At 36.9% G+C, this 72,089-nt stretch overlaps 1 protein-coding gene across 2 annotated transcripts; it reads left to right on the top strand.

Annotated features, from left to right (window-relative positions):
- Positions 1–16,283: 16,283 nt before the first annotated feature.
- Positions 16,284–64,343, top strand: EIF3E (eukaryotic translation initiation factor 3 subunit E). 2 transcript variants are annotated; one of them, XM_081503054.1, is made up of 14 exons: positions 16,284–16,389; positions 21,800–21,914; positions 23,450–23,567; positions 27,164–27,206; positions 28,007–28,111; positions 33,788–33,913; positions 34,595–34,719; positions 45,829–45,955; positions 47,272–47,373; positions 48,677–48,786; positions 62,161–62,263; positions 62,982–63,116; positions 63,403–63,441; positions 64,166–64,343. In XM_081503054.1, the coding sequence occupies exons 1-14, from the start codon at positions 16,300–16,302 to the stop codon at positions 64,202–64,204; spliced, it is 1,377 nt and encodes a 458-aa protein (XP_081359180.1). In that variant the 5' UTR covers positions 16,284–16,299; the 3' UTR covers positions 64,205–64,343. The 2 variants fall into 2 exon arrangements, with proteins under 2 accessions (XP_081359180.1, XP_081359181.1); XM_081503055.1 differs by lacking the exon at positions 63,403–63,441.
- Positions 64,344–72,089: the final 7,746 nt, after the last annotated feature.

Here is a 72,089-nt window from a genome sequence, read left to right as displayed (position 1 = left end):
CTCTTATCCATACATGACTCTGAAAAAGCCATAGCTTTGGCTATATGGACCTTTGTTGGCAAAGTGATGTCTTTGCTTTTTAATATGCTGTCTAGGTTTGCCATAGCTTTCTTTCCAAGGAGCAAATGTCTTTTAATTTCATGGCGGTAGTCATCATCAGCAGTGATTTTAGAACCCAAGAAAATAAAACCTGTCACTGCTTCCACTTTTTCCTCTTCTATTTGACATGAAGTGATGGGACCTGATGCCATGATCTTACTTTTTTGAATATTGAGATTTAAACAAGCTTTTTCACTCTCCTCTTTCACTATCATCAAGAGGCTCCTTAGTTCCTCTTTGCTTTCTGCCATTAGAGTGGTATCTTCTGTGTATCTGAGGTCATTGATATTTCTCCCTGCAATCTTGATTCCAGCTTGTGCTTCATCCATCCTGGCATTTCACATGATGTACTCTGCATATAAGTTAAATAAACAGGGTAACAATATACAGCCTTGTTACTCCTTTCCCAGTTTTGAGCCAGTCAATTGTTTCATTTAAGGTTCTAACTGTTGCCTCTTGACCCGAGTACAGGTTTCTCAGGAGATAGGTAAGGTGGTCTGGTATTCCCATTTCTTTAAGAACTTTCCACAGTTTGTTGCAATCCACACAGTCAAAGGCTTTAGCATAATAAAGGAAAGCAGAAGTAAATGTTTTTCTGGAACTCCCTGCTTTCTCTATGACCCAACAAATGTAGGTAATTTGATCTCTAGTTCCTCTGCCTTTTCTAAACTCAGCTTACACATCTTGAACTTCTTGGTTCACATATTGCTGAAGCCTAATTTTGAGCATAACCTTACTAGCCAAGAGAACACACTGGTCAGAGCAAACACCCTCTTTCAGCAACACAAGAGAAGACTCTACACTTGGACATCACCAAATGGTCAATACCGAAATCAGACTGATTATACTCTTTGCAACCAAAGATGGAGAAGCTCTATATAATCAGCAAAAACAAGACCAGGAGCTGACTGTGGCTCAGATCATGAGCTCCTTATTGCCAAATTGAGATGTAAATTGAAGAAAGTAGGGAAAACCACTAGACCATTCAGGTATGACCTAAATCAAATCCCTTACAATTATACAGTGGAAGTGACAAATAGATTCAAGGGATTAGAGCTGATAGACAAGAGTGCCTGAAGAACTATGGACAGAGGTTGATGACATTGTATAGGAGGCAGTGATCAAGCCATCCCCAAGAAAAAGAAAGGCAAAATGGTTGTCTGAGGAGGCCTTACACATAGCTGAGAAAAGAAGAGACGCAAAAGGCAAAGGAGAAAAGGAAAGCTATACCCATCTGAATGCAGAGTTCCAGAGAATAGGAAGGAGAGATAAGAAAGCCTTCCTTGATGATCAATGCAAAGAAATAGAGGAAAACAATAGAATGGGAAAGACTAGAGATCTCATCATGAAAATTAGAGACACCAAGGGAATACCTCATGCAAGGATGGGCACAATAAAACAGAAATGGTATGGACCTAAGAGAAGCAGAAGATATTAAGAAGAGATGGCAAGAATACACAGAAGAACTATACAAAAAAGATTTTCATGACCCAGATAATCACGATGGTGTGATTATTCCCCTAGAGCCAGATGGTCAACACCGAAATCAGATTGATTATATTCTTTGCAGCCAAAGATGGAGAAGCTCTATACAGTCAGCAAAAACAAGACCAAGAACTGACTGTGGCTGAGATCATGAACTCCTTATTGCCAAATTCAGACTTTAATTGAAGAAAGTAGGGAAAACCACTAGACCATTCAGGTATGACCTAAATCAAATCCCTTATGATTATACAGTGGAAGTGAGAAATAGATTTAAGGGACTAGATCTGATAGACAGTGTGCCTGATGAACTATGGACAGAGGTTCGTGACATTGTACAGGAGACAGGGATCAAGAGCATACCCATGGAAAAGAAATGCAAAAAAGCAAAATGGCTGACTGAGGAGGCCTTACAAATAGCTGGAAAAAGAAGAGAAGCAAAAAGAAAAGGAGAAAAGGAAAGATATTCCCACCTGAATGCAAAGTTCCAAAGAATAGCAAGGAGAGATAAAAAAAGCCTTCCTCAGTGATCAATGCAAAGAAATAGAGGGAAAAAAAAGAATGGGAAAGACTAGAGATCTCTTCAAGAAAATTAAAGATACCAAGGGAACATTTCATGCAAAGATGGGCTCGATAAAGGACAGAAATGGTACGGACCTAACATAAGCAAAAGATATTAAGAAGAGGTGGCAAGAATACACAGAACTGTACAAAAAAGATCTTCCCGACCCAGATAATCATGATGGTGTGATCACTCACCTAGAGCCAGACATCCTGGAATGTGAAATCAAGTGGGCTTTAGAAAGCATCACTACGAACAAAGCTAGTGGAGGTGATGGAATTCCAGTTGAGCTATTTCAAATCCTGAAAGACGATGCTGTGAAAGTGCTGCATTCAATACGTCAGCAAATTTGGAAAACTCAGCAGTGGCCACAGGACTGGAAAAGGTCAGTTTTCGTTCCAATCCCAAAGAAAGGCAATGCCAAAGAATGCTCAAACTACTGCACAATTGCACTCATCTCACATGCTAGTAAAGTAATGCTCAAAATTCTCCAAGCCAGGCTTCAACAATATGTGAGCTGTGAACTTCCAGATGTTCAAGCTGGTTTTAGAGAAGGCAGAGGAAACAGAGATCAAATTGCCAACATCCGCTGGATCATCAAAAAAGCAAGAGAGTTTCAGAAAAACATCTAATTCTGCTTTATTGACTATGCCAAAGCCTTTGACTGTGTGGATCACAATCAACTGTGGAAAATTCTGAAAGCGATGGGAATACCAGACCATCTGACCTGTCTCTTGAGAAACCGTATACAGGTCGGGAAGCAACAGTTGGAACTGGACATGGAACAACAGACTGGTTCCAAATAGGAAAAGGAGTACATCAAGGCTGTATATTGTCACCTTGCTTATTTAACTTATATGCAGAGTACATCATGAGAAGTGCTGGGCTGGAAGAAACACAAGCTGGAATCAAGATTGCCGGGAGAAATATCAATAACCTCAGATATGCAGATGACACCACCCTTATGGCAGAAAGCAAAGAAGAACTAAAGGGCCTCTTGATGAAAGTGAAAGAGGAGAGTGAAAAAGTTGGCTTAAAGCTCAACGTTCAGAAAACTAAGATCATGGCATCTGGTCCCATCACCTCATGGGGAAACAGTGGAAACAGTGTCAGATTTTATTTTGGGGGGCTCCAAAATCACTGCTGATGGTGATTGCAGCCATGAAATTAAAAGACGCTTACTCCTTGGAAGGAAGGTTATGACCAGCCTAGATAGCATGTTTAAAAGCAGAGACATTACTTTGCCAACAAGGTCCGTCTAGTCAAGGCTATGGTTTTTCCAGTGGTCATGTGTGGATGTGAGAGTTGGACAGTGAAGAAAGCTGAGTTCAATTCTTCAATTCTTCCCATTTCTATCCTTATCATGCCCATCCTACATGAAGTGTTCCCTTGATATCTCCAGTTTTCTTGAGGAGATCTCTAGTCTTTCCAGTTCTGTTGTTTTCCTCTACTTCTTTGCATTGTTCATTTAAGAAGGTCGTCTTATCTCTCCTTGCTAGTCTCTGAAACTCTGCATTCAGTTGGGTATATTTTTCCCTTTCTCCCTTGCTTTTCAGTTCTCTTCTTTCCTCAGCTATTTGCAAAGCCTCCCCAAACAATCACTTTGCCTTCTTGCATTTCTTTTTCTTTGGTATATTTTTGGTCACTGCCTCCTGTACAGTGTTATGAACCTCTGTCCATAGTTCTTCAGACACTCTGTGTACCAGATCTAATCCCTTTAATGTTTTTGTCGCCTCCACTGTATAATCATACCGGATTTTATTGAGGTCATACTTGAATGACCTAGTAGTTTTCCCTAGTTTCTTCAATTTAAGCCTGAATTTTACAATATGGAGCCAATGATCTGAGCCACAGTCAGCTCCCAGTCTTGTTTTTACTGACTGTATAGAGCTTCTCCATCTTTGGCTACAAAGAATATAATCAATCTGATTTCAGTATTGACCATTTGGTAACGTCTATGTGTAGAGATGTCTCTTGTGTTGTTGGATAAAGGTGTTTGCTATGACCAGTGTGTTCTCTTGACAAAACCCTGTTAGCCTTTGCCCTGCTTCATTTTTTACTCCAAGGCCAAACTTGCCTGTTACTCCAGGTATCTCTTGACTTCCTACTTTTGCATTCCACCCCCTAAGATGAAAAGCACATTTTTGTGTGTGTTTGTGTTAGCTCCAGAAAATCTTGTAGGTCTTCCTAGAACCAGTCAATTTCAGCTTCTTCAGCATTAGTGGTTGGTGCATAGATTTGGATTACTGAGATGTTGAATGGTTTGCCTTGGAAATGAACTGAGATCATTCTATCATTTTTGAAGTTGCACCAAGTACTGCATTTCAGACTCTTTCATTGACTGTGCAGGCTACTCCATTTCTTCTAAGGGGTTTTTGCCCACAATAGTAGATATAATGATCATCTGAATTAAATTCATCCATTCTTGTCCATTTTAATTCACTGATTTCTATGATGTCGATGTTCACTCTTGCCATCCCCTTTTTCGAACACATCCAATTTACCTTGATTTATGGACCTAACAGTCCAGGTTCCTATGCAATATTGTTCTTTATAGCATCAGACTTGACTTTCACCACCAGATACATCCACAACTGAGCATTGTTTCCACTTCGGCCCATCGGCTTCCTTCTTTCTGGAGCTATTAATAATTGCCCTCTGCTCTTCCCCAGTAGCATATTGGACACCTTCTAACCTGGGGAAGGGCTCATCTTCTAGTGTCATATATTTTTGCCTGTTCATAATTCACGGGGTTCTCTCAGCATGAATACCACAGTGGTTTGCCATTCCCTTCTCCAGTGGACCACATTTTATGAGAACTCTCCACTATGACCTGTCCATCTTGGGTCGCTCATAGTTAATCATTGAGTTTCACAAGCCCCTTCATCACAACAAGGCTGTGATCCATGAATAGGGATTTTCAGGAGAGGGGGGCACAATTCAGCCCATAACAAGGTTAGATGTACATTTAGGTCATCCAAACAGGAGGGTGGGTGACAGGCTTGATTGGTGCAGGACTTGGGACAGGAAGACCCTTTGGAAGACAATTGCAATAGTCTGTCTGTGTGAGTGATGATCAGAGCCTGAGCTAGAAAGAAGACAGTGTATTGAAGTGAGATGCTAAAAGATTTATCAGGAAAAAAGGGCTTGCAGGATAGAATTCAAACTCCTCAGTATAGTCCGTAGAGTCTTTTAACAATTCAGCCCTGAATCCTGAATGCAGCCGAATGTTCTGCCACTCACCATCACACATGCTACCCTCTGGGCATAAAGACCTTTTCAAAGTCTCCAGTCACTTTTTCTCCAGGGCAAGTCTGTGTGCCTGATCTTTCCTCTTCAGGAAACATTCTTTTCCCTTTTCTTAGTCAGCTAAACATCTATTTAGGCGGAGGTAGCCCAGTGTTATCTTCCCCATGAAACTCCAACTTTCTCTGGCAGCGAATCACTTCCTCCTCCAGGCACTCTGTGCATAGATTCTCTCACATGGTGCTCTGACTCTTTTATATTTTACAGCTTGTCACCCCCACTAAACTGTAAACTCCTTTTGGGCTGGGGTTCATTCTCTTTCTTTGTTTCCCCAGGGGCTGACATGGTGATCAGCAAATGGAAATTGTGAAGGTATCTGATGAATGTATGAGAAAGTCTTCTTCTGATACCACTGATATCCTACGAGGTGAGGCCTTACCTGTCATTCTTCTGTAATATCTCTTTTTAACTAAAACACTAGGAAGAGACTAAAGCAAGAAAGTCAGATTTTCCATATTTGGGGCTGAATCTCTCTTGTAAAAAGAAGCAAGATATTTTCACAAACCAGGAAGGAAAATTCCAAGGGAAAAGCCAGGCAAATCAGCAGAGTTTCCAGTGTGTCACCACTTTAATCCTTCTTGTAAATCACTTCCAGTATAATTTTAAAGGACAAAATACCACTGTCTTCATGTCTTTTTCTATTGAAGAACTTCATGAGTGACTCCCACTGCCTATCTGGTTAAATCCAAGTTTCCCAATATGGTTTTGAAGATTTTCCACAGCCTGGCTGTGTTTCACCTATCCAATCCACTGTCCACCCAACAGTCAGAATTAACTTCCTGAAACACAGATAAGATTATTACTCTCACATTCAAAAATACTTTAAGGCTCCTCATGACCACAGATAAATTTCACATTCCTCACAGAAGCTTTCTACTATTTCGCCCTGGTCTTGTGTTTTCTATAACATCTAGTTTTTTATATAACATCTAGTTTTCTATCTCCAGCTCTTATCTTTCTCTTGAATTCCAGATTCATATGCACCACTGCCTAATCAGTATTGCAACTTATATGTCTAATAGACATCCCAAACATAGTGTTCCCAACTCTTGATTTCTCTCCTTTAAATATGCAACTATCACATTCTTCCTTACCTCAGCAAATGGTCTCTAGGTCTAGAAAGACCTTAGAGTTATCTTGGACCCTTGTCATCTAATCTACTGGCAAATTTTGCTAGTTCTGCATTTAGAAAATATTCAGAATTTCACTCATGTCCACAACTCTTTCAGTGCTACCACTCTGATCTAAGCCACCATCATTGTGTTTGAGTTATTTTCAGTTCAGTTCAGTCACTCAGTCATGTCCGACTCTTTGCGACCCCATGAATTATTTTAGTAGTCCCTTAACTGGTCCCTTTGCATATATGTTTGTTCCCCCACCCTCTTATAAACCCTCAAGGCCATATATTATATTATTACATTCATATGACAGTCCTGAATAATTATGCTTTTTAAAGCATAGCTCTGGTTGTATGCCTTCTCTGCTCAAACCGCTCCAACAGCTTCCCACCTCCTTCAGAATGCAATCCAGTTTTTACTATGGCCTACAAAGCATTATGTCATCTGTCCCACCCCTCCCTCTCTGAACTCATCTTCTTCCACACTTCCTCTTGCTCAATCAGCTACTGAATTTCAAGTCTCCTTGTCATCCCTCAAGGATACAAAGTGCATTTTTGTTTCCATACCTTTATACTTAATGTTCCTTCTCCTGGAATTTTTCTCCTCTAGGCAGCCACAGGCACCCTCACTTCCTTCAGATCTCTTTTCAAATTCTGCTTTATCAGAAAGGCCTTTCTGACTACTGTATATAAATCAGCAACCATTCTCATCATTTTCTAACTTCTACCTTGCATATTGTTCTTCATAGCATTTATCACCACCAAATTATGCATTTGTTAATATGCTTTTATCTGTCTCCCCCAACTTGAATATAAGCTTCTTTAGAGAAGGCAGTTTGTTTTCTTTACTGACATATTCCCAGGACATAGACCAGTGCACAGCATATTGTAAGCATTCAATTTATATTGAATGAATGAATAATTGCCCCTTATTAGAATGAAAGCTCCTGTGGCCAGAGACTAGCTCTCACAAGTTATATATTCCCTTTAACACCTAGCTTAGTACCTTGAATATGATAAAAGTTCAAAGTGATAATCAAACTGAAGTGCATCTTATTTCTCTCTGCTTCTCAAAGATGGTCACTGTTCCTTTTTGACAAGTTTCCATACTCTACCTGCTTCCTCCCCTCCTCTGTTGAAGCTCCCTTCTGGTGGAAGCCTCAGTTCCTACAGTTACTCTCTTTAGTGTCCTCTTTTCCTGCATGCATGCTAAGTCGCTTCAGTCACATGGGATTCTTTGCAATCCAGTGGACTGTATCCCGCTAGGTTCCTCTGTCCGTGGAATTCTTCAGGCAAGAATACTGGAATGGGTTGCCATGCCCTCCTCCAGGGGATCTTCCCAAAGCAGGGATCGAACCTGCATTTCATGTGTCTTCTGCATTGGCAGGTGGGTTCTTTACCACTAACGCCACCTGGGAAGATCCCTCTTTTCCTGTCTATATTCTGTTAAAACTTTGGTCTCTGGTCGTCTAGGAAACTTCATATTACAACTATAATTTCTCAACTCTTAGAGGCTACAAAGACTATTCCCTATATTACAGCACCCTAGACTATCACTCATTCTCTGCTTCATGGAAATTCAGCCTTGCTTTCCTGATAATACTGAAGTGACACTATGGCAAAGATCATGTTGTACTTCCAAATCCTTGAAAACAGCTAGTACAAGGTTCTACTCATAATGAGTGATTAAACTATATGAACTGATCCAGAATAGTATTTCCACTTGCATACTAGACAGCATCTCTTGGATATCTAATAGGGATCTTATTCTGTCTGAAACAGAATTCCTGATTTTAGCACTCATACATATTCCTTTGTCACCCTCCACCCACCTGTCACCAGTAGGTAGTCAGTTATTTAAGCTCAAAGTCTAGGAATAATTTTTTAAATTAAACTTTTATTCTGAGATCATAGATTCACAAGCAGTTGTAAGAAATAATATGAAGATTCCACATATCCTTTACTCAGTTTCCTCCAGTGGAAAATTATATGCAAAATGATAGCATACTCTGACAGTTCCTCAAACGATTAAACAAAGAGTTACCATATAACCCAGCAATGCCACCTCTGAATATTAAGAGAACTGAAAACTTATATACACATAAAAATGTGTACACACATGTTTATAGCAGCATTATTCATAATACTCAAAAAGTAGAAACAACCCAAATGTCTATCAGCAGATGGATGGGTAAACAATATATGGTATATCTGTGTAAGGGGATATTATTCAGGCCTAAAAAGGAATGAACTACTAATATATGCTACAACTTAGATAAACCTTGAAAACATGGTGCAAAGTGAAAACAGTCAGATCAAAAAAGTCATATATTATAGTATTCCTCTCATATGAAAGTCCTGAATAGGAAATCTTTAGAGATAGAAAGTAGAGTAGTAGATTAGGGTAGAATGAGCAGGAAGAGGAGATGGAGAAGTTGAAGAGAGGTAATGGGGCCAGATGATTTAGGGATTTTTAGGCTATTTAAGGGGCTTCTGCAGTGGCTCAGTGGTAAAGAACCTGCTTACAATGCAGGAGCCACGAGAGATGTAGGTTTGATCCCTGGGTCGGGAAGATCCCCTAGAGGAGGGCATGGCAAGCACTCCAGTATTCTTGCCTGGAGAATTCCATGAACAGAGAAGCCTGGCAGGCTACAGTCCATAGGGCCACAAACGGTTGGACTCAACTGAAGCAACTTAGCATGCACAGGCTATTTAAAGACTCACACATTTTTCTCTAAGTGAGATTACAAGGCCTGGAGGGTTTTGAGCATAATTTGACTTTTAAAAGTCACTTTGTCAGACTCAGAGAACTTACTAATGGTTGCCTGAACAAATTTAAAATGGATAACCAACAAGGACCTACTGCATAGCACATGGAACTCTGCTCAATATTATGTGGCAGCCTGGATGGGAGAGAGTTTGGGGGAGAATGGATACATGTATATATATGGATGAGTTCCTTCACTGTTCACCTGAAACTGTCACAACATTATTAATGGGCTATACCCCAATACAAAATAAAAAGTTTATTTTTAAAAAGTCACTCTGGGTGCTGTATGGTGTAAAAACCAGAGGATGAAAAGAGGGAAAGCAAGGTGATTAGTGAAGAGGCTGTTCTAAAAATCACGATAATGGTGGTTTGGAGTAGACATTAACCTTGTAGGTGTTGTGAACTGATTGATCAGGACATGCTTTAAAGGTAGAGCCAGAGGATTTGTTGGTGGGGTCAATGTAGAAGAAGTGAAAAGTCAAGGATGACTCGAAGATTCTGTGACTGAACTGGATAGATGGAGTGGGCGTTCACTGAGATGGAGAAGAGTGTAAAAGAAGTAGGTTTTGACCAGAGAATTACATAGGGAATTTGGTTTTGGACACATTAATGTTATATTGAGTTGGCTGTTAACTACTAGTCTTGTTGGGGCTCTAATTTAGGAGTTTTCAATGTGTAGATTGCCTTTTGGTTGGATGACATCACTTAGGGCATTGGCCTAGAGCACTCTCTAGGAAGAATGAAGAGGTCAAAGACACCAAGGCACTCCAAAATGAAGAGGCCTGAAAGATGACAAGGAACTAGCGAAGGTGACAAGAGTACTTAGAATAAAGCTCACATTCTCTACCTTAATCATCACCTGGCCCTTCTTCATATCTTTAACTTCACTCTCCAGTCACATAGGCTACTCAGTTTTTGAAAAACACCAAGTCCTTTCCCGTCTCATTGTCTTTGCTGTGCTTCCACCAGGCATGTTTTCACCCATGCTCTAATTTTGTTCATCTGCCCCTGTTACCACAACTTCGGTTAAATTGTAACCCTGAATTTTCTGTAAACTCCGTAATTAAAAATCCCCAATCTGGCATCGCCTCACTCCATGACCCCCACACACACAAAGTTATGGCTCTTACTATAATCTCAAATTATTTCACTTTCTTTTTGTCTCGAAACCTATCCTACCTTAATTTAACAAATGCTTATGAAATGATTAAATAAGCAGGTGACAATATACAGCCTTGACGTACTTTTTCCTATTTGGAACCAGTTTGTTGTTCCATGTCCAGTTCTAACTGTTGCTTCCTGACCTGCATATGGTTTCTCAAGAGACAGGTCAGATGGTCTGGTATTCCCATCTCTTGAAGAATTTTCCACAGTTTATTGTGACCCACACAGTCAAAGGCTTTGGCATAGTCAATAAAGCAGAAATAGATGTTTTTCTGGAACTCTCTTGCTTTTTTGATGATCCAGCAGATGTTGGAAATTTGATCTCTGGTTCCTCTGCCTTTTCTAAAACCAGCTTGAACATCTGGAAGTTCACGGTTCACGTATTGCTGAAGCCTGGCTTGGAGAATTTTGAGCATTACTTGACTAGCATGTGAGATGAGTGCAATTGTGTGGTAGTTCAAGAAATCTTTGGCATTGCCTTTCTTTGGGATTGGAATGAAAACTGACCTTTTCCAGTCCTGTGGCCACATCTGAGCTTTCCAGATTTGCTGGGATATTGAGGGCAGCACTTTCACAGCATCGTCTTTCAGGATTTGAAATAGCTCAACTGGAATTCCATCACCTCCACTAGCTTTGTTTGTAGTGATGCTTTCTAAGGCCCACTTGACTTCCCATTCCAGGATGTCTGGCTCTAGGTGAGTGTATTGACACCCTGCTTATTTAACTTATATGCAGAGTACATCATGAGAAACGCTGGGCTGGAAGAAACACAAGCTGGAGTTAAGATTGCCGGGATAAATATCAATAACCTCAGATATGCACTTATGGCAGAAAGCGAAGAACTAAAGAGCCTCTTGATGAAAGTGAAAGAGGACAGTGAAAAAGTTGGCTTAAAGCTCAACATTCAGAAAACTAAGATCATGGCATCTGGTCCCATCACTTCACGGGAAATAGATGAGGAAACAGTGGAAACAGTGTCAGACTTTATTTTTGGGGGCTCCAAAATCACTGCAGATGGTGATTTCAGCCATGAAATTAAAAGAGGCTTACTCCTTGGAAGGAAAGTTGTGACCAACCTAGATAGCATATTTAAAAGTAGAGACATTACTTTGCCAACAAAGGTCCCTCTAGTCAGTTCAGTTCAGTTCAGTTCACTTGCTCAGTCATGTCCGACTCTTTGAGACCCCATGAATTGCAGCACACAAGGCCTCCCTGTCCATCAACAACTCCCGGAGTCTACCCAAACCCATGTCCATCGAGTCGGTGATGCCATCCAACCATCTTATCCTCTGTCGTCCCCTTCTCCTCCTGCCCCCAATCCTACCCAGCATTAGGGTCTTTTCCAATGAGTCAACTCTTCACATGAGGTGGCCAAAGTATTGGAGTTTCAGCTTCAACATCAGTCCTTCAAATGAACACCCAGGATTGATCTCCTTTAGGATGGATTGATTGGATCTCCTTGCAGTCCAAGGGACTCTCAAGAGTCTTCAACACTACAGTTCAAAAGCATCAATTCTTCGGCACTCAGCTTTCTTCACCAACTCTCACATCCATACATGACCACTGGAAAAACCATAGCCTTGACTACACGGACCTTTGTTGGCAAAGTAATGTCTCTGCTTTTAAATATGCTATCTAGGTTGGCCATAACCTTCCTTCCAAGGAGTAAGCATCTTTTAATTTCATGGCTGCAATCACCATCAGCAGTGATTTTGGAGCCCCAAAAAATAAAGTCTGACACGGTTTCCACTGTTTCCCCATCTATTTGCCAAGAGAAGACTCTACAAGTGGACATCACCAGATGGTCGACACCGAAATCAGATTGATTATATTCTTTGCAGCCAGAGATGAAGAAGCTGTATACAGTCAGCAAAAACAAGACCGGGAGCAGATTGTGGCTCGGATCATGAACTGCTTATTGCCAAATTCAGACTTAAATTGAAGAAATTAGGGAAAACCACTAGACCATTCAGGTATGACCTAGATCAAATCCCTTATGAGTATACAGTGGAAGTGACAAATAGATTTGAGGGTCTAGACCTGATAGACAGAGTGCCTGATGAACTATGGACAGAGGTTCGTGACATTGTACAGGAAACAGGGATCAAGAAAATCCCCATGGAAAAGAAATGCAAAAAAGCAAAATGGCTGTCTGAGGAGGCCTTACAGATAGCTGGGAAGAGAAGAGAAGCGAAAAGCAAAGGAGAAAAGGAAAGATATTCCCATCTGAATGCAGAGTTCCAAAGAATAGCAAGGAGAGATAAGAAAGCCTTCCTCAGCGATCAGTGCAAACAAATAGAAGAAAACAACAGATTGGGAAAGACTAGAGATCTCTTCAAGAAAATTAGAGATACCAAAGGAACATTTCATGCAAAGATGGGCTCGATAAAGGACAGAAATGGTATGGACCTAACAGAAGCAGAAGATATTAAGAAGAGGTGGCAAGAATACACCGAAAAACTGTACAAAAAAGATCTTCACGACCCAGATAATCACGATGGTGTGATCACTCACCTAGAGCCAGACATCCTGGAATGTGAAGTCAAGTGGGCCTTAGAAAGCATCACTACGAACAAAGCTAGTGGAGGTGATGGAATTCCAGTTGAGCTATTTCAAATCCTCAAAGGTGATGCTGTGAAAGTGCTGCACTCGATATGCCAGCAAATTTGGAAAACTCAGCAGTGGCCACAGGACTGAAAGAGGTCAGTCTTCATTCCAATCCAAAAAAAGGCAATGCCAAAGAATGCTCAAACTACGGCACAATTTCACTCATCTCACATGCTAGTAAAGTAATGCTCAAAATTCTCCAAGCCAGGCTTCAGCAATACGTGAACCGTGAACTTCCAGATGTTCAAGCTGGTTTCAGAAAAGGCAGAGGAACCAGAGATCAAATTGCAAATATCCGCTGGATCATCGAAAAAGCAAGAGAGTTCCAGAAAAACATCTATTTCTGCTTTATTGACTATGCCAAAGCCTTTGACTGTGTGGATCACAATCAACTGTGGAAAATTCTTCAAGAGATGGGAATACCAGACCATCTGACCTGTCTCTTGAGAAACCTGTATGCAGGTCAGGAAGCAACAGTTAGTACTGGACATGGAACAACAGACTGGTTCCAAATAGGAAAAGGAGTCCGTCAAGGCTGTATATTGTCACCTTGCTTATTTACCTTATATGCAGAGTACATCATGAGAAATGCTGGGCTGGAAGAAACACAAGCTGGAATCAAGATTGCCGGGAGAAATATCAATAACCTCAGATATGTGCATGACACCACCCTTATGGCAGAAAGTGAAGAAGAACTAAACAGCCTCTTGATGAAGGTGAAAGAGGAGAGTGAAAAAGTTGGCTTAAAGCTCAACGTTCAGAAAACTAAGCTCATGGCATCTGGTCCCATCACTTCATGGGGAATAGATGGGGAAACAGTGGAAACAGTGTCAGACTTTATTTTTTTGGGCTCCAGAATCACTGCTGATGGTGATTGCAGCCATGGAATTAAAGATGCTTACTCCTTGGAAGGAAGGTTATGGCCAACCTAGATAGCATATTTAAAAGCAGAGACATTACTTTGCCAACAAAAGTCCGTCTAGTCAAGGCTATGGTTTTTCCAGTGGTCATGTATGGATGTGAGAGTTGGATGGTGAAGAAAGCTGAGCGCTGAAGAATTGATGCTTTTGAACTGTGGTGTTGGAGAAGACTCTTGAGAGTCCCTTGGACTCCAAGGAGATCCAATCAATCCATCCTGAAAGAGATCAATCCTGGGTGTTCATTGGAATGTCTGATGTTGAAGCTGAAACTCCAATACTTTGGGCACCTCATGCGAAGGGTTGACTCATTGGAAAAGGCCCTAATGCTGGGTAGGATTGGGGGCAGGAGGAGAAGGGGACGACAGAGGATGAGATGGTTGGATGGCATCACCGACTCGATGGACATGGGTTTGGGTAGACTCCGGGAGTTGGTGATGGACAGAGAGGCCTGGCGTGCTGCAATTCACGGGGTCGCAAAGTGTCGGACATGACTGAGCGACTGAACTGAACTGAACTGAACTGATGGGACCAGATGCCCTGATCTTCGTTTTCTGAACGTTGAGCTTTAAGCCAACTTTTTCACTCTCCTGTTTCACTTTCATCAAGAGGCTCTTTAGTTCTTCTTCACTTTCTGCCTTAAGGGTGGTGTCATCTGCATATCTGAGGTTATTGATATTTCTCCCAGAAATCTTGATTCCAGCTTGTGTTTCTTCCAGCCCAGTGTTTCTCATGCTGTACTCTGCATATAAGTTAAATAAGCAGGGTGACAATATACAGCCTTGACGTACTCCTTTTCCTATTTGGAACCAGTCTGTTGTTCCATGTCCAGTTCTAACTGTTGCTTCCTGACCTGCATACAGGTTTCTCAAGAGACAGGTCAGATGGTCTGGTATTCCCATCTCTTGAAGAATTTTCCACAGTTGATTGTGATCCACACAGTCAAAGGCTTTGGCATAGTCAATAAAGCAGAAATAGATGTTTTTCTGGAACTCTCTTGCTTTTTCGATGATCCAGCGGATGTTGGCAATTTGATCTCTGGTTCCTCTGCCTTTTCTAAAACCAGCTTGATCATCTGGAAGTTCCCAGTTCACGTATTGCTGAAGCCTGGCTTGGAGTATTTTGAGCATTACTTTACTAGCATGTGAGATGAGTGCAATTGTGCGGTAGTTCGAGCATTCTTTAGCATTACCTTTCTAGCCAAGGCTATGGTTTTTCCAGTAGTCATGTATGGATGTGAGAGTTGGACGGTGAAGAAACCTGAGCGCTGAAGAATGGATGCTTTTGAACTGTCGTGTTGAAGAAGACTCTTGAGTCCCTTGGACTGCAAGAAGATCCAACCAGCCCATCCTAAAGGAGATCAGTCCTGGGTGTTCATTGGAAGGACTGATGTTGAAGCTGAAACTCCAATACTTTGGCCACCTCATGCGACGAGTTGACTCACTGGAGAAGACCCTAGTGCTGGGAAGGATTGGGGGCAGGAGGAGAAGGGGATGACAGAGGATGAGATGGCTGGATGGCATCACCGACTCGGTGGGCATGGGCTTGGGTAGACTCGGGGAGTTGGTGATGGACAGGGAGGCCTGGCGTGCAGCGATTCATGGGGTCGCAAAGAGTCGGACACCACTGAGCGAGTAAACTGAACTATGAAATGATTACTATACACCAAACATAAACTAAGCTGTTCCTCCTTGTATGTGATTTTCTGGAGAGCAGGAGCTTCAGTATCTTGCCCTCCACCGCACCTCCAATACAAATGACATTGCCTCAGCCAATCAGTTCTTTTCAGTATTTGTTAATGGAACGGATCGCAACGGTGGCTCAGCTGTAAAGCATCAGCCAGCAATGCTGAGACTTGTAGGAGACGCGGGTTCCATCCCTGGGTTGGAAAGATACCCTGGAGTAGGAAATGGCAACCCACTCCAGTGTTCTTGCCTGGGAAATCCCATGGACCGAGGAACCTGGTGGGCTGCAGTCCACGGGGTCGCAAGAGTCGGACAGGACTGAGGCACTAAACAACTTCAAGACATCTATTGGTCTTAGAGAAACTTCGCCTGCCTCTCCACCCGGGGCCACCGTAGCTGAGAAGGAGGGAGGGACGAGAGAGGGAGGATCTCACGCATGCGCTGTTGTTCTCTGAGCGCTCGCGTTTGAACCCCGCCCCTTTCTTTGACTGGTTTAGCCACTGCACTTGCGCAGTTCGGGACTGTTTGTTCCTTTGTCGGCGCTATCAATAAAGTTTTAGCGAGCGCACACTTTCTTTTTCCTTGGCAAGATGGCGGAGTACGACTTGACCACTCGCATCGCGCACTTTTTAGATCGGCATTTAGTGTTCCCGTTGCTTGAGTTTCTCTCCGTAAAAGAGGTAAGGGGGTTTTTGAGCGCGCGGAAGGCGTGGCAGTGCGTGAGATGCGAGGTAAGGCCAAAAAGCAGTGGCGGTAGCCTTAGGCCTGACACGTGTGAGGCGGCCGCGAGTTTTGTCTTGAGACGGGCTGTAAGGACCTGCTAGTAGTTTAGCGTCAACCCTGTTGATTAGCTCCGCGGAATTCTGCCGTGAGCAGCGGTAAGGCGACAATACGAAACTCAGAGGCGAAAAGGAGTGATCCCTGCTTCACTTCTTGAGGTGCCGGTGCCGTAGGGACTTGCGCGTCATTCCTCAAGGACGCTGACGATTGGCTGGCTCTGCCGTAGCAATGCTTGACTGACGCTGCTGCTAAGTCGCTTCAGTCGTGTCCGACTCTGTGCGACCCCATAGAGGGCAGCTCACCAGGCTCCGCCGTCCCTAGGAGAATGCTTGACTAGCCGGCTTCTAAAAGCAAAAAATTTAATTTTTTTTTCGGGCACTGTAGGAAGGGTGGCTTTGGCTCTGTGTTTTTCCTTGCCGGATGGTTTGGAATGATTTTCTTACACTTAAATATCTAGTCCCTTAGTTTCTGTAAAGTTATGAATTCTTTGCCAAGAGTTTAGTGTTTCTGTAGATAGCCACTGCCTAGAAGCATCGCATGTTTTGTTCGATGGGAAGGGGGACGCAAAAAATAACAAACCAGCAATTTTTATCTTCCAAGTTGATTTTCAGCGTATAGATGTACGGACTTCGAGTGATTGGAATTGTTCGCTAATGTTCATTTAGCTATTCAAGATACCTTGAAAAAGTACTTGGTTCTGGACCTCATTTAAAAACATGTTTCAGATCTAAAAGTTTGGAACTCTTAGGCTTAGTTACACTTTCGTTTATTGGGAAATTGGTGCATTTTAGTAGTTACAGTAAAGCGACATTGCTGTGAGGAAAGAATTAGAATATTGACCAGAAAAAATAGACGCATTCTGTTTCCAAAAGCAGATTAAAACTCGAGTCTACTTAGGACACTCTAGATTTGGAGAGTAGATTTTGTGTGTCCGAACAGCAAAAAAAATTAAAAAGCCCTACAAATAAACATTAAATTGTTCTGATAAGTTTTCATATTTTCTCATGGTGCACTGGACAGGTAACCCTCAAATTCGTATGAACCGTTGCTAAAAACCTACGGACAACTCTATAGTTGTTGAAATTAGAAAACAGCAAAGTTTATTTTCAATAACTGTTCAAGACTGTCTTGCCATATAAAACTTTGTTCTGTCTTGATTTTTCTTTTATAGGATGTACTTAATCTATATTATAGAGCTTGAATAAAACAGTTCAGTTTGCCTCCTGTTTCTTTTTTGGGTAATTGAGGAAAATTCACCAAAGATCAAGGAATAGAAAAATATCTTCTCTGCTTCTAAACTAGCCAGACTTCTTGTTTAATGGTCTTTACACTTTAGCTTTTCCAGGCAGACAGATGAAAGGGAGGAATACATAAGTGTAAATTAGTTTTTCATTGGGCAAGACCAAAACTGAACAGAGCTGAGAATCAGTGCGAAATAACAGCTCAAAACACGTTTTCTTGGAGAGAATATTGGTAAGATGGCTGTAATACTTCGAGAGGCAGAAGATGCTGGAATATTTATTTATTAGCCATTAAGTATAGGATTACCATGGAATTATGAGAAATCCAAGATAAAATCTCATCACTAAAAAACTTACCCTTTGGTGGAGAAAGGTCTGTAATTATAAGTCCAAGAGTAATAAATGTCAGAGAAGTACTAGCGGAGTGTTACCAAATTGAAGAGGTACTATTCTGTAGGCAAAAGGGATTTTGAGGAGGGGAGTCTTTGAGTTTTGTAGGCTAGATGGTTAAGATAGATACTCAGTGATGAAAAGGGTATTAATTAAATATATTTATAGTATGTTGGAGAATATAAGCTCCATGAGAGCAGGAGCTGTGTTTTCTCCCTGTGTTCTCAGCAGAGAGAGTCTGGTATAAAGGCTTTTCATGATTATTTAATAAATGTGTGAATACTTATTTGAAGCTTGGTGTTCTTTACTCTCAAGTGAAGTGAAGACCAGATAATTTTTAAGAGCCTGGGGAATGAATTGAGACCTGGGCTAGGATCCTTTTTCTGTCAGGACTCTGGTGCACTTGGCAGCTGTCTTTCCCATCTTGACTAAACCTTTTCTCATGCATCAAGTGTTGGTACTACCACCACCCTCATGGGGTAAGTTAGAAAAATTCATGAACTAGTGCGTATAAAGAAGTTAGCCTTCTGGTACAGAGTAGCTACTCCAAAGTGTTTTCATATAGGAGGTTAGGCCGTCCTGTATGAGAGGGGAGCGAGACATTCAGTTGGGGTTTTGAGGAGTGAGGTCAAGCATGGAAATGGTGACTGAAGAAACTGACCAAAGACAAGTGCAAGGATTGATGAGTGTGAAGAACCCAACTTTGATTGGAAATCTTACATTTATAAGTGGTCATTCTTGGAATGAGAGAAACTGTAGAAGGTTATCTGAGTAGTGTAGACAATGTGTGGTGGATAAACGCCATCTCAAGATTGATAAAAAAAAGGATTGCTGATTTGAGAAAAGCAGAGATGTGATTGAATAACATTATTGCCTAGTTCTGAAATATTTTTATAGTTAACCTTAGCCAGAACATAGAAAAGAGATAAATTTTTCCAGTGCTAGCGATTGATATTGAATTCTATTTGGTTGGAGAAAATGAATGGAATAAATGATAACTACTATAGAGAAGAGCTTTCAAGTAGCCAAAACCCGGTGGGCTACAGTCCATGGGGCCACAGAGTCAGACACGACTGAGCACATATTAAAGAGAAGAGCTTGGAAATAGCAAAACTATCCAAACTAACGTAGAAAGTGACAACCAAAAACTGTAAAAATTAGAACAGAGGGTGTGTTGAGGGTGATCAAGCATTTCAGAGACAGTGGTAGAAGAGGTGATGAATTTAAGTGAGAGATGTTAGAGATGAGGTACTGGATGAAAGTTGTTATGATTTGCAGGATAAAGAAGCATTAAAGCTTGAGTTTTTGAAGAATCATCAGTGTAGATGTTGGATTTGTGGAGAATGATAGCAGGAAGAGGTGTTGAAAGATTTTTAGTTTATTAATAAGTAGGAGTTGTTTTCAAGAGGTAGACTGAATTGGCCAACTGTAGCATGTGAACCAAATACACCCGTCTCTGCCTGTTTTGTATGGTCTGAGCTAAAAAAAAAATTAATAGATGAGCATTTGCAGCTGTTCTCAACTATAGAACACTAACTGTACACCAGTTAAGTGAAATTCTTCCTGTCTAGAAAGAATTCCATTCTTCCTGTTTAGAAAGAATTCCATTCTTCTCATTAGTAGAACTGTGTTGCAAAAAATTTTATTCTGTGTTATATTTTTTAATTTCAAAAAGAAAATCGTAACTTTTCTTTCTTATGGTACTTATATATAGTATTCTTGATTTTTGCGTTTTGGCTCACAAAATCTAAAATGTTTACTATCTTTTCTTTACAGAATAAATGTGCATATAAGGTAAAATTTAGAGAGAATTATATAAGCGAGTGTAGATTTAAGAAGGGGCCATTGAGGTCTGACGCATAGCAACAATGCTTTGTATCTACAGTTGGGAGAAACATTACAAATTAAAGGCTACTGATGAAGTGATGAGGAGAGGTGACATGCCAGGAAAAGGATGAATTCACCTAAGGTTAGAGTTTCCATAGGTCAAACTGAAAGGAAACTTTGTTGTTGTTGTTGTTTTTAAGTAAACTTTTTACCAAGTATAACATACAGAAAAGTGAGCAAATAAAATGCTTTTTTTCCTCCCAAGGAAGCACACTTTTGTGTGACCATCATCCAGATCAAAAAATAAAATGTTGCAAACATCCTAAAAATCTTTCTTCTGACCATTCTTAGTCATTACTACCTCTTCCCAAAGGTAAGCACTAGTATGATTAGTTTGGCCATTAAAATTTTTATATAAGTGGAATTAAGCATTCAACCAGCACCTACTTCTTTGTATGACTTCTTTCAACATTGTGAGATTTATCTAAGTTGTTAAGAGTGGCAGTAGTTCATTCATTTTCGATTTGGGATGTTAATCCATTCTATGAGTATACTGCTGTTTATTCCTTCTAATGTTGGTAGACTTGGCTGTTACAAATAACGTTGCTGGGAACAGTCTTTGTAATGTCCTTTGAATGGATACACACATTTATTTTGGGTACCTAGGAGTAGAGTTGCTAGGTTAGAGAATATTTTAGCTTTGGACGATAGAGGTTGTAGTTCTGGCAGCAGAGTAATTGTTCAGTTTCTCTACATCTACAAAACTGATATTGTCGGTTTTTTTAGATTTTAGTGTGGTTTTAATTTATATTTCCTTTTAATGAGGAATTAACAAGGTTGAGGACTTTTCTCGGTATTTATTGACCATTTGGGTATACTATTGTGGAGTGCCTATTAAAATCTTACAGCCGTTTTCAATTGGATTGTCTTTTTCTATTTTGTAGGAGTTCTTCATGTAGTTTGGAAGGTTCAGGTTTGATCTCATGGCTATACCATTTGACCACCTTTATCTTTTCTTTTCATGGATAGTAAAATGTTGTAGAAATTATCTGCATTTTTCTTTGTGTGGCAAAACTAGATTTAGTACAAAAATCTTTTGCTGAAATGTTGACTACTTGATTAAAAATTGTTTTTGAATTACATTACTGTCTCTCTCCCTGAATGCCGTTGTGTAAAATCCTTACATGTTGCTCAGTACACATCATGCTTATGTGAGTTTGCTTATGTATCTATTTGGTCCCAGAACTGTGGGCTAAATTAAATGTTTATTGAACTTTTTGTGGAAAAAGTGAAAACCTGTTATGACAAGATTGACAGAATGGGTGCTAGTTTTGTTTCAGGGGTGTGGATGGAAAGCATTATGAAGGATTTTAACTATTTAGAATATGTGGAATATAAAGGAGAGACCACCTCAAGGAGAAATGAGTAGGCATCTTGTGGATGTGAGAGTGACTAAGAAGGTAAAACATTTGAGAGTTGATTCCTAATTACCGGATTGTGGGAAGGTGTCAGCTATACCATGTACTTCTCAGTGGGGTTGGTATGGTTGTTTGTTTACCCATAGCCTTGTTCTTTCTAGGCTAAAAGATGACTTGTAGGGACACATAAAAGATCAGAAGTTGGTGAGAATGGTTTTGCTTTATTTTAAAGTTGTTAGGTAAACAAAATATTTTGTCTCTGTAAGTTGATTGCTTGCCTTTCTTATAGGAGCATGAATTAATAATATATGATATTTTACTAAAATATTATAGTTAGGATATGTTTCCAGGTACATTAATCTTACTATTAACTACTTTTTTTGAGGGAACTTCAACTTATTCATTATAAAGTAATTTTTTTTTTTTTTTTGCAGATATATAATGAAAAGGAGTTGTTACAAGGGAAATTGGATCTTCTTAGCGATACCAACATGGTAGACTTTGCCATGGATGTGTACAAAAACCTTTATTCTGATGATATTCCTCATGGTAAGTTTTGGCATTGCATCTGAAGTTTGACATGTGAGCTGAGGGCATGTGTATTAAACATTTTGTGATTTATAAAAGAACTTTAGCCAAGTTTTAATAATTATTTGAAAGATTTAAAAGTTGTTTGAGAGAAAGGTAATAAATATAAAGGCTACAGGTCTTCAAAAAGAGTATTTTCTTATCGTAAAAGGTGTGAATCTACTTTAAAACACGGTCATCAATGCTTTCAGTTCATAGTATGCATCATCAGAGTTGTACTTACTAATCAGATTGCTTCCTTAGAATTAGCTGGGAATGTTGCAGTTTTTTTGGCTTGCTAGCTTTTTCAGTTAGCATCTTGTGTGCCTTAGAGATTTCCTTTTTGTCTTGAAGCATCTGAGAATAGCCATGGTTCTCAAAGCCTTGGTCCCCAGAACCAGCATCTTCAGCTCACCTGGGAGAGCTTGTTAGAAATGTGAATTCTTGTGCACAGATTTACTTAGCCAGAGAAAGTTGGCCAAAGACCAACACTCAAATTAGGGAACTGCTATGGTATAGTGTTTTCTAAATCCCTGTTTTCTGTAAGTAAAGTTACTCAGTCGTGTCCGACTCTTTGCGACCCCATGGACAGTAGCCTACCAGGCTCCTCTGTCAATGGGATTTTCCAGCAAGAGTACTGGAGTGAGTTGCCATTGCCTTCTCCAGTAGATATTCTTTAAAAACAAAAAAACACTGCAAGTAGTACTAAAAGATTCTAAGAACTCTTCAGTAGAGAAATAACAATTTGCTCTATTTAAATGGACATTTCTCAACATTTGGTCACAGATTCCCTCCGTGTGTGAGAAACACTCTTCTAGTATATACTTTCTAATATATAACGTAGAAATTATTACCTTAAACATAATCACTGTTTTGACTTCTACTAAAATTTCCTACAAGACCCATAGCTCTTTAAATTTTAATTTGTGGTGAAAAAGTAAACAATATTTCTCTGAAACTTTAAAACATGCTAACAGGATAGGTTACATGCAGGTTTTCTCTGACTTCATAATGCAGTAAAAAGAAACTATAGAATTGTTTGTGAGAGATTGCCAAACTAGATTTATAGTGACAAGAGAAGTTACTGACTGGATTTAAATTCCATTCAATCTAGTTGAAAACCTGTAGTAATAATGTATGTAAACCCTTTGGGGCCTCTGTTCAGAAACTGGGATAATCTCCTCAGAGAATGCAATGACAGCAAATATAAAAACACCGAGACTGAAGTCTCTGAAATGTAGAATTAGATAATTGTTTCCTCAACAGCTTCTTTCAGATTGTATCTGTGTATTCCTCAGTTTTCTTTGAGAGTAAGAAGAGGATTCCCTCTGAGTTTGTGATGCTAGAAAGAAACAAATTGGATTTGGGGGAGTTACTGAGTTAGTGGCTTCTGGCATGTGAATAAGTTGGGGAGAAATAAATATGTGCACAATATAGACAGTTTGAAAAATGTCCAAGACATCCTCATAGTTAGCAGTATAATTTAACATTGTAGTACTCCTTTGCATTTTTAATAGCTTTGAGAGAAAAAAGAACAACTGTTGTTGCACAGCTGAAACAGCTTCAAGCAGAAACTGAACCAATTGTGAAGATGTTTGAAGATCCAGAAACTACAAGGCAAATGCAGTCAACCAGGTAGCTTCTTTATTTTTTAAAAAATTATTTAATTGAAGTTGCATTGATTTATAATGTTGTATTAATTTCTGCTGTACAACAAAGTGGTTTGATTATGCATATATATATTTTGTATTCTCCATTATGGTTTTTTTCACAGGATATTGAAAATAGTTTCTTGTACTGTACATAGGTCCTTATTGGTTATCCATTATGTATTTAATAGCTTCCATCTGCTAATCCCCTCTCCCCCTGCAGCTACAAGTCTGTTCTCTGTGTCTGTGAGTTTATTTCTGTTTTGTAGTTCATTTGTGTCATATTTTAGAGTCCGCATCCAAGTGATGTCATACGATATTTGTCTTTCTGTTTTTGACTTAGTATGATTTAGGTACAGTCATGTTGTTCCAAATGGTGTTATTTCATTCATTTTATGGCTGAGTAGTATTCCATTGTTCATATATACATCTTTATCCGTTCATCTGTTATTGGGCATTTGTGTTGTTTTTATATCTTGGCTACTGTGAACAGTGCTACTATGAACACAGGGGTTCATGTATCTTTTTGAACTACAGTTTTGCTCAGGAGTGGGATTGCTGGATCATATGGTAGCTCTGTTTTTAGTTTTTTGAGATACTTCTATACTGTTTTCCATAGTGGCTGGACCAATTTGCATTCCCACCGACAGTGTAGGAGGGTTTCCGTTTGTCCACACCCTCACCAGCATGTGTTGTTAGACTTTTAAGAATGGCCATTCTGACTGGTGTGAGGTGGTACCTCATTGCAGTTTTGATTTGCATCTCTCTAATAATTAGCAGTGTTGGGCACATTTTCATATGCCTGTTGGCCATCTGTGTGACTTCTTTGGCGAAGTATCTGTTTAGACTTCATGCCCTTTTTCAGTTGGGTTGCTTGCTTTGTTGTTGTTGAGTTATATGAGCTGTCGTATTTTTTGTTTGTTTTTGCCACATTGTGTGGCATGTAGGATCTTAATTCCCCAACCAGAGTTCAAACCTGTGCCTCCTGTAGTAGAAGGGAGAAGTCCTGAGCACTGGACAACCAGGGAATTCCCTTATGAGCTGTTTGTATTTTGGGAAATTAAGCCTGTGTTGGTCACATCATTTGTAAATATTTTTTTCCAGTCAGTAGATTGTCTTTTCATTTTGCTTATGGTTTCTTTTGCTGTACAAAAGCTTTTAAATTTGACTAGGTCCTCTTTGCTTATTTCTGTTTTTATTTCTGTTGCCTTCAGGTAACCTCTCCTTAATTTGAATTCTAAAATTCTCTTTTCTGGATTAATACAAACATTAATTCATGCTTTATCTAGTACGCAGTCTAAAAGTTCATGGGCTAAAAGATCGCTTTGTCTGTTTACTTTCATTTATGCTTATTGTGTAGGGACCAAGAAGTCCTTAATTATAACTTAGTACTAAATGTTTTTAGAACTTCTTGACCAGTTAATCCAAATCTCATTATGCTGAGCAGATCCACCCCTCTTCCCAGGGACTTCTGGGAATGTCTGGAGACATTTTCGGTTGTCAAAACTGGAGAGGTACTGCTGGCATCTAAAGAGAGGCCAGGAATGCTGCTCTACATCCTACAGTGCATCAGACGTTATCCTCCCTCCCCCCTAAAATAATCACCCAACCCAAAATGTCAGTAGTGCTGAGGTTGAGAAACTCTGTTTCTAGGGAGGACCTGTTCAGGAATCCTGAGCTCTCTTGATCACATTGCATCACTCTCTTGTATCCTTCCATGCCCAGCCCAAGGAGGGTGGTGGAGAGCTGATAGGTTATTTTTTATTCTTGACTTCCTCTTAGCTAGAAGTAGACTTATTGTTTGGTTTCCAAAGAAAGCATGTTACCTTTCTCTGACTTTACTAAGTGAAGACCTTTGTGTTATTAAAAATGTTTAAAAATAAAGTCTTCTACTAAAATTGAATATTGCCATCATGGAAAATCTTTTCTATCAATATACTCACTTGAGGAGTTGTTCAGGATTTTACCATGTTGCACCTTGAGTTCTTATGATACATCATTGAACCAAATTTTTAGTGTGATTGGCTCTAAGTTTTTATTTGTGATTTGAGAAAGTGTTACCAGGTATATCTTTTTAGAAAAGCAGCAAGTACTATATGATTACTATACAATACTATAATGTACCATATTATACTGCCTATATATACACACAAAGATAGTTATATCTTACAAAGCTATTATATATGTTTTCATATATTTGTATATAGCTTTCCTTGTGTGTCTATGTTTACTTGTATACACTTAGAATTAAGTCCCAAGTAAGTGCCCACAAAGGGACAGCTGAAATAATCTAAATGTTAGGGTACAAAGAAAATTTAAGATTTAAATTCTAAGCTTAGTCTAGTCACTTAACAACTGGGAAGTAATTGGATTAGGGTATGAATAAGATAATATAGATTTGTTCACCAAATATTCAAAAGAGACAACTCTTTGTGACTTAATAAACAATAAATTGGAAATAAATGAAAGGATGGAATTGTGGGTTAAAATCATAATCTAAGTTTATAACCTTTTCATTTTCACATTAATAATCTCTCCCACCAGTTCCCCATTTTAAAATGTCATTGAACATATAGTACTGTACTTCTCATACTTGCCCAGAAATACCCAGTTGGCTAGAAGACAGTAATTATATACTTTATAATATAAAAGGTGTAACACAAAGTTCTTCACTGTGATCTACAGCAAGTGTTAAGTGAGGGTTTGTTTTTTAATCTTTTTATGTTAAAATTTTGTAGATGTTTTATTATTATAATATGCTCATATCCCCTCCCCATTAAACCTTCAAGTAAAATTATGCTCCCAAAGACATGCAGCAGTATTCATTCTTGCAGTAAACATAAGGAAGTGGTTTCATTCTTGAAAATGCGCAGAAGGCAGGTAACTGCCACCTGTCATTTATCCCTTGGTGTCTTTGTCACCAGTTTGTTTTTTACTAGGCTGCCAACATCTCAAGTTATGCTAATTTTAGAAAAGTTAAATTGGGTTTTTTAACACTTTGGTATGAATTGTATATTGATAGAATGTGTAGCATAGATAGCATATAAGTTAAGCATGATTTATTAGTCTTATAAATTTGCCAAATCACTGTCCTTATGAAAAATACTAACATTGTAGAGGGGGGCAAAATTAATATATAGGGTTAATTCGTGCTTGTTTGTATCATACATTTATTTCCTTCTCTATTCTAATATATTAACAATTAGAAATGTGTCCTCAAGAGAGCAGATAGCGTTTTCAGTAGGTTACCACCTAAATAGATCTCACTGATGTCACTGTAAGAATAGTCAGAATGTTCTGGTTTTATAACCTGAAAAACTAAGATCATGTGGTGAATCAGAACATACGGTTTTCAATTAGGGCTTAAGAAATCTCAAAGTGAAATTTTAAACTTTAGTTTTCCTTGAGTTCCTATTCCCTATGTTCAAAACATGTAATGTTCTGTTTGTTTCTGGAAGTCTTATTTTTAGTGTTAAATATTAAAGTAATTATATGGCTTTATGTGAGTAATAAGATAGAAGTTGAATATGCTTATTTTCTGTGGCCTGTGAAGTACAGTAATTTTTTAATTTTTTTATTAAGGGATGGTCGGATGCTGTTTGACTACCTGGCAGACAAGCATGGTGTAAGTGGTCTTTTAAAAAACTATTTAGTTGTCATGTGGTAATAAAGCTAATTAAAGAACAGTGCTGAATAGTTAGATTCATGACTTGAAAAGAATGTAATTTCCCGATCGATGTATTAGACATAAGCCCAGGTATGTTTTTGAAGCTTTAATTTTTAAAAATTAGTCTTGATTGGAAAATAATACGCTTGTAATTACCTTTAGATAACATGTTAGCTTTTTGTTTTTCTGATGGATTAAGGAGTAGGTAAAACAGAACTAAATTTGAATTAAAATGCCTTGAGGAATAGCATTAAGTAACACTGCCTTGTGGAATGTAGTAGCCCTTGACATTATCAGGACCTTTATAAATCCTCAGATAAAGGAATGTTGTTATAGGCTTGCCTAGCCATCTTCCAGTCTCCTTCCCTTGCATTAACTCGAAGTGTGTATATAATCAATTGCATATAATTAATTATTTAGCATGCATTCAAGTTTTCGCTTTTATTTAACACATAATTATTGTAACAGGAGGTATGTTGACCACTATGCATGATTACTTTTTCTAGTTTCTATGTAAAATGTTTTGATATATTTGTTAATGTTCTAGTTTGGAGCCTTTCTCAGATTTCTTCTCTTCCACTTGGTTTGCATCATAGACTCTAAAAATGGGTGTAAGATCATGTGGTTTTCTGATATTGGGCTGGGGGAGGGATCAGTTTTTGAAAGAATTGCTATCTGGGGACATCTGAAAGAGTAAATGGTTTGAATCTTAAAACTCAAAATTAAGAAGCATGACCTAAGTTTTTTTCTTTTTTTAGTTCAGGCAGGAATATTTAGATACACTGTACAGGTATGCAAAATTCCAGTATGAATGTGGAAATTACTCTGGAGCAGCAGAATATCTTTACTTCTTTAGAGTGTTGGTAAGTAGTCTCTTCTTTTCTTTTCCTTTTCCCTCTCTTGTAGGTTGCCTTGGTTCTTCAAAATAGGTCTATAGATTTGGGTCTGTCCATTAAGTTTTCAGCCATCATTGGCAAAAGAAAAAATAAACTTTCAACAAAAGCCAAAGAGAAACAGAAAACCTTATGTCAGGGCCTCAAAATTTGGAGGGAAATTAACTTGTCCTTGAAATCCAAAAGTAGGAACCACTAATTTGTCATTTTATATATAGCTGTATGATTTTAACATTAGTAGAGTTCTATCATGTAATAGATTTGTTACAATAATACTACCCGGCACAGTGAGTGGCACATTATGGGTGGCATATTACTTAATTTTTAGTGAGTAAATCTATTATTGCTGATTTTAGTTCAGTATTTTATGCTGCACATATTCCTTGAACTTGTTCTAAACAGCTGTGGAATTCTAATGATATTTTAAAAAGATTTTATGCCTTAATAGTAACTTTTTCTACTTCCGCCCCTCAGGTATTAGACCATAAAGTTCATTTTTTTTTCCCCATTTTGTAGGGAGTAGATGAGTTTAAATGGTATTGCCAGATAATAGCAATTTTGCCTTATTTGCCAAGTTCTAGTTTCATTGCTTTTATTAGGTAGAGAGAGTTGTGTAAGCTAAAGGGAAAATCAGGCTTCACACTCACAGGTTTCTTTCTCATTCTGCCTTCTGTTTAGGTAATTATATTAATAAATGCCTTCTAAAATTTCCAAAATTCTTGTTTTAACTAGCCTCTCATTTGAGAAATTATAATTTGTTACTTTGGTTTAGTAAGAAACTGCTTACATCTCTGATAACTAGTTAATCCTAGAAGTTGGGAAATGACCTCTTAAGACAGAGACTTTTTGTTTTCCAACCTTGGAGCAGTCCCTTCTTTCTGTCTCTGTTTTCTGGTACTTTTTTCTTTTAGCCCCGCATGTCACAAAGAAAAGATTCGATGGCTGTTATCTTTGGTTGTTTTCTAGGAAATTAAATTTTCCTTGTTTTGCAAGGGAAAGAAAAGTTTGGTATTATTAAATCAAATAAATCTTACACTTTAAAAAAATACTTAGACAATTTTGTTTTTTAAAAATACCATCCTTTCAAAGAAATAGATTTCACTTAATTTGATTTGAAAAAAATTATTTTTTCTTTTACTTCTGTTTGTAAACGAATTCTTAATTTGCAGTTTAGCTGTGGTTAGCTTGCAAGTGCGTTGAAGGTAATGGATGATGCTAAATTTGTAGTGGCTTATCAGAAAATTCCGTCAGTTTTACTTTTAATATTATGAAGGATTTAAGAGAGCAAAAGTTGATTACTTTGGAAATGTAAACAGCTTAGAAGAGGATTGTAAAATCAGAAGCCTGATATGATTACAGGTACATGAAAAGAGTTGGTTATTCATATCATTTGTTAATGCTGGGAGTGAATTTTGAGAATGAAGATTTAGTGTCGTGTTAGAGTTCTAGCACAGTAAATTTATTGTTGCTGGTCAGTGAGTGAATGTGCCATTTTGCTAAGACATGGAAACTTAAGGTAACTGCTGGAAATCCAGATATTGAAACTCTTCTAGCATATCCACTCTTGAAAGCAGGTTGGTATGAAGAGCCAACTGTAATGACATGGACTTGAGCCAGAGTAGTATGCATGAACCTTTTGGGAATTAAAAAACTTGCTGCACTGCTACAAAAAGCTTTTTATCCCAACCTGTATTACATATTTTAGTTTTAATAGTATTAGTATGTTTATGTAGTATGGTTTAGTCTGAAAATTTCTGCATGTGATTCATGTATGCAGCCTCCCTGGTGGCTCAGATAGATGGTGTATACTTAAAAAGTTTGCAGAGTTTTTATATTTACTTTTGTAAAATATGAAGATCTCAATTGGTTTCCTATCTTTAAAAAATTCTGAATTGATCTTAAGCTTTTTCATCGCCTGGCAAATCTTACAATAGAATTCAGATAACATTCCAGTGATTGAATACCATGGTCTGGATACAAAATTAATGTTTTATGTTAAGAATCAAAATACAGTGATTGGACAGTACTCAGAAATTAGGTGCAATTCACCTTAAAGTTTTTGTCCCATGTTGTGCCACAGAAAAAATGAGTTACATGGAGTTGGTTACTTCATGTTGGCATATTGATAAAGGCTAACCAAGCTAAGTTTTAAGCTGGTTTAATTTACTTTTTCTTTTCATATAGATAGACACCATTATAAAATCTATGAATTTGTTTGAGATCTTCTTAATAGCAAAGATAAAAATCCTGTATTAGATTTGGGATAAATAATGTCGGTGTTTTTGCTTATTGGTTATTCAATTTTATTTTTTTGCAAAGGACCTGTTTTCATTTCTAAATTCTTTCCTAGTGGTTGATTATTCTTTTAAATCTATGGTTAGGGAAACATAAGCTATGAAAGAAGCATTGTAACTACGATCAGAGATTAGAATTTGCCTCTCTGAGTGACCTATTGTAGGTTTGTGTTGTATAAAGTAAAGCTGTGTGACCCTAGAATCTACTTTTATTTTTAAAAGATTTGGTGGCTTTTAGAAAATACCAACTAGTATTTAAATGCACCCTCTTCGATTGTGAAACTTCTTTGAATAATACTGTAAGAAATTTATTAATTTAAATTGAAATGGTGGAACAAATTTGGTCAGAATTTTGGAAATTTTTTTGTTTTGAAAGTTATTAGCACTGTTATTTTAATTATTTTGTTAGAATTTGCCCTCACTGTGGTTTTTGGTCTGGCTTCAAAATATAACCCCTCCCCTCATCCACCAGCTATTTGAAATAAAAGTAATTTTAAGATGCTGGGACTGTTGGTGATCATATTTGTGTATGTGATTCACTCAATTTAAAATTTGCTACTCTTAAGTACTTGTCATTCAATTTAAAGGTACTTTCACTTGACTCAAGAAAGTTTGAGTAATGATGATTTGGTGGATTTTAAAATCTTTTCTTTTGTTTTAGTGTATTTATTTGTTTATTTTGAGTTTTAGAATCTTGACTGAAGATTTGGATCTGATGTGCTCTGCTTGATAATGTCACTGTAAAAGATGTTTATTTCATACATCGTTCATCGCATTTTAATATCTAAGATTGGAATGTGTCCTAAATTGACTGAAAATAATAATACACCTTAAAATTGATGACATCTTAAATTTCCGTGAAATATTAGTACTTAGATTTCTTTGTAAAGATCAAACATCTTATCCTTTGTAATTTGAACAATAGTTTTATGGATATTTGTGTCAAGTTTTTAATTTCAGTAAGTTTTAACATGCACATACCTGTGCTGTTGCTGCTAAGTCGCTTTAGTCATGTCCGACTCTGTGCGACCCCATAGACGGCAGCCCACCAGGCTCCCCCATCCCTGGTATTCTCCAGGCAAGAACACTGGAGTGGGTTGCCATTTCCTTCTCCAGTGCATGAAAGGGAAAAGTGAAAGTGAAGGCGCTCAGTCATGTCCGAGGCTTAGCGACCCCATGGACTGTAGCCTACCAGGCTCCTCCATCCATGGGATTTTCCAGGCAAGAGTACTGGAGTGGGGTGCCATTGCCTTCTCCGCATAACTGTGCAGCTACCACCAAATCAAGATAAAGAGTATTTTACCCCAGAAAGACCCCTTGTTCCCATTTGCAGTCATACCTCATCTCTTGTTTATCTACTGATTGGTTTCCATCCCTATTAGAGTAGCCTTCTAGAATTTCATCTTAAGAGGAATGATATTTGTAAGCTTGTGCCTGGCATATTTTGACTAGCAAGTTTTTGAGATGCGTTTGTGTTATCGTATGTATCAGAAGTTTGATTCCTTACAGTCTAGGAATATACTAGTTTTTCTGTTCATTAATAAACATTTGGATTAGTTCTGGGTTTTGTCTGTTTCAAATAAAGATATGAATATTCATATACAAGTTTTTTGTGGACATAAATTGTAACAATAATAAGAACCAGTGGTTTCATTATGTTTCCAATTTTAATTGGCATATTCAGTCTATGCTATTTTCCTGTTCTAAGAGTTGATTACTGTTGCAAATTCAGTGTCTGCTATTTGTCTGTTCTAAGAGTTTGCCTGTTCTAAGAGTTTGTTATATATTTTTCAGTATATTTGAATTAGTTATTGCCATCAAAGGAAGAATCTCAGTATAGGCCGAGTCTGAATTAGGTGTGGTTTTAATCCTTATAGTTAAGGCAACCTATAGTACTCTGTATCGTAGTTTCTATTCTCATTATCATTTTGGTAATGACTCACATTTTCTGAGTTTTTATTATGTGTCAGATAATGATGTAATCTTCTTTACATGTATTATGTTGTCTAACTCATACAACAATTGAGGTGGGTTCTGATAGTATCTTCATTCTATAGATGAGGAAGCTAAAGCACAGATGGTTCAGCTGTTTATAGTGGTAGAGCCAAAATTAATGGTGGTTGGATTTCCAGTCCTGCCCATATGATTTTATTTAACTTGTAATTATGATATGTACTAGTAGTACTTTACAATTAATACCACCATGTAAATGCTTCAATGAAAAAAAGGTATTCTGCCTCCAGTACACTCACTTGCTTCTGCTGCTTTAGCACAGTTCAGAGTCATTATATAATACGCTTTTCTTTGCCTTGCTTTTTGAGAGTCCAGCTTTGCTTGTTTTGTTGTTAGCCTAGTCCTTATAACTGTTTGGGTTTATCATATTCTTCCGCCAGTGGCAAGAGGAGATAGCATGGCCCTCATTTCTCTTTTTTTGTAGGTTAAAATTTTGTAGGTTGTAAATTGTGAAATTTATAGCTTTTATGATTAGAGGTATAATTTTCAATAAGTTATGCTCTCCACGCATCATTTCTGCCCTTTTTTTTAATGAGGATAAAAAATTTTTATTTACCTTTTACTGTTTTAGAATTGTATAAGAAAATAAACTTTTGTTGCTCACTGCATATTCCTTTGATAATTATTAATGTTATTAGCCAATACACCTGCTTTTCTTTCTATGACTTTTTCCATTTGTATCATAATTTGGAAAGTTTTTTGTTCCAAAAATTTTTTAAATTGTAAATGAGATCCACAAGTCTTTATTTCCATGACTTTACTCTAGGAATTTTTAGCAACAAATTGCTTCTGAATCTTAACTCTTGGCAAAGGTTTAGGTCTCTGAAATTCGATTAATTGTGTATGTCATGTCCAACTCTTTGCAACTCCATGGACTGTAGCCCACCAGACTCCTTTGTCCATTGGGATTCTCCAGGCAAGAATACTGGAGTGGGTTGCCATGCCCTTCTTCATGGGATCTTCCCAGCCCAGGGATCGAACCCAGGTCTCCTGCATTGCAGGCAGATTCTTTACCATCTGAGCCACCAGGCAAACCCTGATTAAACTATCTGGAATGTATTTCGCTAAAACACTGTTGCTGTATCCTAGTTTTAAGTTACTCTTTATTTTCTGATCTAGACTGAATATCAAAGACCTGAGTATTTTTAGTAAATTAAGTTAAATGAAAGCTGTTTGAGTCAGTTTAACCAGTGTGATCCAAATAAAGGGCTTATATATCTGCAGTTTTGGGATGAGACCTTTAGATTTTTTAGTAGGCTGGATGGATATGTAGGGTATAAAATACACATCTATTCCTCCAAATTATTCAGAATATAATTAATTATGATGGCTTCAACAGGTTCCAGCAACGGACAGAAATGCTTTGAGTTCACTCTGGGGAAAACTGGCCTCTGAAATCTTAATGCAGAATTGGGATGCAGCTATGGAAGACTTGACACGGCTAAAAGAGACCATAGATAATAATGTGAGTTACACCTTTTTAAGGTGATTCTCTGACATTTCTATGTATCCTTCATACTTCTTGATAGGAATAGCACTGTGTACTTTTAAAAGGAAGGAAGAATGGGAGGGAGGAAGACTAAACTAAAATGTTGACCTGACTAAAAAATCACAGTGGATTAGTGGGTTGATTAATTTTAATGAATCTCCTTGAAGGAAGTTGTCAAACTTCTTTTTGCTCTTAGAGAAAATAACTCAGTTTTCATTTTTGTTAGAGCTGTAATGCCTCTTTTACCTGTTTCAGTGGAAATGCCATAATACTCTTAGTGCTACCGTTTATTGACAGTCCTATGCAGAAGACATTTTTCATCTCCTATTAGTGTCTTATAAAACCTCTTTTTATGGTGTATTTAATTTAGTGCTTGCTTTTAAAAATGTTTCTGAAATGAGTAGAACTTAGAGGCTCTGTAAAAATGGCTTAGTGGACATTGTTGAATTTGTCTCTGAGAACAGGGAAATTTTGAATGTCAAGGGTCATGTAGAGAGCAGAGTAGTCTAGGGGATTGGACTTTGATCATAATGATCACAGTGCACATACTTTAGAAGATCTTCATTTTAACTAAAATTCTGATATCAGCAATGTTTATTCCCTTTCCTCTTTCTCATATATTAATATTTCCTTTGTATACATTTTTTAATCCTTTAGTCTGTGAGTTCTCCACTTCAGTCTCTTCAGCAGCGGACATGGCTCATTCATTGGTCTCTGTTTGTTTTCTTCAATCACCCCAAAGGGCGCGATAACATTATTGATCTCTTCCTTTACCAGCCACAGTAAGTTATTTCACTGTATTTTTTTTTTTAATGTTTATTTGTTTATTTATTTGGCTGCACTGGGTCTTTGTTGTGGCATGGGGGAGCTTTTAGTTGTGGTATGTGGGATCTAGCTCCCCAACCAGGGATTGAACTGGGCCCTCTGCATCGGAGCTGCAGAGTCTTAGCCACTGGATCACCAGGGAAGTCTCCACTGTATAATTTTCACTTTAATTATATGAAATCAAATGGAATTTTTAAAATTTAAAAGGTACTTCTCTCTAACATATAAATTGGTTTTCACGTTTTTTTCCCCTTCTTCATGTGATAGATATGCATGTTCATGGAAAAAGCTTACATATAACTCTTAAGTAAATTATTTGATAAAAGTATATTCTGAGCCCTTTAAAGTGCTCTTTAAGTGTGATTCCTGGGCCACCAGCATTCATATTTTGCAGAATCTCAGGCCTTATCCTAAAAGAATTGAATAGAATCTTCCGTGTAACAAGAATCCAGGTAATTCATACTTGCATGAAAGCTTCAGAATTGGAAAGCTTTAGGCTGTATTATTTGGAAGGAAGATAATACATCCCAGGAATCCCTTTTATGTCATGTTTGCCCTATCATCCAGCTTTTGGTAACAAGAAATACACTGCTTTGTGAACTGTACTGTTCTATCACTAGGTAAAGATCATTTTTTAAAATTTATTCTTCCATTTGGGATAAATGCCTCTGAATCTTCTGCCTGTTATTTCTTAATATTTTGGTTGGAGCAACAGAAAACAAGACTTACTTTATGAAAATATTTCAGATACCTGAAGATAATTTTCCTTATTCTTTCCTTCAAGCTAAATCTCTCTGGTTTTATCAAGTAATGTAGTTTATTGCGTTCTTTAGTATGATGGCTGCTGTTCTTAGATAAACACCAGTTTATCCATAGCCTTTTAAAAATCTGGATGTTTAACATCGAAAGCTTATTCTAGAATTATCTAAGCTTTATAGAAAGCAGTGGCAGTATTAGCTTCAGTGACCAGTACATATGCTTTTATTAATTTAACCCAAGATTGCATTAACTTTTGTTTTTGGGTATGATTTATTAACTGTATTGTTGGCTAAATCACACATAAATACTTTGAGCCATATTTCTGTTATTTTTAACCTAAATTAAGATAGAGATCCTAATACATTTCACTTGATTTCTGCTTATTGTTGTCTGTCAAATTAAGATTTTAATTTTTTTATAAAATGTGTATTTACTTTATAGAGGTATAGTTTAGGAATTCATGGTGTAATACCCTTTTAATATAAAATCAGTGAACATTGAACAACCTATTTTTTATTTTTTTGTGTGATTTTCTAAGTTTTAAAAATAAGGCAGTAATACTCTAGCAATATTTTTGCATAAGTTGATGAAATATTATCATCTAAACTGATCACATTAGTAACCATGTTCTTTAAATGCTCAGTTTATTAAGATTTTTAAGACTGAAATATTTGACCTCTTCAGTTAAGTTGTTAACATGAACATCTGAACTTTAAATTTAAGAGAAATTAAGTTATCGGTGGTGATAAAGATGAAAAATATTTGCCGACCAAGAAATGCCAGTAATTTTTAAATGTAGAAACGGAGCCATTTTTAATGATATAAGTTGTGTTTTCTACATTAAATGCTAAATATTCCCCTGAATCTGGCAGATAGAAGCACTTTTATTAGAAATCTGCCTGGCTTATTTTCTGTATTAATATTACAACTTAAGTTCAGTATTAGTGTATTTAGTCAGTATTTGCATGATAGGGTGGACTCCGGGAGTTGGTGATGGACAGAGAGGCCTGGCGTGCTGCGATTCATGGGGTCTCAAAGAGTCGGACACGACTGAGCGACTGAACTGAACTGAACTGAACTGAAAGTCGCTTAGTTGTGTCCGACTCTGCGACCCCATAGACTATATGGTCCATGGAATTCTCCAGGCCATAATACTGGAGTGGGTAGCCTTTCCCTTCTCCAGGGGATCTTCCAAACTCAAGGGATCAAACCCAGATCTCTTGCATTGCAGGCGGATTCTTTACCAGCTAAGCCACAAGGGAAGCCCTTGTATCATGATACACTAGTCCAGTTTGTTAAAACTGAACACAGGCAAGGAAGCTTTTGTAACAGGAAATTATTTTGATCTTTCCTTGAAAAAGCAAAAACTACATGGCATTAAGTGAGGTAGAAGACAGTGATTCCAGCATTAAATTTTAAATGTAAATTACAAGAGGTAAAATTTTTTATAATTTACATGGTTTACAGTTATTTATTTTATTAGAGATGTTTTATAGCATTCAGGTATGCCATCTAGATTCACAATAGACGCTAAAGCGGGCATAAAAGCTTGTTTCTCTATGAGCTGCTGTTCCTCCTTAAAGAAACCCTCTTTGTAGGAAATTGAAAGTTGCTCAGTCTTGTCCAACTCTTTGCAACCCTAGGGACTATACAGTCCGTGGAATTCTCCAGGCCAGAGTGAGTAGCCTTTCCCTTCTCCAGGTGATCTTCCCAACCCAGGGATCGAATCTAGGTCTCCTGCATTGCACGCGGATTCTTCACCGTCTAAGGCACCAGGGAAGCCCCAAAATTTTATAGTGGCATATTGTTTGCTGGATGTAATAATAGATTGTAATCTGGAAAGTTAAGTTATAGTACATTTGTTGCATTAAGTAAGCTCTTAGAAAAGGTTAAAAAAGGAAAGGCACTGTGTACTAAAGTAAGATCCTACAAGGATGTTATATTTTTTTCTGGCTTTTGGTTTAGGAAGCCCACAACTTTATTTGGTACTATTTTAGGGGTTTATTTGCAAAGAAAAAAGCTGAATCAACCTCAAAAAAACTGATGTATAAAACCAACATGCCATCATTTGCTATGAGAAATGCTAAGAGGACTAAGAACATGAAACACTGACCAGATTGTTCTGACCCTATAGATTTAATATTTATATAGGAAGCTATGGAGTACAGAAGATTTCTTTATGAACACTTGGAATCAGGATAGAATATTAATTTATGTGACTAGAATGTTTAATAGCACCATCAGATTAACATACCTGTTTCCACAATATTTTTATCACTAAGTCTACCCAGGATCCAAGTCATGAACATGTTTTGGTGTGTATGTCACCCTAAATATTTGAGTGGGCTTTTCTAAGATTTGCTTTTTTCTATACTTCTCTTTTTTGATTCTGTTTCAGATCACTACCTCTCACTTTGCTCCCATCTTCTTTCTTTCCTGATCCCCAGTGTTGATTTAAATATTTTTGATTTTAATATTTTTTATCAAGTTCTCAAGTCTTCCTGATATGGTAGTTTTCTCTTACTAAATTGATGAGTACTACCTATCTTTAATTTTAAACTGTCCATGCATCTTATGAAAAAAGATGTTTTATGAGAATTTCAGATCCAAGAATTAAGGATATATTTCTCAGTATTTATGGAGGTTAATCAGACATGCATTCAAATGAAGAGATTAAAAACAAAATTGTCATGTAGTGTTTTGCCTCCCTTCTGAATAATAAACCTGTAAGATTGTCTTATGAATTTATTAATATCTCTAAAGTCATGAGTGGGAGTATGAACCTTCCCTAAATGAGCAAATCTGATTCAGACATTGGATACTGTAGTAGCCGGCTCTAATCTTGATACCTAGCAGGTGGGTTATAAGGACAGGTTTTCTTGTACTCAGTCATAGGGATCCCTAGGAATTGGCTTTCTACGCTACTACTTACGGGTAGACTCACTCTCCTATAGTTTTTGTAGTTACATATGTATCCAGAGAGGAATATTATTGAGCTGATTTTAAAAACACATCTTTAAGTTAAGAAAGTAAACAAGAAAAGTAAAAAATATTCAAACCCACTGTAAAAATTCTATAATATAAATCAAGGGGAAATATTATGGATTCATTCCTGACAACCTTATGGCTTTTATATAATTAAAACTATATTTAATTCCTTAGTAGAATCATTTATTATAAATACTAGAAATATAAAGGTAGTAGTTGAGATAGCAGAAAGTTTTGTTGAAGATAAAAATCAAACTTTTATAAAGGAAAACAATGCAAAAACTAGATTTGTTGTTTAAAGTAAGATAAAGGTTCATGTTTATAGAAATATAATGAAAATAACTTAGAATTAAGACAGTTAATTATGAAGCTATATTCTGTAAGTAGGCTTAATGCTTTTATTTGTATTTCCACGGGTTCATGTATAAAAAAGAATACCTTATGCCATTAAAAATCTGAGTAAGTTTTTAAAAACTAGAAATTTCATAGCATGTACTTCCTGGACAAAAATACAGTAAAACTGGGCATTATTAAAAGTTTTATAAATACCTGAATCAAAGAGATTAAGTGTTGATAATTGTGAGATACCTGCCAAAGCAGCACTCAGAAATTAGTTCATAGCCTTGAATCCTTGTTCAACTTTTAAAACCTTGATTAAAAGTACAGAAAAACTGAACAAAGGCAGCGATAATAAAATTAGCAATGTATTAGTAAATGTTAAACATTTTCATCGTCACAACTCAGTATTACAACTTTAAAATTTCTCCAGAATATGGTGCTTATCATTTTCACTTGCCATAGGGTCAGGTTACCATCATATTTTCTTCCTCATTCAGTTCAGTTCAGTCACTCAGTCGTGTCTGACTCTTTGTGACCCCATGAATCACAGCATGTCAGGCCTCCCTGTCAATCACCAACTCCCAGAGTTTACCCAAACCCATGTCCATCGAGTCAGTGATGCCATCCAACCATCTCATCCTCTGTTGTCCCCTTCTCCTCCTGCCCCCAATCCTTCCCAGCATCAGGGTCTTTTCCAATGAGTCAACTCTTCGCATGAGGTGGCCAAAGTATTGGAGTTTCAGCTTCAACATCAGTCCTTCCAATGAACACCCAGGACTGATCTCCTTTAGGATGGACTGGTTGGATCTCCTTGCAGTCCGAGGGACTCTTAAGAGTCTTCTCCAACACCACAGTTCAAAAGCATCAATTCCGCGGCACTCAGCTTTCTTCACTGTCCAACTCTCACATCCATACATGACCACTGGAAAAACCATAGCCTTGACTAGACGGAGCATTGTTGACAAAGTAATGTCTCTGCTTTTAAATATGCTATCTAGGTTGGTCATAACCTTCCTTCCAAGGAGTAAGCGTCTTTTAATTTCATGGCTGCAATCACCATCAGCAGTGATTGTGGAGCCCGAAAAAATAAAATCTGACACTGTTTCCACTGTTTCCCCATCTATTTCCCATGAAGTGATGGGACCAGATGCCATGATCTTAGTTTTTTGAACGTTGAGCTTTAAGCCAACTTTTTCACTCTCCTCTTTCACTTTCATCAAGAGGCTCTTTAGTTCTTCTTCGCTTTCTGAGGTTATTGCTGTTTCTCCTGGCAATCTTGATTCCAGCTTGTGTTTCTTTCATCCCAGCGTTTCTCATGATGTACTCTGCATATAAGGGTGACAATATACAGCCTTGACATACTCCTTTTCCTATTTGGAACCAGTCTGTTGTTCTATGTCCAGTTCTAACTATTGCTTCCTGACCTGCATACAGGTTTCTAATGTCTTAATGACATATTCTAATTTTTTCCTGATGATAACTTTTTCATGTGAGAATACACCCATTGGCTTGACAGATTATTGTTTCATTCATTTTCCTAGGTTGCATATTCTCTAAGTAGAGTAGGTTTTAGTAAGTAGTGTGTAATTTGCATTTGTGTCTCTACAGTCTGTGTGTCTTTTTCAATTGTCATTGTTATATAGTAGGTATTAATGGACAAAATATCTTATTTTTCTGTGTTTAATTTCTAATAGCACAGAAATACAATTTAATGTGGTTCATTGAGTATATGTTAAATTGATAGTTTATGTAGATTGTGATTTCAGGCTTTTTTAAAGTACAAAAAGTACTGCAAAGATTATTTATACTTTTGTCCTTGAAGTGAAAATTTTTGATGCTAGTGCCGGTTGAGTCTCTTACATTATATACATTATCATTTCAGCCATAATTTATTCTGAATCTAAAATGGAGATGATTTACACGTTTGAAAAATGTTGAACTTTTAAATGTAATATAATATATAAGATAAGGTATCAAGTGTAAGCTGGAACAGTGTTCGTAGGCTATTAAGAGATGAAGCTTTGCCACCAAACGTAGGTGCTATTAGGAAGAATGCATATGTAATACAATGCTCTTGTTAATCTCCAGTTGTAAAAAAAGATTTTAAAGTTAAGTTAGCAAAAGAATGTTTGATTTGTTTTATAAATAAAAAAAGTATATTTCCTAAGAAATTTCAAGTTTTACTGTTAACAGTCAACTAGATTGTGTCCAGAATTTGTCCTCGCTTACCATCTGCTGTTGTTTTTCTGAAACTTCCTAATTGTCCCTGACAAGAAAACTTATTTATGCAGGTATTTTACTTGCTTTAGCTTAGGATGATCTCTAGAAATCCATCCTCTGCAGTTATACTAAGTCTAGCCTTTTTAATTTTTTTTAGCCTTTCTGGAAATACCCTTCTCTTCTTTTTTGTACCAATTCAAAGCCTGCCTGTTTTTCAAGATCCAGCTCAGGTTTACTTCCTACATAAGGTCCTGTATATTGTGCCTACCTTATACTTGAAGTTTAATTAATGTCTTTCTAAAAAAAAAAAACTTACAATTGCCTTATTGCCCCAACTAGATTATAAGCATGTTTGAAAGGAGAATTTTATTTGGTGGTTTATTTTGTCTTATCCTTTGATTACCAAACATTCTGACTTATAGTTAAAAAATACTGTAAGAACACTTCCATAAAATTATACAATTAGAGCAGGGTTGTGCTAGAGAAAAAATAAACTTTCTTATTTGACCATCCTGAAATTGCACTTCAGAACACAATAAATACTGAACCTCTTATTTAAAGGAAAAATAATTTTAAGTTAGATTTCAAAAATAGAGAAGGTATAGGCTCCTGTCTTACATAGTTTATAATCCAAACAAATAACAGAAGTAGCTTAAAAACATATTTAACTAAATATAGATGTATTGTGCGTGTTAAACACTATAAATTTATGACACTTACCAGTGAGACCTGGAGAAGTTAGAAGAACATGAAAATTGACTTGACTTTTAAATTTTGATTGATAAAGAAGAAAGGAGATAAATGATAAAAAAGAGAAATAGAACAGAAGAGCACAGTGGTTCCTGGCAGGCAGTTAAATAATGATACCTATGTTTTTTTTATATTTGAACTAAATCATATAATTACTGATCCTATAAGAGTGTAAACTAAGATGACTTGCCCAGAATCACCCTTAATCCTCACTCCCTTCCTTTTTGTGCTGATCAATATAGATAACTTACCCCCATACATAGACAGGATCACTTCTGTCCTAGCAGGTAGGAATTCCCTGCTATGTTTGGAAGTCTACTGTGGTAATGCTGTATGCTAAAAGCGATGGACCATGAGCTAAAAATTAAAAAGACTTGTGGCCCATTGCCTTTTTTCTCATGGCCTGCAATCTGAGAATGACTTTTGCATTTTAAATGGTTAGGGGAAAAAAATGAATAATATTTTGTGATGTGGAAATTATGAAATTACAGTTTTAATGTCCATAAATTTTTATTGGAACACACATTCATTGATCTATATGATCTGTGCATGTATAGAGATAGATGGATATAGAGATACAGAGATAATCTATGTCTGCTTTCAGACAGTAGTGGCAGAGTAGAAATGTTGTGACTGAGATGGTCATACATTGTTGCACTCTCCTTGCTTCACTGCTGCTCAGTGCTCTTTGAATCTCAGCGATGCTGCCCTAGTACCTGGGCCTTTTCAAGTGTCATGTGTATCACTGCACTGCAACATTTTACCAGTGCATACTCATCAGGTCAAAACAATAGGAGAAAAGTGGATTTCAGATGTGCTTAAATTTTAAGGCACAATGCAGTGGAAATATTTTGTTTCCGATTGGAAAACAAAGCATTAAACTGACAGTGTAGATATGGTAAAAATATACAGTGTTCATCCAGATAACCAGGCCGGAAGCCTTCACTACAATATTCCCAACTGATTACAGAGCAACTCTCAGGAATATTAGGAAATTTAAAACAATATTGCAGCAGAATTTCCTCACAAAATTAAGGAAAATGAGGCTTCAACCAAAGTAAGTTTCTGAACAGCTCTTTTGTTAATCAAGTAAGGAAAGCCATTTACTAGTTATGTGTGGTTGCAGCAGCCAAAAAAATATGTCCAGAAAAAAAGAACTTGTTTAAAACTTAATAGCCTTCTACTGAGAACTGTTCCTCAGAATTGAAGATATTGGGAGCACATCAATAGTCAATTAAAAAATAAAGTATATGAATGTTTAGTGATTTCTTGGATTCTATTGATAGGTGTTTATCAATATGGCTAGTTGTTGGTTTGAGGAATCACTGTTGGATTTGAAGTGTCTGAAGAACATGCCTTTATGAATAGTCTGTGAAACAACTACAGTTGAAAATATTTTCAGAGTTAAGAAAACACTAATTTAGTACAACCTGAAGTGGAATCTGCTAAACTGTGTTAAAAATATTGGTGGCAAATATGTGTGGGGGAGAAAATTGCTTATTATTGTACAAATTTACAAAGCTTGTGAAATTGTGAGGTGTTGAAAGCCTGTAGCTATCCATTGCACTATACATTTCCATGTATTTTGTGGAAGATTCCTGAATCCATGGTGCATTATTAAACCATTAGCGTCAACAGTGAACTTCATTTTCTGTTGTGGGCTTAAGTGTTCTCCATCCATAAATTTTTGTTTGATCGATAGAATATCTTGACTTGCCCTAGTACCACAATGATAAAATGGCTTTGCAGTGGCAAAGTTTTATTTTGACTTTTTCTAGGTTAGAGTAAGATGGAAATTTTCCAAACAAAAAATTGCCCTCAACCACTATGAGCAAGCCCTGAATGGCTCTGGAAGTTAAATTTTGCTATAGACTTAATGTTTCTTAATTCAACCTAAAATTACAAATCTGAACAGTACTTATATGCAGAGTTATACTGCAACAGGCATTTGATGATGAATAACATAGCATGAATCCTAAGTAATGTCTAGGTGCTTTAACCTTTCCTGTTCTTTCAAAAGTTTAAAGAAGAAATGAGACCTTCATTCCCACACAGATTTGTAGCAGATACATTTTTTAAGCTCAAGTTACATTTCCAGAAAGTTTTAGATCTCATTGTAAGTACAAAGGAAATTTCTGTGTATGAAAATCCATCTAACTGTGCAACTAAAATAGAAATGATTTATTTGCAATGTAATGATAGCTAAAAGGCAATATCAAAAGATCTTAACAGAATTCTGTAAAAGCCTTCCAAGTGATAAATATGCTAAATTAAAGTCTTATCATTGATATCAATGTTTGGTAGTGCTTGCATACATTAAAAAATCATTGTCGGGTTAAATATGTAAAATCTCGTTGCAGATTAGCATTAACAAACATTTGTAATAAATTTTAATAGGGATCTCTAAATTTGAACCCAATTAAGCAAAGTTACCCTATTAAGGGAATTTTACTATTTTTATTAGTAGGCTTGATTATAAATATTTGTAGTCAACTATTATATTTTGAGTTTTTATAATAAAATATTTTAGACATTTTTTAAATTTTTATAGAGGTGCCTGATTAATATTCTGAGTCTTGCCTTTTGACCTGCAAAACCTAAAATATTCATTATCTGGCCATTCACAATAATTTTCTAACCCTGCTGTATACTCACATAGAGAGAGATGATTTCTTAAGGACATAATTTTCCAATAAAAATAGTGAAATTATACATGATGCAATAATATAGAGAAAGGATAAGTAAAAAGGGGGGTTTACCATCATATAAAATAAACTTTAATCTTGTAGGGATAAATCTATGAATGAGTTCCATAAATGCCTACTAAAACTACCTACTTCAAATCTGATTAAGAAAACCAATCATACTCTCCTATACACCATGTCTCTGGTAAGAGTATTGAGGCAGTCACTTGTACTGAACAACAAACATTGCATTTAAAATTTTCTGCCTGAAACTCAGACTTAATTTTTCAGATAATGAAGCTTTTAGCTGATTTATTTAGTTATCTTTTCTTAGAAATTGTTTTGTTCTTGAGTTAATATTCATTATTTTTATACCTTGCCTTGTTTAGAGGGAATTTAAAGAGAACTAAGTGGAACTAGATTTTATCTAAATGTTAGGTTATTATCAGATTCTAGGGTCCTCTGATGAGTTCAAACAACATTTTCTGGGGTATCTACAATATGACAAAATATAGAGATTTATTAATATTATAGTCTGGGAGAACTTGGGAGATAAGGTTTCTCTGCTGGACCTTGAAGAATGGCTAGAATTTAGGCTTTCAGAGGGCTGTGTTTGGGAGAGCAGTTCATGTGGAGTGAGCTTTAAGAAGTGAAGAAAGCAGGAGGCAGTCAGTGGTGTGGTGGGAGATAGAGCTGGATGGGTACTTTGGAGCTTGAAGATTCAACTAAGAGAAATGGACTTTATTGACAAAAATTTCCAACCTAGTGCTCAGAGGTTCTTACTGGATAAAAATTAGGGAGCTGTAAAAGGAAATTGAGCAGGAGAAATACAGGATAAACACCGAATCACCAAGGGTGGTCAGCTGCTGATCATCAGAATAGTTTCCAGTCTTCCATCCCCTGAAATTAATTTGTTTTAATTTAATTTGTGTAAGTGCCTGAATCTCTTAATTATGAGGAGTGTTTTGCACATAGGTTTTCACACATTTGTTCTTACAGGTAAATGAAATCTTTTGAAACAGACTGATGGCTTGTATAAGGGCCTTTCAAAATCCTTTTACTCAACAGTGGTAATAGAATTATTTACCTCTTAAGTGAGTCTCTCATCTCACTCCAAATTGAGAAATACCAGCTGGCATTCTTATCATTTAAACTTTTTCTTCGTCAAGATGGCCCTAATAATACTCATTTGTAATTTTTTACAATCCTTGGTTACTGAAACAGTGCAATCTGATGGGCTGCTCAAGTGTTTTCGTTAAATCACAGATGATTATAGATCTAAAAAAACTGGGTAAGTTATTAAGTAAATTTCATATTTTTATTTAGGTATCTTAATGCAATTCAAACGATGTGTCCACATATTCTCCGCTATTTGACCACAGCAGTCATAACAAACAAAGATGTTCGAAAACGCCGGCAGGTGCTGAAAGATCTGGTCAAAGTTATTCAGCAGGTAAAAACTAAAATCTTTATTGAATTTTAAAATGTGCCTAAACTTTAACCTCTTTTTCTTGAAGAAGTAGGACTCTTAGTTCTTATGGTGAAAAAAGTGAAAGTGAAAGTCGCTCAGTCATGTCCGACTCTTTGCAACCCCGTGGACTGTACAGTCCATGGAATTCTCCAGGCCAGAATACTGGAGTGGATAGCCTTTCCATTCTTCAAGGGATCGTCCCAACCCAGGGATCGAACCCAGGTCTCCCACATTGCAGGCAGATTCTTTACCAGCTGAGCCACAAGGGAAGCCCAAGAATACTGGGGTGGGTAGCCTATCCCTTCTCCAGAGGATCTTCCCAACCTAGGAATTGAACCGGGGTCTGCTGCATTGCAGGCAGATTCTTTACCAATTGAGCTATCAGGGAAGCCCCTGTTGGTAGGGTAAAAATGTTTAAAAAATAGGAGGAAAGTATACATAAAAAGAGCCTCAAATGGGCATATACTGCCTTTCAGTTCAAGATATATTTATGGTAGATGTGGCATGAATGAATACTGCTCTCTGCTAGTTGGATACTTAATATACATTGTGTATTAGTGTTGCTCTTACTGCAAAGAGTAAAGGAGATCTGGAGCCTGGAAGTTTTTTTTTTTTGAAGGGCACTACCTATATAATACCAGAGTAGTTAATCTAAGAATAATTTAGATAGAAAAAGGCAGTTTTAGACAAAAGGCATATTCATCAGACTATGAATACACTTTACTTGGAGAAGTTCATCACTGTTTATTGATTAAGGGAGACTTTTGGCAGTAGAGGAATTTGAAAGCTTTTGGAAAGATTCTGCTGCTGCTGCTAAGTCGCTGCAGTCGTGCCCAACTCTGTGCGACTCCATAGACGGCAGCCCACCAGGCTCCGCCGTCCCTGGGATTCTCCAGGCAAGAATACTGGAGTGGGTTGCCATTGCCTTCTCCATTGCATGAAAGGGAAAAGTGAAAGTGAAGTCACTCAGTCGTGTCCAATTCTTAGCAACCCCATGGACTGTAGCCTACCATGCTTCTCCATCCATGGGATTTTACAGGCAAGAATAGTGGAGTGGGGTGCCATTGCCTTCTCCATGGAATGGTTCTAGGATGACCATTTAGAGAACTTGGTTTAGAAAGCATTATAAGGTTAAGATGCGGCCTTGAAGTAGGATATGAGCAATTGCTTTGAGAAGATATACTTGGTAATTTGTTAGAAACTAATGGTAAGGGAGGAGAAAATAGGAAGATTGGGGGCAGTCTACCACTAAACAGTGTTGAATCAAATCCAGCTTAACCTTTGGCTTAATTTTACAGGAGTCTTACACATATAAAGACCCAATTACAGAATTTGTTGAATGCTTATATGTTAATTTTGACTTTGATGGGGCTCAGAAAAAGCTAAGGGAATGTGAATCAGTAAGTATACATTTTTGCTTACAAATTAATTCTTTAATTTGGGGGTATTATAAGAATTAACCTAACAGGGTTTTATTAATTATGTCAGAAATGTTTATTAATCTTAAAATGGCAGACTGTTTAGAAATGTGTTGGGTCAGAGACATTTTTAATGTTATTACTATGTGTCTATCCCTTTTGTTAACAGTTGGTTAAAACATTAAGGGCTTTATAAATTCACACATAATTTCATGTCTTATCCTGAATGAATAAAGATGTGAAATGCTTTATATGTATAAGCAAGATTATATCAAGTTTTACATCACAGTTGTGATTCCAGCTTGTTACATAAGCAGGCCTAATTTAAAATTTTTCCTATGATTGTATTTTAACATTTGCTATAAATCAGTCAAGCTAAGAGTGAATTTTTAAACTAGTATCTTCTGTTAGCTGGCAGAAACTAAGGTACTGTCAGAGCATCTGAAAGAGTTGGGCTTACAGTCTTTTTTCTTAGTTAGTTTACAAGTTTTGAGCAACTTAAGAATTACCTGTTAAATGCATTTACCAAAACTGGAAGTTACTAGCTCTCGGTTTCATTTTTGAACACAATTACTAGCCCAGAAATGGAAAGAGTTTGTTGAAGAACTAAGATCTTATTTGTCTAAGGGGAAAAAAATTACATACGTATACCTGTAGAGATGATTTTCAAACATTGGACAAAATTTGCAACAACTTGTGTATATGTAGTATAATAACTTGTGTACATGCAATCAAATGTGACATTATTAAATATTGGTGTTTATTGTAATACTAAGCATCTAGGCCTTGCCAGACAGTGGGGCACTTGGTTGCTGTTCTTGAAATTAAAATATTCTCTTTTAATTATGATACATCTGTGAAATAGGTGTCACTCTTTGAATTTTTTTCTCCTGTGGCTTTCCAGTCTACTTATTATCACAGAAGTATGCATATCTTTAGGCCATATCTACTTTAAAAAGCTGGAAATACGTTATCTACAGAGCATTTATGTAGGTTAATGACAGGACAAAGCTACTTTGTCGTAAGGTTGTTCAGGTCATCAGTGGAGCAAGGAAACATTGTAGTTCTTAGCTCTTTTTCTTGTAGCATTTATTTTCTTGTTTGCATTGTTAGAGACTTGAATATAGTGTTTTAGAAAGTGCTATGAAGTAGAACCTGTGATATTAGATGAGAGAGTTGTAGTGAATGGAATAATGAGTAAAGAACAAAGAACGTATTTGAGACAAATTTTTAAAATTGCTCATCGGCACTTATAATTTTTTCCTCTTATATTTTATTCATATAGGTACTAGTGAATGATTTCTTCTTGGTGGCTTGTCTTGAGGATTTCATTGAAAATGCCCGCCTCTTCATATTTGAGACATTTTGTCGCATCCATCAGTGTATCAGCATTAAGTAAGAATACTGATTTAATTTATACTTTCTACTTTTAAATTCCTATAAACTTTCATTTATTTGTAAAGTTACACTTACTAGGATTCCAGTTAATTGGATTTCTATTTTATTTCTCTGTGCTATAGTAGAAAAAGGAAATGTCATAGTGATTTATTAAAAATCCTAACTTTTGTTTGAATTCTGGGTCGCTTCATATTCTTCTTATTTTCCATATGTGTGGGAAAGCATGATTTTTGAAAATTACTTCAAGGCAGTATTATGATTGTCAGAGAGTTACCTTTTAAAAGAATACTATTATACCATTACATAGGGAGAAAAGAGCAATGACCAGTTTTAGAATGGTTTTCAACAGGAGTTCACTTAAGGAATTAGTAAATTGGAAATGCTATTGAAAAGACCACATTTGGTAATTATTTCAGTTAATTGAATTTATTTTATTTAATTATACATTTGAATTATCATAATAAAATTCTCATCCTAAAATGTTGAAACATGGAAAAGTTATGGAGAATTTCAGTAGAAATTTTGTCTGTTGTGTGAGGAAATTGTTGGGAAAAAAATTGTGAAACTTACATAACTTGTTAGAAACTGATTTTATGTATTAGAATTTGAAAAATAGCAGTGCCCCTTGACCACAGATGAAGTCAAACAGTAAATGCTCCTTAAATGTTTAAAAACTTACTACGTTAATGTTTGCCTCTTAGGAATTGTATGTACATCAAAGTTTTTCTCTAGTGCCTTTTGTGTTCACTAAGGCATCCATTCTTGCTTGCCTTATTTTAGTGGGTTGTCATTGAAGTGGTTATTCAGAGTTAGAATTACAGTGTGAACATGGGTCTTTTCTTTTGGGAGTTGAAGCTTTGACCTTATTTAGTACTTTCTTATAGTTAGCAGACATACTGATATAATTTTAAAAATCTGGTTCCCAGTCTAGTTCCCTTAAGGAATACATGGAAATTCCTGACAGTCATTAGTCTTGAAATGCAGTATTATCTAGGTAGGTATACATATTTATGTATATGCACAAGTAGATAAGAGGAAGAGCCCTTTCACCTTGTTTTGCCTGTACTTCTGTTCGGCTTTCCTCCTGACTCCGTGGAACCATATGACTGAATCTGGAAACCCAGTTTTAACGAAACACTGATTCAGTACAACTCCTTTGTTTTGCAGCTCCCCCTTTGTAGCTGAGAAACTGAAGGCTCAGAGACGTTAAGCAGCTTAGGTCTTATTTAATGCAAGATTCTGAGCTAATAGCTCTCTGACATTCATTGTCTTGACCCTGGTTATAAATTCTTTCTTTTTCATTGTGAGCAATTGATATTTTTAGAAATGGCTGATTTAGGCTAATTTGTCATTAGTGTATCATTTGAGCCAGAGGATAAAGATGGAAAAAACCATGAGTCAGTGTTTAATTTTTGTCCAGAATCTGTAGAGTTTTGTTTTTTATCTTACAAATATAGATTCCCTGAAGCCACCACAAACTTTCTGAATCTGATTTTCTGTGTTATGCTGTGTAGGGCTTCTCTGTTCCGCTAAATAGGGCTACTTTACTGTTCCAGTTAGGGTGATTATTCCAAAGCACATCCAAGATTGAGAACCATTGTATCAAGTCACAACATTTTTTGGGGCACATAGTTATAGCCTGCTAGGGTAATGGGTTGAAAAATGAGTGATTTAATATTTTTAGTATGCAGTGAATTAACAGGGTAAAGGACAAGCATAAAGTACAGCTTCATGTGAATAAACAGTTCTTAGAGCAACAGTGATATCTCAGATTATAAGGTTTGGGGGGTGGTACCAGAGAATATGGGGGCCAGTAAGACTCAGTCCAGAGGCCTAGGCTTCTTCATGTTTTTAGAACTGCTTTAATGGGTTAGAAATATGACTGAAAATAATGTTAAGCATCTAAGTTGGGGTTTTCTAAATACAGTAAATATCTTCAGTCAGACACCAGGGACTTGGAATCCATGATAATGACCAAGCTAGCTATTGTTTACATTCAAATAGTACATAGAAAAAATTATTGTTCTCTAGTTCAGAGGTTTTTAAACCTAGCTATACATCAGAATCATCTGGAGAACTTAAAAAACCACCAATAACTTAAACTTAAGAATGGATTTTTCTGGCTTTACCACAGACCTGAATCAGAATCTCTGGGATCAAGACTTGAGAATCTGCTTTAAAACTTCCTAGCTCCAACTCCTAAAAAATTAAAGCATTCTCAGGATGGTAAGGGGCAGATCTCAGCTCCTGTAATTTTCAGAGCTCCTCTCAATAATTCTGATGTAAGAATTAATGAAGAGATCCTCTGTGCCCTTTACAGTTTCCTTCAGTGGTAACATTTGGTGAACCATAGTAAAATACCATTACCACCCTATTGATGTTGATACATTCAGATATAGAACATTTCTGACACCACACAAATTCCGCAGATTGCTGTTTTATACCCATACCCACTTCCCTCTCGCCTCTTATGAACCTTGGCAACCACTCATCTGTTTGCTATTTCTGTAATTTTGTCATTTAAAGGATGTGCAAAGCTTTTTAAAAAGTAGTGTTCAAGGTAGTCCTCTTCTGAAGAGGATAAATGCATATGATATAGATTATGATATAATTAATTAAGAGCAGTTTAACTATGACAGTTTTTGAAAGAAGAAAATATGGATGTGAATGAGTGCCAGGCACTGGATAGAAAGTGGAGAACACAGCCTCAGAGCTTAAAATCCAGAGGAAGAAAGAGATATTAAACAAAGATAAGATTATAATTAGGATAGGCATTTTGAAGAAAAATACAGAGTAATTAGAATAACATGGACATAATTTGTATACAGAAAAGTCAGAGAAGTAATTTGGATTGAAGTTTCACTGAACCCTGATAGCTCTCTAAAATATCTTTAAGTGGACTCTTTTCCATCATATACTAATTATGACAAATCACTCCATTTACTAGTTTACGCTGGCCTATCTCTGCTTCTAATTAATTTAGTTATTTGATATTTGATCTTTTTTAGGGCTAGGGTAAGGATTTGTCTCTGTCTTTCTTTCTTTCCCCTAGTGGACACACATCAAATGCTATTCAGCGTTATAAAGCCTGTGGTTGTTTATTAAATAACCCTTTCCATTTGTGATTTGGAACATTTTCTGTTGATAGGATTCTTCACTAAATGGCACATGTGATAGTCTTATCTTTATAAAAATGCATATTAAGAATGTTTTTATCAGTTTATACACAGCCCTATAGATTTATAGGATAAGTTACAAATCTGTTTACCATAAAGTATGCAACATCTGTCAAAAAAGATTACTGTGGTAGGATTTAATTTAGTGTAGCCGAATAGTTTATCAGATATGGTGTGTCTGAAATTTAAAAGCTGTTCTAGAATAACTCTTGGACCAGTTTTTAGTTGTAGATAAAAACAAAGTATGGAAGTAATATTTTGAATGTGTATGATAAACATGTTGGAGCATACATTAATATAATTTCCCTATGGGGGTTAGTTTTGGCTTTTCACAAAAGTATGTATTTGCCAACTGCTCTTGCATTTAAGTTATGACGTCATTCCACTTTGCTTATTTTATCCTTAACATTTTAGATCTTAATATTTTTCTTAAAGGTTTTATTACCATGTAGCAATTTATACTTAGTTATACTTTGATATTAGAGATAAAAAATGTGTTTCCAGATGGAGATTATTTTTAACAGCCATTATCATTGTATTTCTGTGTTAATTATCAAGTAATATAGTGTCATTTTTGACTAATGAGATGTTGGAAAATTCAGTGAGAATTTTCATTTGTCATACAGAGCATTTCATTTCTCAGTTTTCTCCTGTTTTATTTCTCCTATTTCCTCCTAATCTTACAGTTAAATACAGTTTACACTTAACACTTACTTTTTAATTAATTGTCATAGGATTTTTTAATTAATTGTCATAGGATATCCTTATCAAAGACTGGAGCTCTTTGGATATATAAAATAGCCACAGTCTTCAGTGGAAAACAGGCCAGAGATTTCTATAGCTCAAAGGCTTAAGTCAGTATTTTTTTAAATAAATTGTGCTTATCAGCTAAAATTTGGAAAGCCAGGTTATTAAACAGGTAATTGATAAGCTTCTGAAATTCTGGACCCCAAATCTTTATTTGTTAAGATACATTAGGGTAAGGGCTATGGAAGCCTTCAGAAAAAGGAGACCGTCGAAAAGATTAGTCATTGAAAAGCTGATAGACAGTCAGCCTAGAGTTGATGAAAGCCTAATTGGTTCTCTGGATTTAGAGAATGTTCTTAGGTGGGACGACTGGTCTTAATGCCTTCCCAGAAAGAAGAAAAGTATGGTGATTTTGTGCTAAGAGTTATAAATATGTTTTACTAATGAAATTGAATAGAGGATAAAATAATTATTTTTTCAATGCCTTAAAATAGCACTTAGGATTCTGTTTTTTCCTTCTGCCCCAAAGGAATGAAGGCTTCCCAGGTGGCAAAGTAGTCAAGAATCTGCTTGCCAATGCAGGAGACACAGGGTCAGGAAGATCTCTGGGTCAGGAAGATCCTCTGAAGTAGGAAATAGCAACCTACTCCCAATATTCTTGCTTGAAAAATTCCACAGACAGAGGAGCCTACTGGGCTAGTCCATGGGGTCACAAAGAGTTGGACGTGTCTGAGCATGCACACACATGCCAAAGGAATGATTTACATATTTATTTAGTCAAAGTTATTACTAAGCTTTTCCTTTATGGTACTGACTTTGTATTTTATTTAAAAGTTCTTTCTCATAATAGGTTTTATATGCTATTTACCTATTTTCTTCTAGGACCTCTGTGGCTTTATTTCTTCTGTTTGAATCCATCAAGGATTTATTTGGAAATAGAAAGTAGCTCCTCTCCCTGTCTCCAAAATAGCCAACATGATTTATTGAAAAGCTGTTTTCTCCCACTTATTTGAAATGCCATCCATATTGTATTTGAAATTATTATTTGTTTATGGGACTTTTTTCCGACTCTTTAATCTTTTATAAATTGTGTGTTAGTGTCTGAACTTAACATCAAATAAGTGCTGAGTTAATTTAGCACCTTGTTTTAAATAAGGTAGATTTGTAGTATGTTTATCTAGTATTCAGTGTTTGTTTTCTCTGAAATTGATAATTGCCACTTTCCCGCCATTTGCTTTGTTGTTTTCCTTAATGACTTTTTCATCAATTCCGCTTCAGACTCTTTGCCAGTTTATAAATCTCTTTTCAAATTTGATTATTTTATCAGTTTTATCTTCCTCAAAAAATCTGGACTTGGACATAATATTATCCTTTCCTTTATTATCTTACTTGGCAAAGCATATTCTTCAGTGGCTTTATGAGGTAGGGTACTTTGAAGGTAAATTTTTTTCACATCTGAAATTCTGTATTTATACTTTCATACTTGAGTAGTGGTATTGCTAGGCATGGTACTCTCATTTGAAAACTACACCAGAATTTTGTTGTAGAAGTCAGAAGACTTTTTTTTTTTTTCAGAGGGCCTCCTTGGGACTTTTTTTAATTCCTCCTCTTTTATACCGGAGAAGGCAATGGCAACCCACTCCAGTGTTCTTGGCTGGAGAATCCCAGGGATGGGAGAGCCTGGTGGGCTGCCGTCTATGGGGTCGCACAGAGTTGGACACGACTGAAGCGACTTAGCAGCAGCAGCATCTTTTATACAGGTGTTTTGTCTTGCACTCTAGCAACGGGGTGGGGGGAGGTTTTTTTGGTGCCCATTGTCTGAAATTTTACAGTGATGTGCCTTTGTATAGGTCTGTTTTAATTTTTCAAATTTATTGTTGTTGTTAGTCACTAAGTTGTGTCCGACTCTTTGCAACCCTATGGACTGTAGCATGCCAGACTTCCCTGTCTTCCACTATCTCCTAGAGTTTGCTCAAGTTCATGTCCATTGAGTCAGTGGTGCTATCTAACCATCTTATCCTCTGCCACCCTCTTTACCTTTTGCCTTCAATCTTTCCCAACATCAGGGTCTTTTCTAATGAGTTGGCTCTTGGCATCAGGTGGACAAAGTGTTGGAGCTTCAGTGTCAGTCCTTCCAGTGAATATTCAGGTTGACTTCCTTTAGGATTGACTGGTTTTATTTCCTTTTAAGGAGATCGGTTCTTCATATTGGACTCTTTAAATTTAGAAGTTCATGGCTTCCAGGTCTGGGAATTTTTCTTGAAGTAGAATTATTTCTTTAACAGTTTCTTCTTTATGTCTGTGTGTGTGTGTAATCACATTTTCTTTATTCATTCATCCATTTATGGCCGCTTAGGTTGCTTGGGTATTATAAGTAATGCCGCAGTGAACATGGGTTTACGTATATCTTTTCAAGTTAGAATTTTCATTTCCTTCAGATAAATTTAAGTGGAATAGCTGGGTCATACAGTAGTTCTATTTTTAATTGTTTGAAGAATCCACTTAGTGTCTTCCATAGTGATTGTACCAATTTACTTGACTACTAGCAATGCATCGAGTTTCCCTTTCTCCAGATTCTTGCTAATACTTATTTCTTACCTTTTTAATGATAACCATTCTAACAGGTGTGAGATTATATCTCATTGTTTTGATTTGTGTTTCTCTGATGATTAGTGATGTCGAGCATGTTTTCATGTACCTCTTAGCCTTCTGTATGTCTTTGGAAAAATATTTTTTCAGGTCCTCTGCCCATTTTTAAATCAAATTGTTTGGGTTTTTTTTTTTATTTTGATACTGAGTTATATGTGTTCTTTCTATATTTTGGATAGTAACCCCCTTATATATGTGGTTTGCAGTATTTTCTACCACTTGGTAGGTTGCCTTTTCATCTTGTTGATGGTCTACTTTGCTGTGCAGGGGCTTTTTAGTTTGATGTTTATTTTTGCTTTTGTTACCTTTGTGTTTGAATTTATTTGGTATCAGATGTAAAAAATCCTCACAACAATATATGTCAAGAACTTACTGCTTGTGTGTGTGTTTTTAAAGGAGTTTTATAGTTCCAGGTCTTAATGTTCAAGTCTTTAATTCGTTTTGAGTTAATTTTTGTATATGGGGTGAGGACTGGTCCACTTTCATTTGTTTGCATGTAATTGTCCAGTTTTCCCAGCACCATTTGTTGGAAAGAGAGTGTTCTTTTTCCATTGTATATTCTTACATCCTTTGTCATAAATTAATTTACCATATATGCTTCAGTTCGAGCTCTCTATTCTGTTCCATTGATCTATGTGTCTATTTTTATGCCAGTAGCATACTGTTTTAATTACTATAGCTTCATGATATAGTTTGAAATCAAGGAATGTGAAGCCTCCAGCTTTGTTCTTTTTTCTCAAGATTTAGGAAAGGCTGTTTGGGGCTTTGGGCTTCCCTGGTGGCTTAGATGGTAAAGAATTCACCAGCAATGTGGGAGACCTGGGTTTGATCCCTGTGTTGAGAAAGTCTCCTGGAGGAGGGCATGGCAACCCACTCCAGTATTCTTGCCTGGAGAATTCCATGGACAGAGGAGACTGGTGGGCTACAGTCCATGGGGTTGTGAAGAGTCGGACATGACTGAATGACTAAGCATGCATTTGGGGTTTTATGTGTTACTTACTTAACATATTCAAGGACTTCCCTGGCAGTCCAGTGGTTAAAACTTCACCTTCCAGTGCAGGGAGTGCAGGTTTGATCCCTAGTTGGGGAGCTAAAATCCCACATCCCTTGGGGCCAAAAAACCAAAACACAAAAAAGGAAGCAATATTGTAACAAATTGGAGACTTTAAAAAATGATCCACATGGAAAAAAAAAAAACCATTCAGTATCTTGTGTCACTTGAGCAGGAGAGCTTTTCAACTAAAAGGCGTGAATAAGGGATTGACACAAAATATTTAATGTATCTTTATTTTATTGAAGTATAATTGATTTATAATGTTTTAATTTCTGCTGGACAGCAAAGTGATTCGTTTACATATGGGCTTCCCTGATAGCTCAGTCAGTAAAGAATCCATCTCCAATGCAGGAGACCTGGGTTCAATTCCTGGGTGGGTAAGATCCCCTGGAGAAGGGAATGGCAACCCACTCCAGTATTATTTTATTGAAGTATAGTTGATTTATAATGTGTTAATTTCTGTACAGCAAAGTGATTCATTTATATATATATAAAATTGTAACAAGTTCAACAAATATATATATATATATATATATATATATATATTCCTTTTCATATTCCTTTCCTTTATGGGTTATTATGGGATATTGAATATAGTTCCCTGTGCTGTTTTTTTTGTAGGACCTTGTTGGTTAGCCATTCTCTGTTTGATGGTTTGCATCTGCTAATCCCATATTCCCAATCCATCCCTCCCCCAGCCCTCCTCCTCTTTGGCACCCACAAGTCTGTTCTCTATGTCTTTGAATCTGTTTCATAGATAAGTTCATTTGTGTCATAGTTTCGATTCCACATATAAATTATATCATATGGTGTTTGTGTTTCTCTTTCTGACTTAATTCACTTAGTATATCTCTAGGTCCATCCATGTTTTAGCAGATGGCATTATTTCACAGTCTTCTTTATGTCCAGGTAGTATTCTGTTGTGTATATATACATCTTGATCCATTCATCTGTCATTGGACATTTAGGTTGCTTCCATGTCTTGGCTGTTGTGAACAGTGCTGCTGTGAACATAGAGGTGCATGTATCTTTTTGAATTATGGTTTTGTCTGGCTGTATGTCCAGGAGTGGGATTGCTGGGTCATATGGCAACTCTAGTTTTTTAAGCAACTTCCATACTGTTTTCTATAGTGGTTGCACCAATTTGCATTCCCATCAACAGTGTAGGAGGGTTCCTTTTCTCCACACCATCTCCATTATTTGTTTGTAGACTTTTAATAATGGCCATTCTGATTGGTGGTCATTGTAATTTTGACTTGCATTTCTCTAATAATTAGCAATTATTAGCTATCTGTATGTGTTTGGAGAAATGTCTGTTTAGGTTTTCTGCCCACTTTTTCAATTAGGTTTTTTTGTTGTTATTTAGTTATGTGAGATGTTTGTATATTTTAGAAATTAAGTCTTTGTCAGTCACATCATATGCGAGTATTTTCTCATAGTCAGGTGGTTGGCTTTTTGTTTAGTTTCTTTTACTATGCAAAAGCTTGTGTTTGATTACATTCCATTAATTTTTATTGCCTTGGGAAACTTACCTAAGAAAACAGTATGGTTTATGTCAGGAAATGTTTTGCCTCTATTCTCTTCTCAGAATTTTAAATCGTGTCATATCTTAAATATAAGTTTTTAAACCTAAATGTCTTCTTTAAGGTGCCTGCAGACAAGGTTGAGATTTTAATGTTATCTGAATAATCTGGAAGTTATTTTTGAGTTTGAAACTTAGATTGAATTAGAATTTTTTGTCCAGAAATTCTGCCTTTTGATATATTTTGTCTTTTAATTGATAAACTGAATTATTTTAAATAACACAAAATAAGCATGGTGTAGGATAGCTAAAGGCAAATTTTTGTTCCTTTAAGCTTTAATAAGATACTTATTTTTTATTTTTAAATCTTTCCTTTTTTTTTTTCATAAAATCAGCAAAATGTAAGAGAATTGTGGACTTAGAGAACTTCACTCTGTTATTTAATTTCTTTTATTGTGTATATTTTCCTGTTACTTAAAGTGGATTATTGCCACATTCTCTTATTCTTAAAGTGTTTGGTAGCCTAGATAACCTGAGAAGGTATCAATAATTTACTAATACTTCTCAGACCTTATTTCAGATTTTTCTTTGACTTGATTTAATAAGTAAAGGATCAATAAGCACATTGCAAAACAGTAAATCTTCAAAGTGGGATTATGAGTCAGAGAAGGCAAACATTTGTGGGTCTTGATGCATGTTGTCAGATTGCTCCAGCCATGATGGAGTACAGGACTTAGAATATGTATGTAAAGAAAGAAGAGGAATAGAAAATTCTAAGTAGAGTTATACAGAATAAAATTGTCTTTCTTTTGTTCTATACCTTGACATTAAATATTTCCATACATAAACTATCCCCAGACCTCCAGACTAGAACTGGTTAAACCCTTTTACACTCACATAGCTCCTTCCTCTTTTTTCCTTTTTACACTTAAAATAGTTTATATATTTGGAGGATTAGGTGCTTGTCCCCTACTCCCCAACCCCACCTTTAAACTTTTATAAAAGTGGAAGACAGACTGTATGTTGTCACAAGCATCTAACACAATTCATATTGTGTTGAATAAGTGACAGGAAAGAAAAAGAATTGGTTTGGTTTGGATGGGCTGTGGTATTCATGAGGAAGAAGGCTGAAAAGTTCAATTGTAGAGAACTATGAAACTTGGAAGTTTGAATTTTATTGTTTTGGTAGAAGAGCTCATATTTTTGAAAGGAATTTAGGAATAAGCTCGTAGTTGGGCTTTAGGACTAAGCTGGCAACTATGTAAAATAATAAGGTGCGACTCAAGAGGCAGATTCGTTAGAATATTATGAAACAGTCACAAAGCCTGCGCTGGGGTAGTAACTAGGGTAGGAATCAGACAGTAAGTTTTTATTAATTGCCTCCTCTCTGCTGGGCATTGTGCTAATTGCTGGATATGTATAGACGTGAACAGGGACGCTGTGGTGCATGCTCTTGGGTTACATGGACAGTCTATCATGAAAGCAGATACTCAGTTACACAACTAGAGCTTTATGAAAGGAAAAGTGTTAGCCGCTCAGTTGTGTCTAACTCTTTGCAACCCCATGGCTCCTCTGACCATGGGATTCTTCAGGCAAGAATACTGAAGTGGGTAGCCATTCCCTTCTCCAAGGAATCTTCCTGACCCAGGGATCAAACCCAGGTCTCCTGCGTTGCATGTGGATTCTTTACCATCTAAGCTGCCAGAGACTGAATGCTCTGCAAAAAAACAGGGAATCGTGAAAACATCAAACAGATGTATAATGGTTGGGAGAGGTGTCTTGGAAGGCCAGTGAGGGTACTGTTTTCTCTGATACCCATGTAACACATCGCTAAGTGAAGAGAAAGGTGTATTAGCCTTTGAAACAAAAGGCACAGCATTTGCAAAGGCCCTGAAGTGGTTAAAAATATGTCATAGTTAATGAACAGTGAGGTTTAGTCTGGTTGGTGGAGAGGAGAGTCTTTCAAAATGAAAGTAGTTTGGTAGGAAACTTTGACTAGAGTCAGTGGTTAAAGAGATAATTGATAGGACTTCTCAGTGGCTCAGATGGTAAAGAATCTGCCTGCTGTGCAGGAGACCTGGGTTTGGTCCCTGGGTCAGGAAGATCTTGAAGGGAATGGCTACCCACTCCTGGCAGGCTGCAGTCCATGGAGTCGCAAAGAATCAGACACAACTGAGTGACTAAGCACAGCAGACATTATGCAACTACAAGGCCTTGGTTACTCTGCTTGAGTTCTTAGTCACTTTATAATATCCAATAAAGTAATCCTGAATGTTTCATTATAACTTTAACTATGTAAACAGCCTCCATAAAGAGCTTTTATTTATAGTTTTAAAAATCTTTTAAAAACTGACTATCCCGAGTTAGTAGCTACTAGGAATAACATATCTGTGTTTTAAAAGCAGTATATGGAGATCTTGAAGATTGGAGTTTAAATATATTTAGTACAGATTTTTTCATTTGTGCTTTTCAGAGTAAAATGGTCTTGGCTTCACTTTAAAGAGTTACATTTCGGGGGAATGGAGGAGACATACAAAAGAGAAATTGTTACAGGAGTTGACAAAATAATGTTTTGGAAAATATGTGCTTTACCTTTAGAATAGCAGCTTCAGCTATATGTATTAGGCAATTGCTTACTTTAGCCATGCAGAAAAAAATGAAATGTACACATTTCTAAAATAAGTCAAGTACCAGTAGGAAAAATACGGAGTTTATTGAGAAGCCATAGGAAACACCAGCTACAGGAATTTTTCCTAGTCAAAAAAATGCCTGGTTGTGTCAGTAAAATGATACACTTCCCTATTTTTAGTAACATAAATAAAATAGGGTTTGCTTAGAGAACAATGATAAAGAGAATAAAATGAAACCTGATCATGAAATTGAAGTAGTAGTCATAGACTAATTGTTTTTCGTTTGCTGAGAATGTGTACTTAAGGCAAAATTGATCATAAAAAGAAAACAGAACTTGACATGTAAATCCAGGGAGTTTTATGGTTGAGTTGGCTCATACTCATCATCATGATGTTTTTTAACTTCAAGCTTATTTTAGGGGTAAATTTTAAATGATTGTTTTCATTGATTTAGCAGTAACTTTAATGATAGCCTAACTTTTTACATTTGGAATGAAATTCTTCTCTTTGTCAGTAAACATGAAATACAGATAGCACAGATTATATTATTCCCATAAAGGTATTTTTATTAACTTGATTGATTACTTTTGGGTTAAGACCTCTGCAATTACATAGCTATATAATTTCCAGTGTATTAAAAATTTATACTTTAAAATTGGGAGTGCTGTCAGATTAGGAATTTTGATATTCTAGTTTTTTCATTAAAGTAGTGATAATATTAGAAGACCTGGCAAGTGTATAATATCTTCATTGAAGACAAGTGAAAGAGGAGAGTTAATATTTGTGTCTAAACACCTGTATATGCATATATGTATACCGTCCTTTTAAACATTATACATGCATACATAGATATTCTTTCATCATTTGACTGACTGACTTACATGCTATGAAGGCTTGTGTTTGTGTTAATCCTGATATATAAAGCCCTGCAGTGGCGTCTTTTTCAAGGGGCCTCTGATCATTACTTAGAAAATGCAAATTGGCTGATGACATCAAAGACTTTAAATCAGAGTCTTGGTATCTGTCATCTCTCTCCTTCCCCCTCTCCTCCGTTCACGTTTTCTCTGTATGTATGTATGTCTCTTTTCCCTTAAACTCAGTAGCCATTTAGGTATCTATAGTGTACAGTTCAAGGGAGTGTCCTTAGACAGTGCAGAAGAAAATGAAATTCAGCACCCCTGAATTTTAGTTATGTGCTGTGTTTTATTATTCTTAGTTACTGATGCTCCTTGTAATAGGTTTAATGTCTGTAATCATTATACATCGTACAACATTTTTCTCCCGTAGATCATTAGTAGTGGAGCACTACTAAGTAAGATACTTTTATGGAAGCTAGAAGGATTTGTGTAAATACAGGATATGGGGCCCTCCCTTCAAGAACCTTAAATCTGTTAGGTGAAATGAGCTAGATAGTGAACAACTCAAGAAAATAGCTCAAACATAAACAGTGCGGTTTTAAGAGTCATAATATTTAAGAGAAGATGACCCATAAGTACTTAGAAGTTTCCATATAGAATATAGGTCAAAACTGTGTATAAAGCTAAGTTTTCAACTCAGTTAATGTCATTTTATTTCTTTTTTCTTTTTCATTAGCATGTTGGCAGATAAACTGAATATGACTCCAGAAGAAGCTGAAAGGTGGATTGTGAATTTGATTAGAAATGCAAGGCTGGATGCCAAGATTGATTCTAAATTAGTGAGTGTTATCTGTGCTATGTACTAGATATCAGTTGCTGATTATTTTATACTTTGGGGGGAAGTTTTCATTAGGACATTTATTCTAGAATTTTTGTTTTAATGTATACAGTTGCTAAGTCCTGTCCAACTCTTTTGCAACCCCATGGACTGTAGCTCGCCAGGCTCCTCTGACCATGGGATTTCCCAGGCAAGAATACTAGAGTGGGCTGCCATTCCCTTCTCCAGGGGATCTTCCCAACCCAGGGATCAAACCCATGTCTACTGTCTTGGCAGGCAGATTCTTTACCACTGGGCCACCTGGGAAGCCCTGTTTTAATGTATAATAGTTTTTTTGAAGGCAACAGCAGTCTATTTTTTGTTGTTGTTGGATGAATATTGTCATCTGTTCTGTGCATAAAAATACTTGCAACATACATGTAGGTTGTAATGTCATACTTACTTCTGCTGCTCCTAAGTTGTGTCCGATTCTGTGTGACCCCATAGACGGCAGCCCACCAGGCTGCCCCATCCCTAGGATTCTCCAGGCAAGAACACTGGAGTGCGTTGCCATTTCCTTCTCCAATGCATGAAAGTGAAGTCGCTCAGTTGTGTCCGACTCCTAGCGACCCCATGGACTGCAGCCTACCAGGCTGCTCTGTCCATGAGATTTTCCAGGCAAGAGTACTGGAGTGGGTTGCCATTTGTTATAGGACCAGTTTTTCTCTGTCGCCTTTTAGGGTCATGTGGTTATGGGTAACAATGCAGTCTCACCCTATCAGCAAGTGATTGAAAAGACCAAAAGCCTTTCATTTAGAAGCCAGATGTTGGCCATGAATATTGAGAAGAAACTTAATCAGAATAGTAGGTCAGAGGTAAGAACCACACATCTTCTGTTGTCTCGAATTTGGCAATAAATAATGTAATATAATGTTACATGGGCATCATTTGAGAACAAATTAATTTTGGTTGTATCTAATTTTGTATTTGGGGGTAATTTTATTTAAGAAATCACTCAACTGAAAAGATTTTTCTTAGATGTTTTATGCATTAGTTAGGAAACAAAAAAAATTAAATTATGTGTTCCTAGTTTTATTACAATTGAGTTTTTTTTTTTTTCTTTTACCCTTCCTGTGTGCCTTCATTATCTCATTTCCTTAGTGTTTTCAACACATCATTTTGATACTGGCAGATGATAAGTTACACGTGTTATCTCTATTTCAAGTGCTTGAGATTTGTGTTCATTTTAAATCTAAAGAACTACTTCTGCAAAAATGTTAATCTTATTATTTGTTAGTGTTGATTTTATAAAATTTGACTTCATCTAATATTCATATTTAAGTGTCAGAAAAATAGATTTCCACTTTTGGTAGAAATCCTGCATATTAGATATTAAAGGAATTTGAATAGCCTTGAAATTTTGGGATTCCAAAATACCTCTAATACTTTTCAGGCATTATGATTACTTATAGCTGGAGGGTAGAATGTTTTTAGGAAACAGTCGAGCTGCATTCAAGGATCTCATCTGATTGAAGTTTTGTAACAGATTTGTGTCCTTAGCATAGTCCTTCAGTTTTAAAAATTATTGTCCTTGCCTATTCCATCCAAGTGTAGAATTAACTGAGCCTGAAAAATAACTATCATGTTGTTATTTCTGTATGCTTAAGGGTCAAGTTGTATTGATTTGGGTTATAATATTGGTGATATTGTCATTGTTATACATTATAATTGGTCAGAAACTATATGATGGTATTTTGTTGTATTCTGAAACGGCTCACATTTAGTAATTGCAGAAGTTGTTAAAGTTGTAAAGAATAGATTGGCAGAAGTATGGCTAAAAAAATGCTAGTGTCACTTTTTCTCAAAGTTGGCTTTTCAGAAATTATTTCTTTTCACCCTGTTGATTTCTCTTTGTGTATTTTAGGCTCCTAACTGGGCAGCTCAGGACTCTGGCTTCTATTGAAGAACTGTAAAGAAAAATAGAAAAACCTTTAAAAGAAAGGTGAAATAATAAAACCATTATATAAAGGTGAAACCTTTTAGAAACAACGTATTTAGTATAAATTTTGGAGAATTTGAATAAAATTGACCGTTTCATTTTATTTCCTTGTGTATGTAAGTGTGTGATTTTTTTTTTTTAACTTTTCATTTTAGAATAATGATATCAATAGTTTTCCAATAAGTTGCGAAAATAGTGGAGAGAGGTCTTATGCAACCTAAATCTAGTTTTTCCCAACTTTTTCCTTTTATGTTACTGTAATCCAATATCAAAACTGGGGTATTGACATTGGTACAGTGGTATGAATAACTCTGTGCCATTTTATCACTTTTTGTATTAGCAACTCTACAGTCAAGATACAGAGCTTTCATCATCATCATCAGGAAGATCTCATGCTACCCCTTTGGAGTCATGCCTCCTCCAACCAGCTCTAACACCTGACAACCACTAACCTGTTCTCTTTCTCTGTAATTTTGTTATAAGAAAGTGTTAGTCACTCACTCAGTCGTGTCCGACTCTGTGACCCCATGGACTGTAGCCTACTAGGCTCCTATGTCCATGGAATTCTCCAGGAAAGAATACTGGAATGGATAGCCATTCCCTTCTCGAGGGGATTTTCCTGACCCAAGGTTGGAACCCAGATCTCCCACATTAAAGGCAGATTCTTTACCATCTGAGCCACAGTGGAGGTATAATCTTGTCATTATGAGAATATTATAGCAACAGTATATGACTTTTTTTGAGGTTAGCTTTTTCTACTCATAATCCCCTTGAGATCTGTCCAAGGTATCATGTATATCTGTAGTTTGTTTCTTTTTATTTCTAAGTTGTATTCCATGATATTAATGTACCACATTGTTTGACCTGTACCTCTTTTAGAATAGTTTGGTTGTCTTCAGTTGGGGCTATTAACAAATAAGGTTACTACTTCTTAATGCCTTAGTTAAAGTGGCTTCTTAGTCACTCACTAGGCTACTACAGAGACTTAAATAGCATTGTAAGCTGAATTTTATAAATACCTTATTGAATATGATGTGCATGTGTGTGTGTACACATACATACACAGAGGTAAACCTAAGATATTCAAGAAGTATATACAGTCCCCGTTAGTCTCCTAACCTAGAAGTGGTTTGATTTTCCACTTTGTTGAACTAAAACCCAGTCACATAACTGAAATATGTTAACTGCTCTCAACAAGTGGTGCAAAGATAAAAGATACATGCATATTTTTCTTTTATTTGACACCTAATCAGGCTGCCATTAACATTCAATTAAGTTTGGAGAATACAGGTCAGATCTGGTGCTTGTGTTGTGATTTCAGATCTCTGGTTTATGGTATTGGTTCTTCTAAACTGTAATGCAAAGGTGCTGAAACTAGAGGGGAGGATTCCCAAAGAGGGTAAGCCAAATGCTAATTTTTGACTCATCTATAACCAGCGTTGTGAGAATGCCAAGTTTAGAGGACCACATATAGTACAAAATGATCAAGGTTCATAAAGTACCAAAAGGTGGCATATCAGTAACTAGATAGAAGCAGACCCTCATTACCTCGTGTAGGAGCTAATTCCTTGGGTCAAAAGTACGGATCTGTAATAAATGGAGCAATAGTTACATAAATTGCATGTGTTAGTCAGGCTATATTGAAATGGGAAGGGTGTTAAGATGCCTGTGTTTCCATCTTCACCAGTGACCGAGGGCAAAATGTTCTGAAAGACATCATTAATACTCACTTTTTAAATCAGTTTTTCAACCAAGGTGTTAATAGCAAAGATTTCTAGGTGATTATATCACTAGCAATTAAAAGCAAGTCTGACAGTTACTTCATTTGTCATTGTGGACCAATGAAAACTGTAGGGAGGAAAGAGAATGTGTCAGGCATTTTTAACACCTATATATCTAAATAACCCTAAGGAAAGAAAAAGGAATCCAGCATTTGACTGCCTCACTCATGCCTGGAATCACTGAAAATTTGGTGCTAATAATTGAAGAAAGTAGGGAAAACCACTAGACCATTCAGGTATGACCTAGATCAAATCCCTTATGAGTATACAGTGGAAGTGACAAATAGATTTAAGGGACTAGACCTGATAGACAGAGTGCCTGACGAACTATGGACAGAGGTTCGTGACATTGTACAGGAGACAGGGATCAAGAAAATCCCCATGGAAAAGAAATGCAAGAAAGCAAAATGGCTGTCTGAGGAGGCCTTACAGATAGCTGGGAAGAGAAGAGAAGCAAAAAGCAAAGGAGAAAAGGAAAGATATTCCCATCTCAATGAAGAGTTCCAAAGAATAGCAAGGAGAGATAAGAAAGCCTTCCTCAGCGATCAGTGCAAAGAAATAGAGGAAAACAACAGATTGGGAAAGACTAGAGATCTCTTCAAGAAAATTAGAGATACCAAAGGAACATTTCATGCAAAGATAGGCTCGATAAAGGACAGAAATGGTATGGACCTAACAGAAGCAGAAGATATTAAGAAGAGATGGCAAGAAGACACAGAAGAACTGTACAAAAAAGATCTTCACGACCCAGATAATCACGATGGTGTGATCACTCACCTAGAGCCAGACATCGTGGAATGTGAAGTCAAGTGGGCCTTGAAAAGCATCACTACGAACAAAGCTAGTGGAGGTGATGGAATTCCAGTTGAGCTATTTCAAATCCTCAAAGGTGATGCTGTGAAAGTGCTGCACTCGATATGCCAGCAAATTTGGAAAACTCAGCAGTGGCCACAGGACTGGAAAAGGTCAGTTTTCGTTCCAATCCGAAAGAAAGGCAGTGCCAAAGAATGCTCAAACTACTGCACAGTTGCACTCATCTCACATGCTAGTAAAGTAATGCTCAAAATTCTCCAAGCCAGGCTTCAGCAATACGTGAACTGTGAACTTCCAGATGTTCAAGCTGGTTTTAGAAAAGGCAGAGGAACCAGAGATCAAATTGCCAATATCTGCTGGATCATCGAAAAAGCAAGAGAGTTCCAGAAAAACATCTATTTCTGCTTTATTGACTATGCCAAAGCCTTTGACTGTGTGGATCACAATCAACTGTGGAAAATTCTGAAAGCGATAGGAATACCAGACCATCTGACCTGTCTCTTGAGAAACCTTTATGCAGGTCAGGAAGCAACAGTTAGAACTGGACATGGAACAACAGACTGGTTCCAAATAGGAAAAGGAGTCCGTCAAGGCTGTATATTGTCACCCTGCTTATTTAACTTATATGCAGAGTACATCATGAGAAACACTGGGCTGGAAGAAACACAAGCTGGAATCAAGATTGCTGGGAGAAATATCAATAACCTCAGATATGCGGATGACACCACCCTTATGCCAGAGAGTGAAGAAGAACTAAAGAGCTTCTTGATGAAGGTGAAGGAGGAGAGTGAAAAAGTTGACTTAAAGCTCAACGTTCAGAAAACTAAGATCATGGCATCTGGTCCCATCACTCCATGGGAAATAGATGTGGAAACAGTGTCAGACTTTATTTTTTTGGGCTCCAGAATCACTGCTGATGGTGACTGCAGCCATGAAATTAAGAGACACTTACTCCTTGGAAGGAAGGTTATGGCCAACCTAGATAGCATATTTAAAAGCAGAGACATTACTTTGCCAACAAAAGTCCGTCTAGTCAAGGCTATGGTTTTTCCAGTGGTCATGTATGGATGTGAGAGTTGGGTGGTGAAGAAAGCTGAGCACCTCAGAATTGATGCTTTTGAGCTGTGGTGTTGGAGAAGACTCTTGAGAGTCCCTTGGACTGCAAGGAGATCCAATCAATCCATCCTGAAAGAGATCAATCCTGGGTGTTCATTGGAAGGTCTGATGTTGAAGCTGAAACTCCAATACTTTGGCCACCTCATGCGAAGGGTTGACTCATTGGAAAAGACCCTAATGCTGGGTAGGATTGGGGGCGGGAGGAGAAGGGGACGACAGAGGATGAGATGGTTGGATGGCATCACCGACTCGATGAACATGGGTTTGGGTAGACTCCGGGAGTTGGTGATGGACAGAGAGGCCTGGCGTGCTGCAATTCATGGGGTCGCAAAGAGTTGGACACGACTGAGCGACTGAACGGAACTGAACTTGAATTTGAAAGATGATGTCACTATGGATTACCAGTATCAGAAAGAAAACTGTATATAACTAAGGGTCATATTTGCACATTAGCAAAATGTATTTATTGCTGAAATGTATGTTTGAAGCATGTATAAAAACAGATTACTTGGTTCTGGATTTAACATTAGGTTTTGAAAGCAGGTAAACTGTCCTAGTAAGATGTTGAGCACAAATGATGTACTAATTAATATTTTTGTGCTCTTTATTTTTTTCCATTCAATAATAGCCACTTCTTTGTATCAGCAGCTTTTACAGGCAGTGGGAACGTGTCAAAGGAGCTTAAATAGTTGCTTGTGTGTCTTTCTTAAAAATTTCTTCATATTCATAAACATATGTGTATGCCTTTTAAAATATGAAATATACCAAAGACTGTATTTAAATAACATCTCCAGTTTAAAGAAAAATAAAAACGATACCCATTAACTAATATCTCCTACCTACTACTTGGCTTAAGAAATTGAGTTGTTCTATTAACTTTGAAGAGCTTGTGAGCCCCTCACTAATTGTATTTTCCTCTTTGCCCCTAAGAAGTAACTATTACCATGACTTTGTGTTATTTCTTTATTATGTGTATCCCTACAAAAAGACCTTTTTTTCTTCATATTTTTGACGTGTATTTAATTCAAATGCTTTGTGTTCTGTGGCTTGCATTGTCAACACTGAAACTTACCCATGTTAATTTGATAAATTCAGCTATAGTCCATTCTTTTTCGCTTTTACACTTTGTAGTATTCTGTGGTCTGATTATATGATAACTAATTGATTCAACTATTGATGAACATGGGCTGTTTCCAGCTTCTTACCTGGAATTTATGAAACTAGGCTGACAGTTATGTGTCTGTTAGCCGAAATGTTAAATCCATTTCTTCTTATGATTATAATAAATGAGTTTATTTCTGCCATCTTACTATAATGCTTTCTATGTGTTCCACTTTGGTTTTTTTCAACGCTATTTCTTGCCTTCTTATGGTTCCATTTTTCTTGCATCTTCTATTAGTTGGGCGACTAAGCATTATATTTTTATAGCAGTCACCCTAGAAATTCTAATAACCATGTGGAGTCTTAGTGTTTGCTGCCCACAGGCTTTTTCTAGTTGTGAGTGGAGGCTTCTCTTGTGGGGCATGGGCTCTAGGGCATGCAGGCTTTAGTAGTTGCGGCTCAGGCTCTGGAATGTGGGCTCAGTAGTTGTGGTGCACGGGCTTAGTTGCCTCAGGGGATGTGGAGTCTTCCAGAGCAGGGATGGAACCCATGTCCCCTGCATTTGCAGGTGCATTCTTCACCACTGGACCCCTGGGAAGTCCTTAGTGTCTCGGATTTAATATCTTTGCTCTCTGTCAACAATATGAAGAAAGCTGCTACTGCAGTCATCTTTCTCTCCACTTCTTATTTGTGTCCATAGTCTGTCCTTTTCATTGTAACTTCATAAATTAAGACATTATTTTGTACAATAATACCCATTTCCTCGTTCATTCTTTTTTGTGACTGGACTTTTTTCCCTCAAATTGGCTTTTAGCATTTCCTTTCCACTGGTGTTTTTCAGTTTTACAACACTGTGGTTAAGTGAATTTTACTTATACTAGCTAATCTGTTCACACGGACCACAGCCTTGTCTATCTCAATGAAACTAAGCCAGGCCGTGTGGGGCCACCCAAGACGGATGGGTCATGGTGGAGAGGTCTGACAGAATGTGGTCCACTGGAGAAGGGCATGGCAAACCACTTCAGTATTCTTGCCTGGAGAACCCCATGAACAGTATGAAAAGGCAAAAGGATAGGACACTTGAAAGATGAACTCCCCAGGTCAGTAAGTGCCCAATAGACTCCGGGAGTTGGTGATGGACAGGGAGGCCTGGCGTGCTGCAATTCATGGGGTTGCAAAGAGTCGGAGACGACTGAGCGACTGAACTGATGGTATTTATTGGGCCTCTTGATTCTGAAAATAGATTTTGTCTTGCATTAGTCCCGGAAAAGTAACTCTTTGAATATTTCTCTTTTTTCAGTTCCTCAGGATTTGAGTTCTCACACCAGATAAACCTCCCTACCTTTCATATTTTTTACCTCTGTCATCTGTGCTGCATTAGATTTTGGGTAATTTCTTCAGATTTGTTTTCGGATTCATTAATGATCTCTTCAGCTGTTTCTGATTTGTTGTTAAACATCCATTCAGTTTTTTATTTCAATGATTTTCATGGATTTTGTATTTCGTGTTTTGAAACTACTTCCCTGCCACTACTCTTACCCATGCTGGCATCCATTGTTTGATGAGTACAGTAGCTTCTGAGTTACTCTCCCTGTAAGTATTCTTGACATTTCCCCTCCCACCTTTCCCAGCGTTTTTCCATATGAGACTAGTCTTTTTGAATTTAAATCTGATTGTTTTTCTTCCTTGGTTAAAATTCTTCAGAGGCTCCCCATTGTTAGCCTAAAGACTGAATCCCTGACTGTCATTATCTAATAGCTGCTTGTTGCATCCTCCTTGTATACCAGCCTCAAGCCACACTGACCTTCTCTGCCCTTCAGAGCAGTAACTTCCAGCGATTTTGGCTCTAAGAAACATTACATTATAACCCAATACTATAAAAACATATTTGATGCAAAAGTTTATAAAACAATTCCCACCCTTTCTATTTGTGGTGATGTCTTTTCTATTCTGTTCTGTTGGTTTCATAATCTAATTGGTATCAATTCACATTTGAAAAATACTTCTCTAAAGAGCAAGAGACCTCCCTGTGCTTTAATGTTTGTAATCCTGTTCCCTCTACTTGGGAATAAATTTTTTCTCCTGTCTCCCACTTTCCAGAAGCACTCATGTACTTTCAGTTTATTTTTTCTCCAGAACTCAACTCAGTTAGCAAAGAAAACTTGACATTTCCTTACTAAAGGAAAATTTCTTTTACACCTAGACTAGGCTAGATTATTATGTTACAGTTTATCTCATTTGTATTATTTATGCTCAAAATTCTCCAAGTTGGGCTTCAACCGTGCATGTACCGAGAACTTCCAGATGTTCAAGCTGGATTTAGAAAAGGCAGAGGAACCAGGGATCAAATTGCCAACATCTGTTGGATCATAGAAAAAGCAAGAGAATTCCAGAAAAACATGTACTTCATTGACTATGCGAAAGCCTTTGACTCTGTGGATCACAACAAACTGTGGAAAATTCTTAGAGATGGGAATACCAGACCACCTTACTTGCCTCCTAAGAATCCTGTATGCAGGTCAAGAAGCAACAGTTAGAATCAGGCATGGAACAACGGACTGGTTCCAAATTGGAAAAGGAGTACATCAAGACTGTATACTGTATATTGTCTCCCTGTTTATTTAACTTATATGCAGAGTACATCATGTGAAATGCTGGGCTGGATGAAGCACACTCTGGAATCAAGATTGAAGAGAGAAATGTGAATAACAGATATGCAGCTGACACCACCCTTGTGGCAGAAAGCAAAGAGGAACTAAAGATCCTCTTGGTGAAAGTGAAAGAGGAGAATGAAAAAGCTGTATTAAAACTGTCAGAAAATTAAGATCATGGCATCTGGTCCCATCACTTCATGGCAAATAGATGGGGAAACAATGGAAACAGTGATAGACTTTGGGCTCGGGCTCCAAAATCACTGCAGATGGTGACTGCAGCCATGAGATTAAAAGATGCTTACTCCTTGGAAGAAAAGTTATGACCAACATGGACAGCATATTAAAAAGCAGAGGCATTACTTTGCCCACAAAAGTCTGTCTATT

Source organism: Giraffa tippelskirchi, chromosome 6 (genome assembly GCF_054371585.1).
Source record: "Giraffa tippelskirchi isolate mGirTip1 chromosome 6, T2T-mGirTip1v1.2.pri, whole genome shotgun sequence".
NCBI lineage: Eukaryota > Metazoa > Chordata > Mammalia > Artiodactyla > Giraffidae > Giraffa > Giraffa tippelskirchi.
This window is presented reverse-complemented; position numbering and strand designations above follow the sequence as displayed.

What these genes read in the sequence shown, in the direction of transcription:
- EIF3E (XM_081503054.1), top strand. Translation starts at nt 16,300, where the DNA reads ATGGCGGAGTACGACTTGACCACTCGCATCGCGCACTTTTTAGATCGG. An exon ending in AGGCAAATGCAGTCAACCAG is followed by an intron (nt 23,568 to 27,163) that starts GTAGCTTCTTTA and finishes TTTTTTATTAAG; the next exon opens with GGATGGTCGGATGCTGTTTG. An exon ending in ATCAGAATAGTAGGTCAGAG is followed by an intron (nt 63,117 to 63,402) that starts GTAAGAACCACA and finishes TCATTTCCTTAG; the next exon opens with TGTTTTCAACACATCATTTT.